The 60,948-nt window shown below is 38.8% G+C and overlaps 1 pseudogene; it reads right to left on the bottom strand.

Annotated features, from left to right (window-relative positions):
- Nucleotides 1–636: 636 nt before the first annotated feature.
- LOC127129771 (myosin-8-like) lies at nt 637–5,715 on the bottom strand (annotated as a pseudogene).
- Nucleotides 5,716–60,948: the final 55,233 nt, after the last annotated feature.

Here is a 60,948-nt window from a genome sequence, read left to right as displayed (position 1 = left end):
TAAATATACAACCAATTCATAACTTAAAAAGAAATAAAACTAAGTAGCAAAAGCATCTCTGAGATGTATGTTTTTTTTGCTAGCCGCAGTCTTCTTAGGGTCCGCTTCCTGAATCGAAGTTCATTTCTAGCAGCCATTCCTCGCATGCCGGTTTGAATACAAACAGCTTTGGAATAGGTAGTTTTATAAGCACTTCTCGAAAGATACATGCGGATTTGTTTCTGGATTATCAAAGATGCGGCCTCCCTTCTCATGCATTCATACCGACGTCTTGCAAGTTGTCCTATGTTAAGTTCATAGGATACGTAAAACTAAATGACTTAGAAAATGGATAACAAGATTATTCATACATAGTATCAAAAAGGATTCAAATAATTGATACCTTTAATAGCCCTTTGTAGTTCTATGGCAGAAAATCGCAATAACTTGTACTGTTTCTCACAAATATATGTGCGAGCTTTTTTCTGAATAACGATTGCGGATCTTCCTAGGACCTCGGCACGACATGCATCTAGTTCTGCCATTTGACCTGCTCTCAGGAAAACTTTTGTCTTTCCTATCTGCAAAGAAACCCAAACAGCATTTTATTCCAATCCATATTATCATACATAGCGTGTTCGAATTTTTTTAGCATCATCATCTATGATTCAATGTAACCTGCGAGCAAATAAAAATGCTATAACTGAGATTAAGATAAGAACTACTACCTGATAATCTTTAAGGTTTGCTTTATCTAGAAGTCTCTTGCAAGCCGTCATCTCATCAGGACTGCAAATATATATTTATTATTAGTTATTTCAGATATAGTTGTGTTATTTGAACATCTAAAACCGGAAAAATTTCGTGACAACAATCTAGGTGGTTAATTATGTTCAGTACAATCACATTCATCTATATGATCAGAAAAAGAAAACACGGAAAAAAGGAGAAGTAAATACCATGATTTTAGAACCTTAGGTTCCATTATACTAAACCACTGAACAAATTCATCAAAGTTCTTTCGAGTTGGATATCCAGCGCAACTTATCCTAATTTCCTCCATTACACCCTGTAAAAGGCATCCACAGAGTTTGAAGTAACTTGAAACAAAAATATTCATGTCATAATAAAGAACAAGGCTAATATGGGGGTTGAACTCACCCCACATCGAAGCTGCTGTAACACATCGTTGTTCTCAAATATCCCCGGCTTAAGAAGATTATTTGGCTTTACACAACGAATGTAGTGTGGCTCAGTCGCACTCAATGTTTCAAGCAAAGATTGCAGTTGTTGCTTCATTCCATAAGCAATAAGAATAACAATGATCAATAGTTATATACAAAAGACTTATAATTTTCAAGCATATGCATGTTTAAAGAAAACCGACCTTAAACTGAGTGGCTATAGAAGAAAACTTTGTTGATTTAGTACTTTCCTCGTGTAAAGGTGGGAAAAGTCCGGAAACAAAGGAGCACTTGGAAGCACAAAGCAGCGCAGCGTGTTCCGGAACAACGTAGTCTTTGTTTTTATCAAGGAAAAGATCAGTTTGATACGTGACCTGAAATCAAAGTTCGACATATATACTAAGCTTTTAACTTTTTATTTCATGGTTGATATAACTGCGTAGACCAAAATGTATTTTACTCACATCACCAGCATAGTGATTGATGGTGAAGTCAGTTCGTGACAACTTCGGTTTGCTGAATCGCTTATTGTCCTTAAGTGTTTGATATAGCTTTTCAGCAAATGTTTCGTGCGTTGATCATGGAAACATACTACAAAGAATAAGCAGGACAATATATAAAAGAATGACTATAAAACATAGTTATTGCTCAAAGTATATATATTTGCATGCGCTAACGCCACTTTACATTATGTAAAATGACATAAACAAACCATTAACTATAATACAAATATTTGAACTATTGTCATTTAATACATATCAGGCCTCGTCCAAAAGAGCAATAACGCCGCCAGGTTTCTGAAGTTATAAACAAGAATGAGATGACAAACTGATAGAACTTTTCTAAAATGACAAAAATGCAAGGGTGAGTTGCACCTTCTCAATAAGATCGAGAACATCTTGATTATCAACGAACTCTATATAACTCCAATCAATTTCTTCCTTTGTATATTCCTCTTGCTCCATTTTGAAGACATGCTGCATAATGAAATAATGAAGTGTTATTTGAGTCTATAGAAATTGTTTACCAGGAGATAGTAGAAAAATCAAACCTGGTTGAAATGCTGCTGTAACTTCTCATTTGTCAAATTGATACAAAATTGCTCGAAGCTGAACAGGGCCGATGTAAAGTTAGTTACTGTTAGAACAATAACTGTGGTTCAAAAGTAAATAGATACGAAAAATGTAAATAGAGAACACAAAAAATTCGATCACAGAGATTGGCCAAATGTGCATACGTCTATAAACTTCATATAAAATTAGGCAAGAGGGTGGTTAAGATTAAGAACATGTTTGTCTTGAAACTCTCGAATCCGTATATATCTAGAACTCCAATTAAGTTCTTCGAAGTCAGAAGAGAAACCAAAAATGAACAATAGCGAACGTCAGAAGAGAAACCAAGTAATATGAAGATTAGAAAAATACCTATGGTGTCAAAATCGAACAGCTAACAACGAATTAATAGAAGGAGGAAACGTCGTAGATCTAACAGAGGTGGAAGGAGAACGCCTTAGAAGTAGCGAAAATCGTAGCAGTGAGAACCCTAACGTGAAAAAGAACGAAAATAACAGAGAGTGAAATAACAAAACGCGCAGTATGTTATAATTTTAATATTTACTAAAGGGGACCTTAGAGGGCGCTTGTGGAAAAAAAGCGTCCTCTAAAGGGGGCCTAAGAGGGCGCTTATGAAAGCGCTCTCTAAGGCTTTCCAAAAGCGCTTTATAAACTGGAAATGCACATGGACTTATAGAGCGCTTTTTTAAAAGCGCCCTCTAAGGGTAACCTTAGAGGGCGCTTTCTAAAAAGCGCCCTGTATTGTTGTCCCTCTATCTCCTCCTTATTTTTTCGCTTCACCTTAGAGGGCGCTTTATTACAAAAGCGCCCTCTAAAGTGCGCTGTCTATTCCAGTTGTTCGCTCCTTATTTTTTCGCTTCACTTTAGAGTGCGCTTTTGTAATAAAGCGCCCTCTAAGGTGCGCTGTCTATTCCAGTTTTTGGCGTAGTGGAGTAAAAACTTGGTTCAAGACTGACATGAGTTGGCCTCTACCGCCTGCTCTCTGGAGTGGTTAGTTACCAAGTAGGGGTGTATCCAACGTACCATTGTGAATTCTAGGTATGTGATATATTTAAGTGTTCATCACCATCTCATTTGAGCTTTGGAGCTCTTTCCTCTACCTTTTGGTCGTAACACTTCCTTCATGTTTGGGTATTAGAATCATTGCGGGTGGGGATGTTAGATATTTTACCAATTGTATACAAAAATAATGATGCCAATGAAACTTTGGTGAAAATATTATTCATTAAATTTGTAGAACGTTCCTTTGAATAATCTTTTAATGTTATCTATTGTGATCTTTGCTAGAGCTTTCACTTCGATCCTTTTGGTGAAATAATCTATAGTTGCAATGATAAAATTTAGCTAACTTGAAGTCAATGGGAAGGGACCTAGGATATATGTGCCCCACCGGGAGAACAACCATGGTGTAGTTAGAGTGTTGAGCTCAGACACATGGCCGATGTGAATGTCATCGTGCTTCTGACATCTTTTGCATTTCATGACTTAACTTTTTACATCCTAGACCATTGAAGGCCATTAGTACCCAACTATGAGAACCTTTCTATTAAGGGATTTTACCCCTAAATGTTTTCCACATATTCCTTCGTGTACTTTAAGGAGGGTATATTTAGTTTCCTCTCCTTATAGAAATTTTAATAAGGGGAGGACAAACCTATCATGTAAATCCTCTCTCATATGATTAAATATGAGCATGCTCTTCTCTTCAATAAACTAGATTTAGTGGGATCTTTTGAGAGAATTTCGGTCTCGATATACGTAATTATCAATTATATCTATGATGGTCATGTTGTACCGTTTGTCATGACGGCCTTAATGTCTAATATGCCGAGGCTGGGTTTTTCAAATGTCTTATAGATTAAAGAATGATTAATGCATGACACTCTCGTACTTGTCTGTTTGGATAGAAAATTCCATCTCTTGTTTTATTCTCTATGGTGATATATTTTTGTAAAGGGTATTTGGCATGTACCTCCTTTTTGACTTGGAAACTAAAAGTTATGAGTTTATGAGTAACTTATTTTCTTTTGCTTCCATTTATGATGCCAAGGTGAGTTCGATGATGAAAGCTTCATATTTGGCTTGATTATTGGTGGTGAAGAATTCAAACCACAATGATACTTCAACTACTAGTCCTTCATCACTTTCAAGGAAAAGACTGACACCACTTCCCCTACTGTTTGATGACCTGTATATGAAGACGACCCACTTTATGCATATCTCTGATGTTGTTGGAAAAAATTTATCCGTAAAGTTTTCAAAGACTTTAACCTTAAGGGTTTTTATAGGTTCGAAGGATATTTCAAACTAGAAAATCTCGATCAACTACTTAGTCACCCGTCCTACAAAGTCTTGACAATAGAGAACCTACTTTAATGATTGGTCTCTTCAAGCCACTATTGTATGTGCCAAAAAGTAATGGCACAACTTCCTTTATGTTTTTACTAAGACCAAACACAATTTTCTCAATTTTATGTTAGTGTCTTTGGAGCAAGGAATGTGCTTACTTCATTGGAAGAGACGATGAGATAGATGAACAAGGTCTCTCAGGTCATGGGTCTGGACATGACCAGAGTTTTTTAGAGGGAGTTCTTTAGTTAGGAAAAAGCTTACTCGCATTTTGGGGTCCAATTTAGACGCACCTCCTTTTTTAGGAGTCTGTAAAATAAAAGCGCATGTTGGGAAGATCTCAAAATGAATCTTTTGAGAGCGATGAACATCCCATTCAACTTCATTATTACCTCCTTTGTGGTTGGGGTCTCCATCTTGGTAATTAAATCACACTTGTCACGGTTGGATTCCATGCCTCTCGCAGTCAAATAGAATCCCAAAATTTACTAGCTTTCACACTGAAGATGCACTTCTCTGGATTAAGCCTCATGTTATATTGCCTAATATGGTTGAGCACACTGGTGAGGTGTCATTCATGTAGATGCTTCTCGCTAAATTTGAAAATCATGCCATCCAGATATACCTACAACATATTTTCAATATCTTATTCAAAGATATTGTTCATCATCCTTTGGTATGTTGGACCTGCACTTTTTTATCCTAAAAGACATCACTTTGTATCTATAATTGACGTGTTTTTTCATGAAGACGGTCTTGTCCTTATCTACTTCGTGCATGGAAATTCAATTGAATCAATATAATGCATCCATGAATGATATCAGCTTGTATCCAACATAGTTGTATATTAGCTTATCATTGTTGGGCAACAAATATTAGCATTTGGGGAATGCCTTGTTGAGGTTTGTGTAGTCAATGCACATTCAACCATATTATACAATCGTTTAGTGTATTTCAATTCCGAAATAATTTTTTCTTGAAGGATCTATGTTCAATTGATGATAGGAAACATTAAGGTAGATGTCAGGCATCTCATATGGGTAGATGGAAAAAAGGTCGGTGTTGGCCTTGAGGAACTTGATGAGCTCTTTTTCCACGGATTCAAGAAGATTGGCTTCTATATTTTCCATTTTAGTTGGATTCTCTTTGAACTGGACAACTATGAATTCAACATTTGGGATTGGTGTTGGTATCTTTATTCTAGCCTCGACAAAGAGGGATTCCTTTGGCCTGCATTTGTTATTCAATGTGGTATCTTTTAAGCTCGCATCAAAATATGTGATGTTGACATATAACTGGTGATGCTTGGAAGGGATGGCTATTTTCACCTCCCTCTTATCCTTGATGGTTATCGCAATCGGATCTTATAGTAGTACTTCATGTATTTGACGAGCACTTGTTAAGTCAGTGTCTACTATTACTGGTTCATCGTAAACGTCATGATATTTCATCTTTAGGTGAATGATAGAAACAACGATATCAAGAGTTACAGAGAAGGGTCTTTCTAAGATGCAATTGATTTTTTTTGTAGGGGACTACCAAAAACTACACGTATACCATCCTTACATTCCTTCCTTCTTCGAGATTTACCACTAACTCTATGATACCCTAATCGTGGGCCACGAAGCCATTGAATTCATGTAGACTGGTACCTAGGTAGGGAGATAGTTATTAGCCATGTGACTCCAAACACAAGAGCGGGGGATGAGGTGAATTATGTTGATAAAAAATCAAAGCCAATTTATAAAAACTTTGTTATTTAAAATAATTATTTGAATTTTGATAATCACATAGAGATAAGACAATGAAAATAAAGAAAAATATGTAGATTACGAGAGATACACAACAAAAATAATGTAAACAACAGAAATAAAAGAGAGAAGAGATAGATAGAGCGTGCTATATATTTATACAAGTTTGGTCTAACCACTTGGCCTACTCTTGTACCTGTAAGACCCCAATTTTGACCCTAAGATCCCTCATGCTATCTCATCATATGCATTGACATTGGGATCATACCTTGGCATCCTCCTTACCCCTCACTCATTAGGTTTGCATTGAGAGAGATCACCAAGCACATTTGATTGTATCATACTTTTTTTTATTATTTAATAACCAAAATACCAAAAATATGTCAATGTATAATTTGTTTCTTTTGTAGGTAGTGTGTGTGTTCACCTATGCTTCATTAAGCTCATATCTAGGGTTTAAGACCCTCAATGCAAGGAGACTAATCAAGAGATGGTTCATATTGGCTCTAGATATCGTATATGGATCCCCATGATCTCCATTTATCATTTTGATCAAGAATTCATCAAGAGTTTGAAGCTTGTTTGCCTTGGAAGCCCTAATTCATCTGAGTATCTTATGTGACTTCCTCAACAAGTTTCTTCATCATTTAATCAAATATTTCAAGGGATACTTCATGATACATCATATTATGCGTATATGATCCTCCATGAGTCCAAGAGATCAAGAGAATTTCAAGTTTGCAAGTTGGTTCATGGTGGTTGACCAGAGAAAGTCAACTAGTCAAAACTGGGGTTCCCTAGACCCTATCGCCTGCAATTTTTATCATATGAAAATTATTCCAAGAGAAATGTTACTTATAGTGACATTACAAACAACTTTCATGTTTAAGTCAAGAGATAGTTTTGCTTGGAAATTCAATTTTTATGGTGAAAGATTATAGGTCATTTTGTCTGAACCCTAGTTAGGAGGTCAACTTCCCAAGACCATAACTTTCACAATTGTTATGAGATGAAAGCCATTCAAATTCCATGATAAAATTCAAGATGTCCTTTTAAACTTTTATTTTTGGAATAATTTCAAATTCAACTTGAAAATGCATATGCCAAGAGGAAACATTATAGGTCATTTTGGGCCATTACCATTGAACAAGTGATTTTCCTTAACTTCTAAAATGCATAAATCCTTCATGCCAAATCCAAATGAGGTTAAATTTGTGACCAAATTGAAGAGGTTTAAAATATCTACAACTTTGATGAAGAAACGTGTTCCATTTGAAGTCCATAGGAAAAGTTGTTCAAGGTGGAAGAAGTGAGAATTTGGCTTGGTACTTAGAAAATTTTCAAATATGTTTGATTTTCCAAACTTCCACCTCAAAATTCATCATTATACAAGCTCCAAATGGAAAAGTGTTCAACATGAAAGTTGTTCCCCTTGATCTCACCTTTCCATAAAGTCCAAGATCATCTCATTTGGATCAAAATTGAGGGACTTGCGCATGGGTGTAATGCATGGCCCCATTTGGAAAGATTTGTGACCTTTTTTTCATTTCAACATTGCATGGTCCCTTGATTTCGTTTCAACATCATTTGGAATTAAGTTTGGACCCTTTGGCATCATTGATTGAGCTTTGTACACGCCCATGCAAGCCTGTATGAGATCATTGCTATTTTTGGATTTTTAATGGAAGTGTGCAAAGAGCATTGAGTAAGCCTATAAATACAAGTGCCCTAAGATCAGAAATGCATCAACACCTTGCCCAAGCTTTGCCAAGAGAATCAGACCCCTCACTCCATAGAATTTCTTGAGGATTTCATTGAAATCGAGTTTGAATTTAACCTTCTATTTTTAAGTTCAAACTCCAAGAATTCATTGCCCTTTCCATCTCAATTGATCACTGCAAGCAAGAGGAGGAAGAATCAAGCAAATCCATATCAAGATCAAGCTGATTTGAAGCTACTCGAAGGTTAAAATTCAGAAACTTCATCTCTTCGATTCTCTCTCAATTCTTCACTATTCTTTGTGATTTATGGTTGGCTGAAGTCCTACCAATGTAGGGAAGAAGATTGAGTTACTTTGAGGTCAACTAGAAGCAACTCAGTTCATGATCCTTAAAATTCAAATCCCTGTATCTTTTTATATACTTGGAATTGGAGAAAATTGAGGCCAGATTCGTGATCCTGAGCATTTTCTCTTCAAATTAGTGTCATTGTTTTTCATTTTTCATGAAGTTTAGGTTGGGCCAGTCCGGTGGTCCTCATCGGAGAAGATGACCGAAGGTAGGGCTCCGGTGGTGTGTGTAGCACCTCAAATTTGCACCTACCTTTTGTACATACATTCTCATATTAGGTCATAGCATTAACATAGTCCACTGCATAACATTGCATTGTCCTTTGCCCCAAGTGCAAGATCATCAGTCAGATTAGGTCAAACTGGTCAAGAGATCAGTCAGTCAAGCAAGTCAGTGCATTTTCCGTTGAGCTAAGGCCCTAGGGTTGGTACAACATGTTCACATGACCTAAGGATCCTTTGGAAGTGTTTTGGTCAAGGATTGGATGTTCAGAAGTCATCAGTCAATGCACAGTTCACCAGAAACCCTAAAAAGTCAACCATGGTCAACTGTGCCTGATTTTATGGTTTTGATGGTGGGATTTGGTTTGAGAGGGCTCATTCATGTCCATATAGGCCTCATATAACATGTCAAACATCATCATGGAAGAATTTGAAGTCAAACAAGAAATTTCCAAAAATAGAAAGTTGACCTGTAATTGGAATTTGCCAAAAATGGAAAGTCTTGATCCTCAAACTTACATCATGATACAAGCTTCAAATGAATTTTTTCCCAACATGAAAGTTGAATATCTTGTTCTCCCATTTCCAAAAAGTCCAAGAACACTCAATTCCCATGTATGGTTGGCAAGTTATGATCAAATCATTTTCAGAAAGTTTTGAACTTCAAAAGGCCATATCTCTCAAACCATTTGGCCAAATTGGGTGGGGTTTTTTGCTACAAGTCACATTTGATGCCCTCTTTCCAAATATGTCATCATAATTCACCAAAGATTCACCAATCAAAATGGCACTTTTTGAAGTAGCATGATTTATTTCAAGTGAGGTAAAAAATGAACTTTTGAAATAAACATTTTCAACCACTTTTACCAATTGGAATTGATCACAAATCATATTTTGGACATGTTTGAGGCCCAAATTCGCACTGTAGAGCCATGCACCATGCAACTTAAGTGAATTTGGTCAATTAGCAAAAACACACTTCATTAGCAATTCCAATTACCATTTTCATTAAACACCTAAACCAACATTAAACAGCAGATATATTCTCCATTTTCTCTCAGAAAACCCTAGCACACTTTGTCAAAAAACCAGAAAATCTCACTTGCTCTCAAAAATACTTTTTCTTCATTTTGAACTTTTGATAAAAACCTTCAAAGAGCATGAGCTTGGGATGTCTATTTCATCATATGCCACCATTTTGGAACCCTTTGAAGGCGTGATAACCCAGCTGTAAAGCCATTTCATGGCACTGTTCCATCAAGCTCTTCCATGGCAGCTCATGATTAAAGGAAAATGGAGCATCATTGAACCAATACACTTCATCCATTCATCAACCTGGACTATGTGGAGCTTCTGTTTTCAGCTTTTGTAGCTCAAAGACCACAATTCCAACTCTGCCGTGAATTAAAGGTCAGTTTTCCATAATCGAAATTCATGAAATTATGGTAAGTTTCTTGTAGATCTTTGAACGTAGTTTGCAATGAACTTTGAACCAAGGATTTTCATCAAGTATTAAAGGAGATATTAGGATTTGAAGTTTTATGTTCAAATGTGTTTTGGGTCGATCCGGATTATTTAGCATGATTTAAGATTAATAGAGGCTGGATTAAGGTTGAGCACGTTTAGATGAACATTTTGATATAATGGTTGTCGATTTTGGTGAAATTTTGATCCTGCTGAAAATCACAGTGATGAACACGGGCATGGCTGGGAATTTTCTGTAAAAAACCCTTGTTTCAATCCACTGTTGCCCTTTACCCGCGACCTGCATGTGTTTTTCATAAAACACTTCATGCATTGGTCTTTTCCTTTGCCACGCAAGCGGAACCATTGGATGAGGCATGTTTGACTCGGTCCCACTGCCACCTAGGATTAGTGGGACGACTGCGTTTTGGGCCCGGGCACTGTTCCATTATTTACAATTCTGCCATTATTTCCATTAAATCAATTATTTCATTTTTGGTTTCATATTTATTTCACTTTGCACACCAAACTTACAAAATCCATAAGTCCATCATTTGTGATCCAAAATTAATGAGATTTTTTGCCAAATGTTCATCTCAACCTCTAGTTTTTAATCATGATTTTTCCAGATTTTTTGGATGAATGGTTTTTAAATTGTGTTAGGGTTTGTGATATGTGCTCATTTTTTGTACACTTTGCCAAATCAATTGTGAAATGATGATGCTTTGTCCAATGGCTTTGAATTTTTTTGTGCTTAAACTAGACACATTCATGGTGATTTTGGTTTAGAGTTTGTGAATTTATCATTTCTGGTTTGTGAGTTATGATTTTTTGAATTAGGGTGTGACAATTTGTGTCACACCATTGATGTCCAATTTCATGATTTTATTTACCTAGCCTATTGAACTCAATTGGGTCTTATTTTTTGCATGAATGCACTTATGTATGTCTAGTTTACATGTGATTTTTCTTGGAATTGTTTGTGGCATTTCCTAATTGTTTGAGATTTTTCTCCCCTGTTTGGTCATATGTTGACTTTTTGTGACACATGTTCTCATATTGTTTGTGAAATGCTCATACTTTATTGGATGAACTTGAAATTTGACATGTGATTAGTAGACATCTTAAGCTTTGCCATGGTTTTAGTCCCATTCGTTTCTCATATGTTATCACTGATTTATGATTTTTTTAAGTTGGTGCATGTTTGGTTGACTTCTTTGAGCATGCTTAAACTTGCCCTGCCTTTCTGATTTTCATTTCCCTACTTCCCATGATCCAATTGAGTTGAAATTTGACATGCTTACTATGCTGTGGATTATGTTTGACCATGATTTATTTGATGATTTTTGGATTTGTTTATGATTGGTTTTGAGTTGAGTCTTGCTGTTGACTTCTATGAGCTTCCATATGCCATGCTTTGACTTCTTTTGCTTATAAAATGATGATGATGAATGATATGATTGTGGAACCAATTGAGTTTGCTTCTTGATTGTTTGAATATGATTTTGATTTGATTTCATTTGCTGTTTTAACTTTCTCATCCCCTTTTGACCCTAGGCTTGTCCTAGTGGTCCTGTTACTCATGTTTGAGCTCATTTTTCAGGTTAAGAAGCAATTGCCTTAGGGAGATCAATACAAATTGATTGAGCCTGATTGAATATCATTGATTAACTTGTTTGTTTTTGTAGGGTGCTTGGCTCACATGCCTTGAGCCTTGTGCATTGCACATTTATCTGTTTATGTTGACTGTTGATATCTGTCTTATTTTGATTTAACTTTGACTTGTATACTGATGTTGTCTGACTGGTTTCAGGTACCATTAGTTGCTTAGTTCCTTGTGAACTTTTGCTTTGCTTTGCTCAATAGCAATTTGCATTGAGGTAATTTCCTAACTTCATGTAGTCTGGAAGACCTGGCCTGTTACTTGGCCAGGCAACTGTCTGAAGTCCTCCTTAAGAGGCAATGTTTGTGACTGTTTACTTTTGTCCCTGTACATATTCAAAAGACCTCCTAAGAGAAGAGGCAATTGGCAGAACCCAAGGGATATGCAATCTATCCCCTGCTATTCTGTGTGTCACTCACCTTGCTCACACTACCTGTGTTGATGCATAGTGAGTAAAAACCCAAGATCTATAGAGTCTAACTTGTGGATAGAGTTCCTACTTTCTAAACTCCCACACCTTCTGATATTCAAATGCTCTCCCTGGCCAGGGATAAGAGCAATGAGGCACACCCCTCATCTCCTTTCATCTGCTTCACCTTAGCCCCTCAATGGCAAGGTTAAGAGCACCATTAACCCTATTCCAGTTGGCTTCCATGCCTAACCTTTGTGTGAGCCCCTTGTTTGTGTATAGTGTGTGCTACTTGTGCTTGTGTGTTTGTTTGACTTGCCTCCTGTGCAAGTTAGGTTTAGTTTAGACTTGCTTCCTGTGCAAGTTAGGTGTGGCTTGCTTCCTGTGCAAGTCATGTTTAGGAGAGGTTGGCTCCCTGTGCCAGTTAGCTAGAAACCTTAACTTAGGGATGATTTTGCATGATAACATCTAGGCTCGAGTCGTAGTCTCCCTAGTTGTGTCTCCCTCTGTTATCTGGTTAGGCTAGTCCTGTGTCCCTGCGTAGGGGAACTACGTCGCCCTGATCCTCATACCAGATGAGGTACGTAGGCAGGAGATGAGCTGATCTCTCCGGGCGCCCTTTTTTCTTTTTCCACCCTTTGTGTCTTAACCACCCCTTGTGTGTGTTTTGGTTCGGATGCTGATGTAAGTCCAGTGATTGGCATTCGGGCTCCACGTTTGCCTTTGCCTGTGTTTGTTTGTGTGCGTGTCAGCCGAGCTACGGATGCTCTGATTCTCCTTCGTCCGAGGAGATACGTATGCATAGGATGCGATATCCTAGCGAGCATGTGTCGTTTCCCCAGTCCGAACTACTTTGACTCTGATGTCTATGCCTGATAGACTAAGTAGGCCCAGGATGCGGTATCCTGCCGAGTCAGTTTTGTTTGTTTTCTTGTGTCTCTTCCAGCCAGTGTGTGTGTGTGTGAGCAGTGTTTTAGCAACCATTTTCCTTCCTATTGTGCGTGGATCCCGTCGAGTACGACGGATGCGTAGGGGTGCTAATACCTTCCCTTCGCATAACTGACTCCCAATCCCATTCTCTTTGGTCGCGAGACCATGTCTTTTCCAGGTTTACTCTGAGCGTTTCCTTTCCCTCTTTTGGGATAAATAACGCACGGTGGCGGCTCTGTTGTTCTTGTTTTACCGCCGGTTTTTTGTGTAATGCGTCAGCTGGGGACTTGAGAAGAGAAGTTGACCTCTGCTGGTCCATCTTCCCTGAGCGAGTCTCTCCTAGTGCTCTCTAGGTTAGGGTTTTGGTTGCTGTTTGCTGTTGTATTTATTGCATTCATTTGTATATATTTGCATTTACTGTTTGCATTTATTATTTGCATTAATGTTTGCATTCATTCATATTCATCTGCTGTGCTGTCTGTGTTTCTCTGTTTGGGGATGGGAGTCACTTGAGGTAAAAGGCCCAATACCCAGGCCATGAGTGAAATCTAGGAAACCTAGGAATAGAGTGATTCATGGGAAGCGGGTGGCATGCGCCACTTAGCGGAACATTGACATCACGAGCAGTTCAGACCCTGGTGGGATATTATCGTTACATGCTTCGGGTGTGTATATGATGGTATTCTGCGAAAGGTTATTTATGCTGCGTTTCTCTCGACCTTACCCTGGCCTAGACGACACCCGTGAGTGGGGAGGGTTTGTCCATTACAGGTACAGTTGCTGATTTGTTGGTGACTTGTTAGTGACTCTTGGTACTGGTGGTGACTATGAATTGTGGGCATTTATTTCTGGGACGCCAGAGTTCTGTCCATGGTTTATCAGCGGGTTCCGTTTATTTCGGATCCCCGGGTTGAGGTGAGAGTACTTGTTCAGAGGATCCGTTTGTCATCCGTTCAGTGGATGTTCCTGTGAAGATAGTGATGTAATCTCCGGTTCCGTTTATTTCGGAACTCCCCAAGTTGGATTTATGGTGACTTGGTCCCGCAAATTGACTGGTTCAGAAAAGCAGAGGGTCTTCAGATGACTTGGTGGCACAGTAGCCTGCATTCATGCATTTGCATCATATCATTTCACATTCATTTGCATTCAACTCATGTCTGGCCGTACTCGAGGTCCATTATTTTTAAGTCAAGACTCAGGTTGAGAGACATCCGGATGTCAGAAGGTTGTTGATAAAATTTTATCTGTCTCGATGAAACCGGAATCAAAGGACAGAATATTCCTAGTACGGACAGGCATTGCATGTGTGAGTCATACTAACCATTTGCTGTTTTGTAGGTTTCAGTATTCAACCGGTGCGCATAGCTCGTCTGTTCAGATAACCTGCTGGGGGTCAACAAATTCAAGCCGATGGATCTTTCCAACGCCGATATCCTTGAACTGAAAGAGATGATGAGGGACTTGTTCAGTGTTGTGCAAGGGCTTGCCTTGGGGCAGAAAGTCGTGTCTGAGAGATTGGAAAAGATTGAGAAGTGGCTGATAGTGGAGAAAGTTCAGGGAAAGGCTCCGTCGCCCGAAGTAACAAATCCCTCTGACTCTATAGCAAAGAAACCCTCCGATAGTGGTCCATTCAAGAAAGAGGTTGAGCCAGTTGGTGTGCCAGCAAAGAAAGAACGTAGTAAAGATCGTTATCACCCTTATGCTGCCACTGTAACCACTCCTGTCAACAATCCACCTGCTCAACAGCAACAACTGCCACCTCAACAGAAGACACCGAGAGCTAAGAGCCGGGTGAAGAAGGAGAAGGAGGATCGTCAGTTTGAGGAGCCACCCGTGACTTATACCCTTCTGTTCAGGAGGTTGAGGGATCTGGGATTAGTTCGACCGAGGATTTTGATTCCTATAGAACAGCAGCGGAGGCCTGCAAACTATGATGAGAGTGCCAAGTGCGAGTTTCACTCTGGGGCACCCGGACACAGCATTGAGGGTTGCAGAGCTTTTAAGCATATTGTCCAAGATCTGGTGGACTCCAAGACTATCAGCTTGGGACAGATAATGAATGAGGATGTCAACCCCGTACCCAGGCAGGGTCCCGTAAAGGTAAAGATGGTGAAAAAGAACAGGAGAGGAATGGAAGTGGCTGAGGAGAATCAGTTAAAGGTTCCAATGTCTGCGGTCCCAAAATCTCTGATGCCGGAGGGAGCTTTCCCTGTTGTTGATATCTGTTGTGCGACCGTCGCCACAGAAGGGTGTGCATTGATGAAAGATACAACCCAAAAGATGAAGGAAGTAGAAGTGGACGATATAAGATGTAGAGCACCCAGTCTGGCAGTTGAAACCGTCCAGGTGGGGAATGCCCTCGTCGCTGAGACAGAGAAGAAGCTGTCCATTTCTTCTTATAAACAAGCTCTGGAAGTGGTGAAGAACAAAGAAGCCCAAGGCTGGGGAAGGATCATTGACATCATGGTAAAAGCAGACATGTTTGGGGTCGGTTATCAGCCGGATCAAGAGTCGTCTAGACCAAATAGAGGATGTCGTCCACTGTACGCCTTCGTCAGTGCAGGAATGTTGGATCCTGGTCATGCCCGTTCAGTGGGTGAAGATGTTGACAGCGACCGCGAACTCGAGTTGTGGATAAAGTCGTGCGTACCAGGAAACTGGAAGGACTCCAAAAGCATCACTGTCACTCATTCTGAAGAGTAGTATTTCTGTTTTTCAATTTTTGTTTGCATGAAAGCCATACGTTTTGCCCGAAACGTAATGGTCCATTGTAAGGGCCATCTCATGTGTTTCATTATGCAACATTTTGCATCAGTAATGAATGGATGTTTTTTGTAGTTAAAAGCGGTATTCCCTGTTTTTCATTTAATTTTGCAATTTTAAAAAAAAAACAAATAAATGGCAATGTTTTTCGTTCTATTTCCTTTTGAATTTGTCTCGTTTCCAACCTCAAAAGTGATTATCATCCTGATCTCATCGATAACAATTTGATTACACCTCTGCATGACTTCGACCATCCGACCTATCACGCCAAAGAAGAAGGCGAAGAAGATTGTGATCTGCTGGGATTAACCAGGTTGTCAAAACAAGAGGAGAAGGTGATTCAACCGCACGAGGAGCGAGTCAAGTTTGTCATCCCAAGTACCGCCGAGGTCAGAAGGGAAAGTGAAAGTTGAGGCCGCTTCAGAGGCAAGTCGAGAACAGAATGGTAGCCCTGTTAGAAGAGCAGGTTGATACGTATGCCTGATTGTATCTAGATACACCAGGGCGGAATACCAATGTTATGGGGCACGAGCTACCCTTAAGAGAAGACTGTCCTCCAGTGAAGCGGAAACTGGTGCTGAAAGATGAGAAGGTGTATGGACCACCAAGATGTGAACAGAGCTAATCTGAAGGATGAATTCCCGGTACTTCACAATGAGGTATTGGTTGATTATATGGCTCAGGTCTCAGTGTTTATCTTCATGGATGGCTTCTTGGCCAAGACCAGATTGAATTGTTGCCAGATGATATGAAGTAAACCAGGTCCATCACACAAGGGGCACCTTCTTGTTCTAAGTTGATGTCGTTCCGTCACATGAGGCCGGTGCCACGTATCAGAGGTCTACGGTGACTTTGTTTCATGATATGATTCATCGTGAAAGCAAATGCCATGTTGATGACATGATGGCAAAGTCCCAAGCAGAACAGGGGCATCCGGTAGACCGGGGCAAGTTGGTTGACTGGTTAAGATAGCTCGCACTGTTGAGCCCGAATCAGTGCACTTGTGGAGTGCTGCCCGTCAAGCTACCGAGGCTTGTTGTGAATAAATCAGAGGAATCAAAGTTGATCCTACAAACAAAAAAAAAGAGAAAAAAGAGAAAAAAAAAGAAAAAAAGAAATGCCTGAGCCGAAAAAAGAGAAGAAAAAAAAAAGAGAGCAAACGGTCAGGTAGGATAATAATTGCCAAGGGGCACTTGATAAAAAAAAAAGGGGAAAAAGAAGAAAAAATCAAATGGTCAGGCGGGATGATGATTGCCAAGGGGCATTTGAAAAAAGAGGATAAATTGCAGGAACTTCTGATTCCGATGTTTCCCAGGGGGATGATTGTTAATCTGGTACTTGACAGCCCTCAAAGGGTCTATAAGGTGCGTATTGGGTCAGCATGACTCGTCTGGTCGAAAAGAGTATGCAATTTACCTAAGCAAAAAGTTTATCGACTGTGAAACAATACACTCACTGTTCGAAAAAACTTGATGTACTTTGGCATAGGCTGCTCGCCGACTGAGACAGTGTATGCTGATTCATACCACTTTGTGGCTGTCCAAAATGGATCTGATCAGGTATGTGTTTGAGAAGCTAGTAGCAACCCATGGAAGGTTATCGACCAAGGAAGTTTGAGATCCCTGATGAGGACATCTCGAGGTACTCAAATCGAAAGATTGGGAGTGACCGATCCCGGAGGAGGGGCTTGGCCCTGAATCCGAACGGGTTCTGATGCCTGAGGGGATTAAGGTAAGGTGAATAAGGTAGTACTTCCCGGATAACTTTTAAATGCACCAACAATGGTGGTTGAACATGAAGTCTGTATCCTGAGTATCGAACCTTGGGATGTGCGTCTACCAGGGGCAGTGTCTTCCTCACAGGTGTATGAGAAATCAGAGAAGACTGAATGGATAAGGACTCAGAATGACACGTTGAGTCCAACTGAGGAAAAAGGGCTGGCAGTTATTTGTCATAGGGCAGTTGCACTCAGTAAGCGAAGCTTGTTGTTGACCGAAAAGTGTGACCTCGTGCGTACCACGTGGGAGAGCTGGTGTTGAAAAGGATCCTTCCTCCTCAAGACGATCGTGGGGCAAATGGATAAACAGTTATGAGTGTCTCATTCGTGGTCAAGAAGGTTTTCTCAGACCAGGCCATGTTGTTAATGACCACGGATGACGACGATTTTCCATTCCCTGTGAATGCGGACGCAGTTAGAAAATACTTTGTGAAAAAAAAACCCGCTGGACAAAAAGAATAAAGAGTCCAGGCAAAAATGGGCATCCCGGCGAACCAAGAAAAAGAGAAAGGTTCGGGCAAAAGTTAGGGATAAAAGATGAAAAGAATTTGTACACCCGGCAAGTTGAAAACCCGCAAGGGCGACTTGGGCAAAAAAGGGTATCCCGGTGGATCGAAAACCCGAAAGGGCGGTCCAGGCAAAAGAGGGAATGAAACGAACAACTGCGTCTAGCATGATCGTTTGTGCTATGGACATGATTCGGCTAATCTTCGACAGAGACCGATCGGAAGCGTCTTGTTCAGAAGACAGAAAGGGCGGAAAGTCTTGAGGACATATGAGGTGTAATTGAGTGGGAACCCGATGAGATCATGGTTTCACATTGCCACTAGGATAGAGTTTTTTCTGTTGTGTGCAATCACCTCTTTCCAGGGTTTGCTTCCTGTGTGTTGCTCGATTATGAGCCATCTTTTGTTCCAATCAATAAAGCGTGTGTTCGGTCAAATAAATTTTGTTTTTGTGTCATTACCGCTTTGATTATAAAAACATCCGTTTATTTTGATAAGAATATTTGCATTTTGAAACATAGAGGTCCCTTCCGATACATGCTTATAAGATTGAAATCTGGAAATCTTATTCGGAAGTTTGAGTGACCTAGGCGTTGAAATATTGAAACGCTTGGGGCACGCTTTTATCTAACAAATCTCTTGTGCAAGTACTGTCAGATATCTTCATTCACTTGCCGGTGGTAATATGAAGCCTTTTGACAAGAGATCCTTACAGAGCCCAGCCAGGGGCAAGGAATAGACGAACGGTGAAAAGACGGTGAAAGTTACGACGACAATTCTGGAGAATTAATCAAGAAGACTCTTCAAAGTCTGATGATTGGGAAGTATGTATGAACCCCAGGAGTTCGATCTCCGTGAAGTACGGACGGGTTGGGAATACAAGATGATGGAGCAGAAAAGTCCAGAGGTGTCTGGAAGTTATTAAAAGTGGAAAATCGACACTGTGGGTAGATGATGGATACCAGTGTTCGACGAGTCGACCGGCATCCCATGTCAAAACAAGTCGTATCTCCCCCCAATGGGTCGAGAGTGTGATCTCCCCGACAGATCCGAGATCGGTGTCTCCTTAGTAAGCCTGAAGGTTGTCATGTCCCTAGTGGGAGTGTCAGGGGCAGAATGTTTCCCAGGGTGGAGGACATTTCCCCCAGCCCGAGCCAGTATTGAAGCTATCAGAGTTATTTCCCCTGCAGAGATGTCTGTGGACAGTACTTTCTTTCCTCAGCAGATCTAAGGATTGTTTATCCCTAGCAGGCCTGTGCTTGCAGATTCCCCCAGTTGAGAATCCCCGCTGAGCGCCTGGCAGTTATTTTCTCCGGGAGTTCCCCAGCGGAGTCTATCAGTAGACTGTTTGTGTGTTCCCCAGCAGTTGGGTTTGTGATACTGTTATCTCCAGCATGGCCGTGAGTGTTTCTCCCCAGCAGGATTGTGGAGGTTCATCTCCAGTATGATTTGACGTGTTATCATCCCCAACAGAGTTGTTACTCTTCCCACTAGGGTTGTTCTCCTCAGCAGAAGGGTGTGGGTTTTCCTTAGCGAGTTCCTCGAGTGGAGCGGGTTTCCATGACATATTTCTCCAGCAAAGTTCATCCTACCAGTGGATTGGACGAGCTTCCGTAGCAGACTGAGATCTGCATCCCCAGCTGAGTTGATTCTACTTGCGGATTGCATGGGTCGTCCCCAGCGGAGTAATAGATATTCTCCAAAGCAGAGTATTTCCCTAAGAAGAGCTCCCCGCAGAGTATTCCTCAATCAGAGTCTCCCCGCAGAGTCGGAGTATCTGATCATTTTGGCTCCCTAGCCAGGGTTCATTCGCATTTTGCATATAGTGATCATTGCATCCTCAAAATCGCGTAGCATTTCCATTCATAAATGGAGCATTACGCCATGGAAAAATTCAAACATATGCATTCATGTGTTCGAAACCCATCAGACCGTATCCCCTGCAGAGGCGGATTTTTGTTCAACCTGTACGACACATTTGCTACAGTTGCTCCAGTCAACATTTGGTGTTGACAATCCCCACAGAGGTTTATTTCCTCATCTGTTGATGAAAGGAAAGTTTGTCTCTCCCCAGTGGGACCCCCTGCAAGTGTTCAGCCTCGCCCTGTCATCTTGTAGATGTCAGTATCCCGTCAGCACCCGCGTGTGTTTGGTGTCGGTAAACACCATTTTTCGGTGATTTCCCAGTCATTCGTAAGTGTCTGGTATTCATTGGTGTCGGTAAACACCATCTTTCGGTGCTTTCCCAGTCATGCGTAAGTGTCTGGTTTTCTTTTGATGTCGGTAAACATCATCTTTCGATGTTCGTAACGTCGTCCTCCCTTCCCTAGTGAATATTTCTCCTCTCCGTTGGTGTCGATAAACGTCGAGTTTTTCCCGATCATCCGTTGATGATTTGGTTGTGTTCATTATCTCCAGTACTCCTCTCCGTTGGTGTCGATAAACGTCGAGTTTTCCTATTCATCCGATGATGTCTAGTTGTACCCTTCCCCATGTGGATTTACCTCTCCGTTGGTTTCGATAAACGTTGAGTTTTTCCCATTCGTCCGTTGACGTCTGGTTGTATTTCTCTTATTCCCATTCATCAGTAAATGTCTGGTCGATCTTTTTGGTGTCTGTAAACATCAACTTTCGATGTCTGTAAACGTCGAGTTTTCTCCCATTCATCAGTAAATGTCTGGTCGATCTTTTTGGTGTCTGTAAACATCATCTTTCGATGTCTGTAAACGTCGAGCTTTTTCCCATTCATCAGTAAATGTCTGGTCGATCTTTTTGGTGTCTGTAAACATCATCTTTCGATGTCTGTAAACGTCGAGTTTTCCCATTCATCAGTAAATGTCTGGTCGATCTTTTTGGTGTCTGTAAACATCATCTTTCGATGTCTGTAAACGTCGAGTTTTTCCTGGTCGTCCCCAGTTGTTTACCTCTCCGTTGGTTTCGATAAACGTCGAGTTTTTCCTGGTCGTCCCCAGTTGGTTACCTCTCCGTTGGTCTTGGTAAACGTTGAGTTTTTACCATTTCGTCTGTTGACGTATGGTTGTATCTCTTCCAGTCATTCATTAATGTCTGGTTACCTCTCCGTTGGTCTTGGTAAACGTTGAGTTTTTCCTAGTTGTCCGTCGACATCTAGTTGTGATTTTTATTCCCATTCATCATCGTTGTGATGTCTGGATGTGGCCGTATCCTTTGAAAACAAAAAACCAAAAAAAATACCCAGTAATAAATATCAAATCCCAGTGGACGTTTCCATTGGTGGATCCTGGTATTGTGCAAATTCTACGGTTCTTGGTATTCAATCCCTGTTTACCCTGAAAGTCTGACAGCCGTTGCTATCATCCGTTCGGGTTCCCAGCTGATTGAATAGGGGCAGCTGTAGCACCTCAAATTTGCACCTACCTTTTGTACATACATTCTCATATTAGGTCATAGCATTAACATAGTCCACTGCATAACATTGCATTGTCCTTTGCCCCAAGTGCAAGATCATCAGTCAGATTAGGTCAAATTGGTCAGGAGATCAGTCAGTCAAGCAAGTCAGTGCATTTTCCGTTGAGCTAAGGCCCTAGGGTTGGTACAACATGTTCACATGACCTAAGGATCCTTTGGAAGTGTTTTGGTCAAGGATTGGATGTTCAGAAGTCATCAGTCAATGCACAGTTCACCAGAAACCCTAAAAAGTCAACCATGGTCAACTGTGCCTGATTTTATGGTTTTGATGGTGGGATTTGGTTTGAGAGGGCTCATTCATGTCCATATAGGCCTCATATAACATGTCAAGCATCATCATGGAAGAATTTGAAGTCAAACAAGAAATTTCCAAAAATAGAAAGTTGACCTGTAATTGGAATTTGCCAAAAATGGAAAGTCTTGATCCTCAAACTTACATCATGATACAAGCTTCAAATGAATTTTTTCCCAACATTAAAGTTGAAGATCTTGTTCTCCCATTTCCAAAAAGTCCAAGAACACTCAATTCCCATGTATGGTTGGCAAGTTATGATCAAATCATTTTCAGAAATTTTTGAACTTCAAAAGGCCATATCTCTCAAACCATTTGGCCAAATTGGGTGGGGTTTTTTGCTACAAGTCACATTTGATGCCCTCTTTCCAAATATGTCATCATAATTCACCAAAGATTCACCAATCAAAATGGCACTTTTTGAAGTAGCATGATTTATTTCAAGTGAGGTAAAAAATGAACTTTTGAAATAAACATTTTCAACCACTTTTACCAATTGGAATTGATCACAAATCATATTTTGGACATGTTTGAGGCCCAAATTCGCACTGTAGAGCCATGCACCATGCAACTTAAGTGAATTTGGTCAATTAGCAAAAACACACTTCATTAGCAATTCCAATTACCATTTTCATTAAACACCTAAACCAACATTAAACAGCAGATATATTCTCCATTTTCTCTCAGAAAACCCTAGCACACTTTGTCAAAAAACCAGAAAATCTCACTTGCTCTCAAAAATACTTTTTCTTCATTTTGAACTTTTGATAAAAACCTTCAAAGAGCATGAGCTTGGGATGTCTATTTCATCATATGCCACCATTTTGGAACCCTTTGAAGGCGTGATAACCCAGCTGTAAAGCCATTTCATGGCACTGTTCCATCAAGCTCTTCCATGGCAGCTCATGATTAAAGGAAAATGGAGCATCATTGAACCAATACACTTCATCCATTCATCAACCTGGACTATGTGGAGCTTCTGTTTTCAGCTTTTGTAGCTCAAAGACCACAATTCCAACTCTGCCGTGAATTAAAGGTCAGTTTTCCATAATCGAAATTCATGAAATTATGGTAAGTTTCTTGTAGATCTTTGAACGTAGTTTGCAATGAACTTTGAACCAAGGATTTTCATCAAGTATTAAAGGAGATATTAGGATTTGAAGTTTTATGTTCAAATGTGTTTTGGGTCGATCCGGATTATTTAGCATGATTTAAGATTAATAGAGGCTGGATTAAGGTTGAGCACGTTTAGATGAACATTTTGATATAATGGTTGTCGATTTTGGTGAAATTTTGATCCTGCTGAAAATCACAGTGATGAACACGGGCATGGCTGGGAATTTTCTGTAAAAAACCCTTGTTTCAATCCACTGTTGCCCTTTACCCGCGACCTGCATGTGTTTTTCATAAAACACTTCATGCATTGGTCTTTTCCTTTGCCACGCAAGCGGAACCATTGGATGAGGCATGTTTGACTCGGTCCCACTGCCACCTAGGATTAGTGGGACGACTGCGTTTTGGGCCCGGGCACTGTTCCATTATTTACAATTCTCCCATTATTTCCATTAAATCAATTATTTCATTTTTGGTTTCATATTTATTTCACTTTGCACACCAAACTTACAAAATCCATAAGTCCATCATTTGTGATCCAAAATTAATGAGATTTTTTGCCAAATGTTCATCTCAATCTCTAGTTTTTAATCATGATTTTTCCAGATTTTTTGGATGAATGGTTTTTAAATTGTGTTAGGGTTTGTGATATGTGCTCATTTTTTGTACACTTTGCCAAATCAATTGTGAAATGATGATGCTTTGTCCAATGGCTTTGAATTTTTTTGTGCTTAAACTAGACACATTCATGGTGATTTTGGTTTAGAGTTTGTGAATTTATCATTTCTGGTTTGTGAGTTATGATTTTTTGAATTAGGGTGTGACAATTTGTGTCACACCATTGATGTCCAATTTCATGATTTTATTTACCTAGCCTATTGAACTCAATTGGGTCTTATTTTTTGCATGAATGCACTTATGTATGTCTAGTTTACATGTGATTTTTCTTGGAATTGTTTGTGGCATTTCCTAATTGTTTGAGATTTTTCTCACCTGTTTGGTCATATGTTGACTTTTTGTGACACATGTTCTCATATTGTTTGTGAAATGCTCATACTTTATTGGATGAACTTGAAATTTGACATGTGATTAGTAGACATCTTAAGCTTTGCCATGGTTTTAGTCCCATTCGTTTCTCATATGTTATCACTGATTTATGATTTTTTTAAGTTGGTGCATATTTGGTTGACTTCTTTGAGCATGCTTAAACTTGCCCTGCCTTTCTGATTTTCATTTCCCTACTTCCCATGATCCAATTGAGTTGAAATTTGACATGCTTACCATGCTATGGATTATGTTTGACCATGATTTATTTGATGATTTTTGGATTTGTTTATGATTGGTTTTGAGTTGAGTCTTGCTGTTGACTTCTATGAGCTTCCATATGCCATGCTTTGACTTCTTTTGCTTATAAAATGATGATGATGAATGATATGATTGTGGAACCAATTGAGTTTGCTTCTTGATTGTTTGAATATGATTTTGATTGGATTTCATTTGCTGTTTTAACTTTCTCATCCCCTTTTGACCCTAGGCTTGTCCTAGTGGTCCTGTTACTCATGTTTGAGCTCATTTTTCAGGTTAAGAAGCAATTGCCTTAGGGAGATCAATACAAATTGATTGAGCCTGATTGAATATCATTGATTAACTTGTTTGTTTTTGTAGGGTGCTTGGCTCACATGCCTTGAGCCTTGTGCATTGCACATTTATCTGTTTATGTTGACTGTTGATATCTGTCTTATTTTGATTTAACTTTGACTTGTATACTGATGTTGTCTGACTGGTTTCAGGTACCATTAGTTGCTTAGTTCCTTGTGAACTTTTGCTTTGCTTTGCTCAATAGCAATTTGCATTGAGGTAATTTCCTAACTTCATGTAGTCTGGAAGACCTGGCCTGTTACTTGGCCAGGCAACTGTCTGAAGTCCTCCTTAAGAGGCAATGTTTGTGACTGTTTACTTTTGTCCCTGTACATATTAAAAAGACCTCCTAAGAGAAGAGGCAATTGGCAGAACCCAAGGGATATGCAATCTATCCCCTGCTATTCTGTGTGTCACTCACCTTGCTCACACTACCTGTGTTGATGCATAGTGAGTAAAAACCCAAGATCTATAGAGTCTAACTTGTGGATAGAGTTCCTACTTTCTGAACTCCCACACCTTCTGATATTCAAATGCTCTCCCTGGCCAGGGATAAGAGCAATGAGGCACACCCCTCATCTCCTTTCATCTGCTTCACCTTAGCCCCTCAATGGCAAGGTTAAGAGCACCATTAACCCTATTCCAGTTGGCTTCCATGCCTAACCTTTGTGTGAGCCCCTTGTTTGTGTATAGTGTGTGCTACTTGTGCTTGTGTGTTTGTTTGACTTGCCTCCTGTGCAAGTTAGGTTTAGTTTAGACTTGCTTCCTGTGCAAGTTAGGTGTGGCTTGCTTCCTGTGCAAGTCATGTTTAGGAGAGGCTGGCTCCCTGTGCCAGTTAGCTAGAAACCTTAACTTAGGGATGATTTTGCATGATAACATCTAGGCTCGAGTCGTAGTCTCCCTAGTTGCGTCTCCCTCTGTTATCTGGTTAGGCTAGTCCTGTGTCCCTGCGTAGGGGAACTACGTCGCCCTGATCCTCATACCAGATGAGGTACGTAGGCAGGAGATGAGCTGATCTCTCCGGGCGCCCTTTTTTCTTTTTCCACCCTTTGTGTCTTAACCACCCCTTGTGTGTGTTTTGGTTCGGATGCTGATGTAAGTCCAGTGATTGACATTCGGGCTCCACGTTTGCCTTTGCCTGTGTTTGTTTGTGTGCGTGTCAGCCGAGCTACGGATGCTTTAATTCTCCTTCGTCCGAGGAGATACGTATGCATAGGATGCAATATCCTAGCGAGCATGTGTCGTTTCCCCAGTCCGAACTACTTTGACTCTGATGTCTATGCCTGATAGACTAAGTAGGCCCAGGATGCGGTATCCTGCCGAGTCAGTTTTGTTTGTTTTCTTGTGTCTCTTCCAACCAGTGTGTGTGTGTGTGAGCAGTGTTTTAGCAACCATTTTCCTTCCTATTGTGCGTGGATCCCGTCGAGTACGACGGATGCGTAGGGGTGCTAATACCTTCCCTTCGCATAACCGACTCCCGATCCCATTCTCTTTGGTCGCGAGACCATGTCTTTTCCAGGTTTACTCTGAGCGTTTCCTTTCCCTCTTTTGGGATAAATAACGCACGGTGGCGGCTCTGTTGTTCTTGTTTTCCCGCCGGTTTTTCGCGTAATGCGTCAGTGTGTTGGCAAGGTTCCAACCACCTGATCTTGGTCCAACGTTCTGATCTTGGTCCAACGTTCTAATCTTGGCCCTTGGTTTTGATTACCACGCGTGTGACGCTTTAACTCAAGTCAACCATGGATAACGCGCATGGCCATCAGATTTGCCACCTCAATTAATGAGGGAGATCCGATGACCCTTGTTTTTTTGTATTTTCTGATTTTTCATTTAATTGCTTTATTTTGTTTAATTCATATTAATTTCATTTTTAATCCAAAAAATATGGGACTTTCACCAAAAATATTTAAATGTTTTTCTCTTTCATTTTCTGAATTAAAATTATTTTTTGGATTAATTTTGATATTTTTCATGAATTAGATGTTTTTGTGCATATTTTTAATTATTTAAAAATACTTCTGACTTTTCAAAAATCACGGAATTTTTTGTCTAAGGTCCTTTAACCTTGTTTGACCTAGGATAAATCTCTTGTCTATTTATTTGATATTTTGAAGAGGTTTTAGGTTTTGACCAAATTAAATTGAATTTTAGTGCATTTTTAATTTGATTTTTAATTGATTAATTGTGTAAAAATTGTGTTGAGTCATTTTTATGACATTGTGATGTTTGACTATTTGTTTGGGCCTTGGTCAAGGTTGATTTGACTTTTGTTAGATTAAAATCATTGGGTTTAGGGGATTGATGAAATGTATATTTCATCTCCCAAAATGAATGAATGATTTTAGTTTGATAAAATACCCCCATGACCAATTTGTGTTTCTCTCACTTCCCCTTCCTCTTCATCTTCATCCCTATTCTTTCCCATTCTTTTCATTGACCAATGAAGTCTCAATATTCTAAGGCTAATTGGTTCATCAATGACTTTGTGTCAGATGAACCAATACAAGTATGGATGAGATGAGTCCATCCCTTTTGATCTTTTCTTTTAGTGTGTGGTATGTTTTAGGAGTTTGGTTCATTATACCAAATCTATAACATGCATTAACACCTAAATTTTTATTGCCCGACCTCAGATAGTTGTGACTTCTACATAAGTCCAATTACAATTGCTTAACATAGAGCTAAATTTTGACCCTAAAGACATATCATTCTAGTAAGTGAGATTGTAAGTCTCCCATCTTTCATGGTATTGTGTGGAAACTTGGCCTTTTTTCCTTCCTATGGAAGATGTCTTGGTTCAAGGATTCATGCTTGTGAATAGATGGTTGAGTATTCTCCAAAGAATAACTTAGTCAATTGAGAAACAAAACACCACTAACATTCAATTAACCTTGACTAACATTTGATTAAACCTTGTTAATATTGCTTTACTTTTAAGTAATTTACTTTATGCAATTTAATTTCTAGTTATTTATCATTCATTGCCATTTATATTTCATTTTACTTGTTTATATTTATGTCATTTTTTTACTTTGCTTATTTGAGCCATATCTTGTGATTGTATATATTTGTTTGTGTATGTTGATCTTGTTTGTGGTCTTAGGACCTTAAAATACTTAAGTAACAACAAAAAACCCTAAAAAATGTTTGATGGACTGTTGATCTTGATCTAAACTTTTGGACTTAGAACTAGGCAACATTCCCTGTGCAAAAAGGACTTGGCCAATGCCAACATTCCTAGATCAAGTTATTGAGAATTGAGCCTTCATCTGATGCAAGTATTGGGATTCATTTGAGCTTATCTGCTACATGGTCTTGATGTAAACTGTTATTTTGATCTTGTGTCTAATGCTTTATTCTGAGTGGATCAAAGAGTATTTCATCTGATACATGAGAAGACCAAGAAGACTGCTAGCTGTGGGATTTGCTTGCTTGGATGTGGCTATCTTTATTTGATGCCTTGATCTTCCTAATGTCTGATATTGCTAATTTCTTGCTGATTATTTGCTTGATTCAAAGTTCAAATGGAAAATGGGTTTTCTATATGACATTCTTGTCCGTTGGATTGCATCCCCTTGGTCTGATCTTTTCAACTCTTAACTTTTAATTTTATGCTTAGGATTAATCTCTTCATCTCCTTCCATTTCTTAAATTTCAAAATCTCTCCCCCTTTTCAAAATACTTTCTTTGCTTGTGATTTCAAACTTAGACCTTATTTTAAATAGAAACTTTGGCCTTATGCCAATGAATTTTCAAACCCTTTCTTAAATCAAACATGTAAATAAATCTAATCACATTGACTTAAAATTTTAAAAGACAAAAAGAATTAACACTCATTCAAATTTTTGGCTTCTTTGTGCCCCCCCCCTTTTAACTAAAATTTTATTAAAAGCAACTCACTCATTTTGAAATTGTTACCACGTACTACGAGGTTTTGATCCCTCATTTTTATGTTGGTACGTAGGCACAAGTCCGAAGGTCTGTCAAGCACAAAAATATAATCAATGAATTCTCTCCTCATCCTCACACTCTGTTTTTCTCAAACATCTTTATACGAAAAACACATACACACATAAAAAAGGGTTCCCTAGGAGTACCTAGGACACTTTGGGTGCTAACACCTTTCCTCTGTGTAACCAACCCCCTTACCTGCAATCTCTGGCATTTTATTAGTTTTGATTTGAAAACTTCTTATCTTTGGATTTTGTTCGTACTTTTCCCTTTTCCTTTGGAAACAATAAAAGCGCGTGGCGATTCTGGTTTTATTGACGTTAAGCTTATCCATAACTTGATGTTTATGAGTTTTCCGCTACAGTACCCAAGAGTTTTCTCTCGAGATTTTCACTAAACATATTTGAGCTTTTTACAAGAATTACCCATGAACCTTTAACAGTAGACAAATGGAGTTTCTGCAATGACTAAGCTCAAGAACCAACAGACAAAGCTTGTACATGGGATTTGCTCATGAACCTTTAAACATAGCTTTTAAATAAGACACACTCAAGAACCTACAACTAGAGATTTTATATAAGACAAGCTTAAGGACCTACAACCAAAGCTTTTATATGAGTTGAGCTTGCAACTATTAAAAAATAATTCCTAAGCAGATCACACTCTTGGACAAAGAAAATTATAGTACAACATTGATTACAACAAAACTATCATAAAGGCTTTTTATGTCTTTTGGAACTACAACAATCTTTGTGAAAATAAAATATAAAACCATAAAAAGTAGAAGAAATATATAAGGATTTCTAATATTAAATTTATTATAGAAATAAATGAGGAGAAACCTCCTTTATATAGGATCAAATTAGGCTTAAAATGGAATTAATCCATGGGCCATTTTAATGACTTAATCGACTAACCCTAGTTGTTAATTAATTAAGGGTTTTAAAAATATGGAAACCTTTATCTAAAAAAGGAAACCCTAAAATGACTAGAAGGTTTAATCATTTAAATTTTTTCTAATCGATTAAGATACCGTTTATCTTGCTATAATTGATTGGCAGAATAAAAACTTACCCAATTGATTAGAAATTTCTTGATTAATTCCATACAAATCTTGTTAGGTTTTCATGAAGTTTTATTAAATAAAAGTCGGTTTTAAAAAACTTTCTTTGTGTGCGTGTGTGTGCGCGCGTGCGTGCTAGATCAAGAGAGCTTTCACATTTTCATAACTTCAGATCTTCAAGTTCTCTTTCTTGAAACAACAATGACTTACCACTTCATTTGGAACTTAAATCTTTTAACTCATAAGGAATGATATAACTTCTTCATCAGGTTCCATCATCACAATCTTTACTTGGCAGTTGAAATTAACTCCTCTTGTCATAGAAAACTCTTCACATCCACAAGTCATTTGACCTATAGAGTTGTTATCTTCAAAGTTGTTTCATTAGTTGTCATCATCAAAACTAAGTGATGGTCATACCCACAAGAACATTAGATCCACAATAATCTCTCGCTTTCCAAGCCTAACCTCTCAAGGAGTTTGACATACATGATGTCACATGAGCTTCCTCCGTAAATTAGGATCCTTGACACATTGTGGTTGGCTATTTTGGACGTTACTATCAATGGAAATACTCTGTTGGGGATACCGTCCATATTTTTGATACCTTTGAAACCTAAAACGGGCCTTTCGTTCGTTGACTCCTTCTTTTCGCTTGTGGTTTTTGAATCAGTTATTGATCTCTTTGAAGTTCTCCTCAAAGGTTCTTTCATTTGAGATAGCCCTTATCTAATTGAGGTGACGAGGAAGGATGCTTCTTTCTGAAGACAGAGAGAGATGTGAGTCACCGTAATGATTCCAGGATAATTGTGTTACAGTGTCTCTAAACGAGTTACAATCAAGTTATCCAGGCTCGCAACATGCTCGCCGACGCCTTGTATTCCAAATCCAACTTGGAGTCGATAAAGGTTCTATGACATCTTCTACTCTAGAGACCACAACTACGATAGAGGTATAAATCGTTTCGACGTTTGGCCATGGGTTTACTTTTGAGAAGGCATGGTAGTTTGAGAAGTTATAGAAACTAAAGCCTCTACTCCAGACGGGAGAGTTGAATCTTCTAACACGATGGTGAGGGCTATTGCAGAGGTGTCAGGTGTCGAGGCAGTGCTGCGATGAGCGGTTGTCCGAGTTGCTTTGAAAGATACCATAACCGACAGTTATGGAAGTTAATAGTGGTTAGACCCGTTGATAAAAATGGTTGTGACAACGCAATGAAAGAAATCCGAGAAGTCCACAGTGAAATTTTATGAGAATCAAGAAACAGTTCCCACGAACGACACCAATACTTCGATATGGAATAGAAAATTGATGTTGAGTTGGTGAAGTATATCGTACAAGGTGTTTGGTACGGTAGTGGAAGTCTTCGGTGGATAAAGAGAAAGAATATTATATTTGCAAGATTAACACTCTAACATTGAAGTCATGAAGTCAAAGAGAATGAACTTTAAAATATGTAATAAAATATTATATCTTAGTCTGAGTTATAGTTATGTATGAATGATGATTAGAATCAATTTTGATAAATACAAAGCCCCGTACAAAAGATCATTGGATAGATTCCAATGATTAAGATAAATGTGGTACATAATTTCCGTGGACGACTCTTTAGTAAAAGTACATATGTTCGTCTAGGTGCAATGTGCTCTTAATTGGGTTTTCATATATGATGATGTTCTTATTAGATCGTTTGACAGGATATATTTTAATGGACAATGGCTAGATTGTTAAATAAAAGCATTTTTCATGACCATTAAGATTTGAAAATCTCCATTATTTATGTGTGTAAATTTTCAGGTAGTATTTGACACTTAATATTGTCTGTTCGTATACTATGATGGGTTTAATATCATTAACAAACAAACTCAAAAAACTAAAATAATCACAAATGAAAACACCTCCTCATATTGTACCTGATACAATTTGCTTGTATATAACAGTATAAAAATTAGACCTACAGATACGCATTATATTCTTTTTAATTGTTTAACGGCAAACAAGCTCATGCAAAAATTAGAATAATAAAAAATGAAAACAGCTCCTCATACTGCTCTTTATACAATTTCCTTGTATATATTATTACAGTATAAAAATTGAGCTATAGTTTTCCAATATATTCTACATATTTATTGATTTAACGTTAAAAGTTTCAAGTAAGATAATATATAATCTGAACATTTGTTTATAAATGGAATAATCTTTATTTTCGATTTTGTAGAGTTGATTTAGATTCAACCATATTTCTTAATATGATTAATCCTCACTCTACCAATCAATTTTGTAGAATTGACTTATGCCCAATTATATTTATTAACATTTTAAGAATTCTACATTGAATAATATATGACATAAATATTTATTTATAAGTGAGAATAATCCTGACAATATCAATCGATTTTATAGATTTAAGTTAAATTCAACGTATTTCCGACTTATAAAAGAAAGAAAGTGATAATTAAAAATCAGAATATTCAAAATGGAGATAAAGTATGTAGCCCACATTGACAATGACAAAGAAACGACCTACACATCACGAATATTAATTTTCTTCTTCTCATAAAAGGAGTAAAGTAGTAGTAATAATGCTTTTGTTAGGGTCCCATGTACTTGAAGTTGAAAACGATGGGAATTATATCAATTCACAAACCAAAATAGAGCATTGCTATCTCCAAGCATATAGCCGGAATATGCCATATGAATTTGGAATTACTACACATTAAGAAAGAATATAATAATTGGAATGTTAACATTTTAATACACCAAAGTTGATATGATTCTTCAAAACATAAATGACACGTGCACAAGAAATTCTCAAGCATTTGTAAACGATACAAAAAAACTAAATTAACAACTCTACATCAATACAAGACGGCGGTCAAAGTCCATACTGAAAATAGTTGAAATTATACTCCCTTGTTATTACATTATTATATATTCAGATTTTATATATATATATATATATATATATATATATATATATATATATATATATATATATATATATATATATATATATATATATATATATATATATATATATATATATATATATATATATATATATATATATATATATATATATATATATATATATATATATATATATATATATATATATATATATATATATATATATATATATATATATATATATATATATATATATATATATATATATATATATATATATATATATATATATATATAGATTAATTACTATACACTGTCAGTGTAAAAAGTTTTACATCGTCGGTTCATCACCATCACCCGTTTGTATTATTTTATAGATTTTTAAAATAAAAGTCAAACTTCTTTTAATATCCAACGTCTATAATTAACTGATGGTGTAAAACCCTTTTACACTGACAGTGTATTTCAATTAATCTCATATATATATCAGTGTATATATATATATATATATATATATATATATATATATATATATATATATATATATATATGAGATTAAATTGTTATGCACTGTCAGTGTAAAAAGTTTTACACTGTCAATTCATCACAATCATCCGTTTGTATTACTTTTTAAGTGGTTAAAATAAAAGTCAAACATATTAAATAAATCAATGGTTGTGATTAACTAACAGTGTAAAAAATCTTTACACTGTCAGTGTATATCAATTAAATTTTATATATATATATATATATATATATATATATATATATATATATATATATATATATATATATATATATATATATATATATATATATATATATATATCACTACGCATAAAATAACTTATTTGACTGATTGAATGTTGTCAATAACTTACAAAATGTGATATTTACGTGGAAAAGAGACATATTAACCATGATATTGTGGTATACATACAATAATTTCTCATTTGACTATTTACACGGGTAGAGCGTGATTGTTCTCTCTAATTTGAAATTTTTGATGCTTTGTATTTGGTTCATGTCTTATGTTCCTCAACATGCCTCGTTGACTTCGTCTATGTTGTGATTTTACGTGGTGAGTATGTTAAAATATTCTAAATATTTTGATGATGAAAACTAGACAAGAAAAAGTTAAATCACAAGTATCATCAGTCAAGAAGCATGCTAAAAGAAAAGTATTAAAGTTCCTTTATGAAGAGCTAAAAAAAGTCAAATCAATCCAACGAAAGGAACTGAAGTTGTAAAAACTTGCATGATCCTACATTTAGTGTCTTAATCTTGTATGTGATCAGTTGCATGTAATTTAAACAAGAGTAAGTCTTGAAGTACTAAAGCGATCCTTACACGTGCTCAAGAGAAAACTATGTAAAGCTCAAGCTATTGATAGTCGAAATATCAAGAGGAAGCTCTTGGGGACTAGATTGTGTCGTATGATTTAAGGTCAAACTAAGATATTTTGCTGGTGTGATCTCTCTAAACTCTATCTCTTTATTTTCTACATTTTATCTTTCCCACTGCTTAATCTCTGCTTATAGCCTATTCTTAAAATCAATCATTCCTACAAAAAGTTTTTTGAAACCCAAATATCACAATTAATCCCCTCTCTTGTATTTGGAATCATTTGTTCAACAAGTGGCATTAGAGTCTGTGTTGTCCAAAAAAATACAAGGTGTGTGTGTGTGTGTTCCTCCTGCTAGGGAAGAAATACTCAAAGGCCCTAGCAGGTATATTACAAGGATATTATGAGGCTATCTCACAGTTATGAGTAGCCCTGCACGATGGTTTTCGAGATTGTTTTGGGGACTGACTCACGTGAGGTGAAAGGTTTTGCTGGTGGTCGGCGCTGTAGATTACAGGTGGGAGATTAGGTTATCGGTGTGAGGGTTGTTGGGATCAAAGTGTTCACAGAGAAATATTGGGTGGTATTAAGTGAATATGACTGGATCACCCATTCCTTAGACGGATGGGGTATTTATAGGGATTCCTAGTTCCTAGGGCTTTCTTGGAAAAGGTCACCACCCACTCAGTTAAAAGATAAACTTTTGAATTCCTATTTCCAAGGGATACATGCGTCAGTAGGTATCTTGACTTTCCTGCTATCCAAGACATATCTTATCCCACGTCTCTTCTTCCCAGAGGTGATGAAAACTTAGGAGCAAAGAGACACCTCCCTTCAGGAGACCCCGCATCATCGCCCCCTTTCCTAGGACGATCCTAAGATGTCTCCCTAGGTAGGTTATTTGCGAATATAACACTACATAGTCCCTCAGACACGAGTCCTTTAGCAGTGGGCAAAGTGTTTTTCACCCTCAGTTAGTGGGAATACTTTGAGGACTGGCGTTTTCCCTTATTAGGCTTTTGTCGACCCTCAGGAATTCAGGCCTTTATAGATCTACCGCCACTTGGCGCGATCGATGAGGTGCTCAGTCCCTCAAACGAGATATATCTTTTTTTATGTGGGACTTCCATGAGCCCTCTAGCAAGACTTGACACCAAGTCTCCGAGGCTTGATATAGGTCGTGCTCATTAGGCATGTTTCTTGGAGTCTATCTTTCCCGAGGAGATACTGAGTTCCTCAAGTGAGAACTTTATCAATTCTAGGAATTCTAAGTCACTCAGAGGTTGTATCATGTAGCCCAAATGGGGAGATGCTGAGTTTCTCAGGGCCTTTTATCCTTTTAGGAGAGACTTCTATCAATCCCTCTAATAAGACTTGACACCAAGTCTCCGGTGCTTGATATAGGTTGTGCTCATTAGGTGTTATTTTTGGAGGCGATCTCGCCCAAAGAGATACGGAGTCCCTCAGTCGAGAACTTTATTAACTCTAGGAATTCTAAGTCCCCTAGAGGTTGTATCATGTAGACAAGAAGGAGATAAGTTGAGTCCCCCATGGCCTTTTATCCTTTCAGGAGGGACTTTTATCGATCCCTCTAATAAGACTTGACACCAAGTCCCCGATGCCTGATATAGCTGTCATACCCTAATTTTATCTCTAAGCTTCCATCTATCATATCATTTGCATTTCAACCAAGATCACAAGCATGGTATCTATAAGACCCTAATTTTGACCCCTAAGATCCCTCATGCCATCTCATAACTTTGCATTGGCATTGAGATCACATCTTGGTATCCTCCTCACCTATCATTCATTGGTTTTTCACTTAGAGATATCACCAAGAATTTGTGATTGTATCATACTTTTTTTCTTTGTTTACTAACCAAAGTACAAAAATATGTCTAGTGTAGCTTTGTTTCTTTTGTAGGTAGTATGTGTATCCACCTATGCCTAATCAAGCTCACAACTAGGACTTTAGACCCTCGATGCAAGGGATCAAGTTATCAAGGGTCCACATAGGTTCTAATAATCATATATGTATCCTCATGTTCTTTATTTAACATTTTGATCAATAATTCATCAAGAGTCTGAAACTTGTTTATCAAGGAAGCCCTAATTCATCTGGGTATCTTGTGTGCCTTCCTCAACAGGTTTCTTCAACATTTTGTCAAATATATCAAGGGATACTTCATTTTGCATCATAATAAGCATATATGATTCTCCATGAGCCCCAAAGAACAAAGAAACTTCAAGTTTGCATGTTGGTTCAAGGAGGTTGACCAGAAAAGTCAACTGGTCAAATATAGGGTTCCCTAGACCCTATCTCCTACAATTTTTGTCATATGAAAATTATTACAAGAGCAAAGTTACTCTTTATGACATTACAAACAACTTTCATGTCGGCATAAAGATCTAAGTTTTCTCGGAAAGTCATTTTTTATGGTGAAAGATTATAGGTCATTTTGTTTGTGCCTTAGATAGAAGGTCAACTTCCAAGAATCATAAATTCCTCAATTTTTATGATATGAAGATGATCCAAGTTTCATGATTAATTTAAATATGTCTTATTTAACCTTTCTTATTTTATAAAGGTCAAATTCCACTTACAAGATCATGTTCCATGAGGAAACATTATAGGTCCATTTTGGTCCTTATCATTGAACAAACAATTTTCCTCAACTTCTAAAATCCATAACTCTATCATGCTAGCTCCAAATGGTATCCAATTTCTGATTAAATTGAAGATAATTGAAATATATACAATTTTGTAGGAGGAACCAAACTCATTTGAAGCACACAGAAAAAATTATTCAAGGTGGAAAAAGGGTTCATTTGACTTTTAACTTAGAAAATTTTCAAGTATGTTTGGTTCCTCTAAATTCAAGACCATAATTCACCATGTTCCAAGCTTAAAATGGAAAAAGTCCCAACATAAAAGTTGTTCCCCATGTTGGTAGATTTCCAAAGAGCTCGAGATCACTTCATTTGGACAAGAATTGAGGGACTTGCGCACAAGTTCTTCTCATGGCTCAATTTGGCAACTTTTGAACTCAATTGTTAAACAACTTTACATGGCTTCATATTATGACACCAGTGGCATTTGTGCACGAATTGGAGTGGATTGCATTGATCATTTGGGCCTAAACACATGCCCATGCACCCATGCACATGAACTTACTATTTTTTGTCCAAATTTTGATTGGTGTAGAAATCAATTCCATTGCCTATATAATGAAGAGAATTGCCTCAGAATTGGAAAAAACCCTTGCCCAAGCTCTGCCAAGAAATCCCATAGCCACACGAAAGAATACCTTGAGGATTTCTTTGAAATCGAGCTTCTAGTTCAACTTCTGTTTATGAACTAGAACTCCAAGGAATCACCTTTTTTCACTTCATTCAACTCCTGCAAGCTAGAGGAAGAAGAACCAAGTGGAATTGCATCAAGAGTTTCTCTCAAAGCTGCTACATGAAGGTGAATTTTCTCAAATTTCAACTCTTCGATTCTCACTCATTTTTAAGATCTTGACTTGATTTGTGTATGGCTGAAGCCCTACCAAAGTAGGCATTGATACTGAGTTGTTGTAAGGTTGAATCGAAACAATTCAGTTTTGGAACCTTAACTTTCAACTCCATATTTCTCATTATAGAGTGAGAGTTGAAAAATTTGAAGGTGATATTTGGAATCCTCGTGTTTTTCTCTTCAAAATGGTATATGACCCACTCATTTTCATAAACTTTTTATCCTGACCAGTCCGGTGAGTTGGCCAGAGAAGATGACCGGATCTAGGGCTCCGGTGGTCTGTTGGTGTTGTCCAAACCATCTGATCTCGTGGCTATGTTCTAATCTGGTTCGTTCCTTGTGATTACCCCTTGTGTGCACACGTTGACTAGAGCAATGGTGGATGGCGCGCGCGTGACCATCAGATCTGCCACCTCAATTAATGAGGGAGATATGATGACCCTTGTTTTTCTGATTCATTTTAATTTTCCAAATTAATTTTTAATTAGCATTTTCTTATTAAATTCACTATAATTTCATTTTTAATCCAAAAATTATGAGAATACCACCAAAATTTCACAAATAATTTCCTCTTCCCATTTCGGAATTAATACTTAATTTTTGGATTTAGTTTGATATTTTTAGTGAATTTTGTGAATTTGGTCTTGTTTTAATCGATTTTTAAATACTTATGACTTTCAAAAAATGCCAAAAAAATTAGTCAATGGTCCTTTGACCTTGTATGACCTATGATAAATCCCTTGGCCACTTCTTTGGTGATTTGAAGGGATTTTAGGTTTTGACCCTTTTAAAAATGTATTTTCTTCATTTTAAAAATTGATTTAAATTATTTTAATTGACTATATATTTTGTTGAGATATTTTATTGACTTTGTGTTGACTCAACTTCTGTTTAGCCTTAGTCTTGGCTGAAATAGACCTTGACTTGGTCAATACCATTGGATTTAGGGGGTTGATGAAGTTTGAACTTCGTCCCTCAAGATGAATGAATGGTATTAATCAAGTGAGGTTCATCCCTTGATCAATTTGGGATCCTCTTTAACTTCATCTCTTCATCTTCATCTCTCTTCTTCCCCAATCCCTTCTTGACCAATGATTTCTCATAGATCAAAATGCTAGTTGATTCATCAATGGCCTTATGTCAGATGAATCAACATGAGCTTGATTGAGATAAGTCCATCCCCTTTTATTTTTTTGTGTGGTATGCTTTAAGAGCTCGGTCTTGATACCTTGTCTATAGCATGCATTGACACCAATATTATTATTGACCGACCTCAGATAGTTGTGACTTCTACATAAGTCCAATTATGATTACTTAACATATCACTAAATTTGTCCCAAAGGCATTAGCATTTTTGTAAGTGAGATTGTCAAGTCTCCCATTCCTTATGGTATTGTGTAAAGATTTTGCCCCTTTGTTATTTGTGAGAGCTAGTGGCATACTTGTTGACTTATCCAAGTTGGATCCCTTCTCATGAATGATGCATAAATTCATATCTTCATGCTTGTGAGTGGATGGTTGAGTGTTCTCCAAAAAATGACTTAAACATATTTTCTTCTACTAACATTCACTAACATATTTTTATTTTTGATTTTATTTTAATGTCAATTACTTTAATACAATTACTTTATCATTCATTGTCATTTACATTCATGCAAATTGTTTATATTTCAGTTATTTTCACTTTGCTCACTTGAGCCATATTTGTGTTTGTGATACATTGTTCTCGTGATTTTGTTTTGTTTGTGGTCTTAGGACCTTAAAACACTTAATAAAAAAAATCTAAAAAATACATTGGTGGACTGTTGGACCTCTGTCTATGACTTGATTTGGACCTTTGGACTTAAAGTAGACATCATCCCCGAGCTATGGAAAGACTTGGCCAATGCCATTAATTGGAGATCATTTCTTGGACAATACCATTCATATGATACAAGCTTGAGAAACTCCTTTTGGTTTACTTGATACACTCTTTCTCTGTGTCTAAGTTGTTATTTTGATTTTATTGATATCATTTGAGACTTTCTCTTTGAGTATCTCACAAAATATGAATCATCAATACAATCCTCGGTCAATCCACAAAATCGGGGGACAACTGCCGGGGCAAAGAGAGATCAACATCCCAAAGGCTCAACCCTAGCTGGGGAAGGAGGAGATCTGATGAGGAAAGGAAACGTTATCGAATCTGCAGGGAATTTTAGGTCAAGACCATATCAAATGGGAGACAACTGTGTAAAGGATAAACGTAAATAGTTGCTCAGAAACCAGGAGGAAACTCTTACTGGGGATCGAGCCGGATGGCGACGTGTGGAGAAACCAACACAATCTACCGAGGAAACTAATCTTACTCTGCTGGAGATTAAAACAAACATCAACCCTGCTGAGGAATACAGAAACTCCGCTGAGGAATATCCACAAACTCCGCTGGGGATCAAATACTCCGCAGGGGAACTGAATCAACCAATTCGACTGGGGATAACTGAAGGGTTAACTGCTCAGGGGAGCCATTAATGCTCCACACTTAGGACTTGCTGTTTTCGAAATATTGTTGATATTTCTTTTTAATTGCTTTAAAAGTCTTGCTTTTATATGTTTAAGAAAATTATTTTGATTAAAAAATTTATTTTCAAAAATAATCATAATAAAAATTTAAAACTATTTGGCTGAAGTAAATAAGAGTGGAAACAATTGGATAAAAGCTCAACTTTATTTAATAGAATGGTAGTCTGTAAATGACAAGACTCCATAGATCTTTACAAAGTTGAAAATAGTTATTTACATGGAAAAGGGTTACACTGAATACAATTGACCACTAATCCTTCTACCAACTCTTGATATCCGACGTGCTTTTGGACACTACTGGGGATGATGAATTGACGTTAACCCTTGTGCTCAATAAAGTTTCTCCAAAATTTGAAGATCAGCAGAATGCAGTTACTTGCCATAATCCCTAATTTTTGCATAAGTTGCCCCAAGATGGGGTACTCAAATTATCGGGAAAATTATTTCTGTTTTATGTCTCTAATTTTTTCCTGGATCGCTCTTTCGGGTTTTCAATCCACCGAGACGCTCATTTTTTCCTAAGCCGCCCTTTCGGGTTTTCAACTTAGCGAGTTGTTCTTTTCTTTTTTTAGGCTTAGTATTTCTTGACCGCATCTGCGTTCACAGGACGAGTGAACTCTTCACCATCCATAGTTGTAAGAATCAAAGCACCGCCTGAAAAGGCTCTCTTGATAACATATGGGCCTTCATAATTAGGAGTTCATTTTCCCCTAGAATTTTGTTTGAAAGATAGAATCTTTTTGAGCACAAGGTCACCTTCCCTGAATACCCGAGGTCTAACCTTCTTATCAAAAGCTTTCTTCATCCTTTGCTGATATAACTGACCATGGCATATGGCAGTTAACCTATTCTCTTCTATCAAATTCAACTGATCATACCTGCTCTGACACCATTCAGCTTCAGTCAACTTGGCTTCCATGAGCACACGCAATGATGGAATCTCGACCTCTACGGGAAGCACTGCTTCCATATCATAAACAAGAGAGAAAGAGGTTTCCCCTGTCGAAGTGCGGATGAATGCACGGTACCCATGCAAAGCAAATGGGAGCATTTCATGCCAATCCTTATATGTCACAACCATCTTCTGGATAATCTTCTTGATGTTCTTATTCCCAGCTTCAACAACCCCATTCATCTTAGGTCTATAATGAGAAGAATTATGATATGCGATTTTGAAGTCTTTGCAAAGAGCTTCCACCATATTGTTATTCAAGTTCGATCCATTATCAGTAATGATCTTACTTGGCACACCATAATGACATATGATTTGATTCTTGATAAACCTCACAACAACTTGCTTGGTTACATTTACGTACGATGCCGCTTCAACCCATTTTGTGAAATAGTCAATTGCCACCAATATGAAACGATGTCCGTTCGAAGCTTTGGGCTCACTCATGCCAATCATATCAATTCCCCACATGGAGAAGGGACATGGAGAGGAAATGACGTTCAACAGTGTCGGAGGAACATGAATCTTATACGCATAAATTTGACACTTGTGGCATTTCTTCACAAACTTGCAACAGTCAGATTCCATTGTCAGCCAATAGTAACCTGCTCTCAACATCTTCTTTGCCATTGCATGTCCATTGGAATGAGTACCTACCTTCATGGAATTCAGTCATCAACAAGTCTTCTTCGTGTCTATCCACATATCTGAGCAAAACCATGTCGAAGTTTCTCTTGTACAATATATCACCATTTAGGTAGAAATTGCCAGCTATTCTCCTCAAAGTCTTCTTATCTTTCAAAGATGCCACAGACGGGTAAATCTAACTTTGGAGGAAACACTTGATATCATAATACCACGACTTATCGTCTTTGATCTCTTCAACATCAAACACATGAGCAGGCCTATCAAGACGCATTACAGTCAAATTGGGAACCCTATTCCAATACTTCACTACGATCATTGATGCCAATGTTGCAAGAGCATCTGCCATCCGATTTTCATCACGAGGGATATGATGAAACTCAACCTTTGTAAAGAAACTTGAAATCCTCCTCACATAATCTCTATATGGTATCAAACCGGGTTGATTCGTCTCCCATTCGCCTTTGGTCTGATTCACAACCAAAGCTGAATCACCAAAGACATCTAAATATTTGATTCTGAGATCAATGGCCTCTTCGAGCCCCATAATGCAGGCTTCATACTCTACCATGTTGTTTGTACACTTGAAAGTCAATCTAGCTGTGAATGGTAGATGCGTGTCTTGAGGAGTATTAATTACTTCCCCAATGGCATTACCATATTGATTAACAGCTTCATCAAATACCATGCCCCAACGGGAACCAGGTTTTGGCCCTTCTTCAAGCAATGGTTCATCACAATCTTTTATTTTCAAGTACAAAATCTCTTCATCAGGAAAATCATACTACACTGACTGGTAATCTTCAATTGGTTGGTGAGCCAAATGGTTAGCCAAGATACTACCTTTATCGCTTTCTGAGATAGGTATTCAATATCATACTCTGATAATAACATATGCCAACGGCCAATCCTCCCAATTAAAGCAGGCTTCTCAAATATATACTTGATTGGATCCATTTTGGATATCAACCAAGTGGTATGATTAAACATGTACTGACGCAGACGCTTAGCAGCCCAAGCCAATGCGCAACAAGTCTTCTCTAGCATAGAATACCGAGTCTCACAGTCGGTGAACTTCTTACTGAAATAGTAAATTGCAAATTCTTTCTTTCTAGTCTCATCTTGCTGACCAAGGACACAACCCATACTATCTTCGAGCACAGTCAAATACATGATCAACGGTCTTCCTTCAATGGGTGGAGACAAAATCGGAGGTTCAAGCAGATATTCTGATACTGTCAAAAGCTTTCTGGCAATCTTCGGTCCAATCACAAGACTGATCTTTCCGAAGAAGCTTGAATATAGGCGCACATGTGGCAGTCATGTGTGAAATAAATCTTGAGATATAATTCAAGCAGCCGAGAAAACCTCTGACTTGCTTCTCAGTTTTGGGCGCAGGCATCTCTTGTATTGCTTTGACCTTGGCAGGATCAACTTCAATGCCATTCTCATTGACAATAAAGCCCAACAACTTACCAGAACCAACACCAAAAGTACACTTATTGGGATTCAAGCGGAGTTTATACTTCCTCAAACGCTGGAATAGCTTCAACAAATGCTCAACATGTTCCTCTTTATCAATTGATTTAGCAATCATGTCATCAACATAAACTTCGATCTCTTTATGCATCATATCATGAAAAAGAGTAGTCATTGCTCTTTGGTAAGTTGCACCGATATTCTTTAAACCTAAAGGCATCACTCTATAATAGAATGTTCCCCAAGGTGTTATGAATATGGTCTTCTCCATATCTTTGGGTGCCATCTTGATCTGATTATATCCAGAAAATCCATCCATAAACGAAAAGACTTTGAATTTAAGAGTATTGTCTACCAACATATCAATATGTGGTAGAGGGAAATCATCTTTCGGACTGGCTTTATTCAAATCTCTATAGTCGACACACATGTGGACTTTTCCATCTTTCTTTGGCACAGGCATAATATTGGCCACCCATTGTGGATACTCGGCGGTCACAAGGAAACTGGTGTCGATCTGCTTTTGCACTTCCTCTTTGATATTCACAGTCATATCATGATGCGTTCTTCTCAACATATGCTTGACTGGCGGGCATTCTGGCTTCAACGATAATCTATGCTCCACAATCTTAGAATTCAAATCGGGCATATCTTGATAGGACCAAGCAAACACATCTGAATACTCTCGGAGGAGATCAATTAACCCCTTCTTCACATCTGGACACAGTCGAGACCCAATCTTGACTTCCTTTACATCATCCTCAGAACCCAAGTTGACTAACTCAATCTGCTCTTCGAATGGCTGAATGACTTTTTCATCATGCTCAAGAAGACGAGACACACTTCTTTATCACTTTCCTCCTCAGCCTCAAACACGGGGAATTCAAAATTTGGAGAAGTGTAGCGGGAAATTCATGATCATCAGGCTATTGACAAGCTAGAGATCAAATAACAAGAGTCGTCACCGCGCTTTTATTGTTTCCAAGGGAAAAGGGAAAAAGTACGAACAAAACCCAAATAGTAAGAATTTTTCAAATAAAAACTAATAAAAGTAAGAGATCACAGGTAAGGGGGTTTGTTACACAGAGGGAAGGTGTTAGCACCCAAAGTGTCATAGGGAGCCCTTTTTGTGTGCATATGTATTTTGTATAAAGTGATGTTTACAAACAAATGGAATGGGGGGATGAGAAAAGAATTCATTAATTATATTTTTGTGTTTGACAAAACCTTCGGTCTTGTGCCTACGTACCAACATAAAAATGAGGGATCAAAACCTCGTAGTTCGTGCTATAAATTTCAAAATAAGTGCATTGATTTTAATAAAATTTAAGTTTGAAAGGCACAAAGGCCTAAAATGGTTTTAAATGAGTTAGTTCTTTTTGGCTTTTTGAAAGTTTAAGTCAAGTATGGTTAAGTTTATTTACAAATTTGATTTAAGAAAATAAGTTTGAAAAGGCAATGGCATAAGGCCAAAGTTTCTACCTTTTTACAAAAGTGGTCAAAGTTTAGAGCAAAAATAGCTCACACAAAGAAGATTTTAAAAATGGAGGGAGAGATTTTGAAATTAAAGAAATGGGGAGAAGATGAAGAGACTACCTTACGCACAAAATTTAAAAGTTTAAAGTTGAAAAGATCTGACCAAGTGGGTAGCAATCTAATAGACAAGTATGTCAATAGAAACCCAGAATTCCCTTGGACTTTTTAGGATCAAGCAACACACAAATGCATAATTATATCTTTCTTGAAGAGCAAAGGCATCAAATAAATATGGCCTCATCCAAGCTTATCCACTTCAGTTATCTTCTTCAAAATAGCCCATGCAATAGATGAATTCCACAAGTCACAGGTTCAACATAACAACTTCTCAATGATCAATGTTTCAGATGAATCTGGAGAGATCTAGAATGATGTATCAGATGAATTCAAATTGCAAGCACTTGGTTCTTCACAAATTGGCATTGGCCAAGTCCATTAGCAAAGGAATGTTGCCAAAATTCTAAGTCCAATTGGGCAGGATCAAACCAACAGTCCACTTAAAAGTTTTTTTAGTGTTTTTGTTATTATTATGTGCATTGATGGTCAAAGACCACACAAACAAGCAAAGTATACACAAACAAAATAGTATCACACAATATGGTCCAAGTGGACAAAGTGAAAATTTCATTAACATAAACAATTAGAATGATACGTACAATGGCAAATGATATAAAGTGCTAAAAGTAAATTGCATTAAAAGTAAGAGCTTGGAATTGAAAGTTAATAGTTAGTAAGTTAGAAGTTAGTTTGTTTTGCTTTTAATTTCAAGACATTCTTTGGAGAACACTCAACCCACTTGCCACAAGCATGGATCCTTGAACCAAAACATCTTCCAAAGGAAGGAAAGAAGGCCAAGTTTCCACAAAATAACATGGAAGAGGGGAGACTTACAATCTCATTAACTAGACTGCTTATGCCTTTTATGTTACAAATTTAGCGCTATATTAAGCAATCGTAATTGGAATTATGTAGAAGTCACAAATATTTGAGGCCGGGCAATAAACTTTTGGTGTTAATGGATGTTGGAGACATAGTATTTGTCGCAACCTGAAAAATACAGTGCGCGAAAAAACAACCGGCGAAAGAAAATGACAGAAGAGTCGCCACCGTGCGTTATTCATCCCAAAGGAGGGAAAGGAAACGCTCGAAGTAAACCTGAAAAAGGAAAGGACAAGACGGGGTCTTGCAACCAAATCTTGGGTTCGGGAGTCGGTTATGCGAAGGGAAGGTATTAGCACCCCTACGCATCCGTAGTACTCTACGGGATCCACTTTTGTAGTTCTTGTCTAAAGGGTGTGGGTTTATCTTGTGCTGTTTACAAAAAAAAGGGTTAAATGAAAATGACTCGCGCGGATGTCGCATCCACTGCATACGTATCTCATCTGAATATGAGAATCAGAGTCTTCGTAGCTCGACTGACCTATGGGTTGGGGGGATGTGTGCTCGCTAAGACATCGCGTCTTATGCCTACGTATCTCATCTGGCCTGAGAATCAGAGCAAAACGTAGTTCGACTAACTACGGGGTTATGGATTGGGTTTTGGACGAACGACGTCACTACGCAATCTACCGGATGCTCGACCTTTGGAGACTTACTCGCCTGTAGTAGAAGGAGTTAACGTGTTGCTTTGGGTTTTAGGGTTTGGGATGCTCAAGGGCAAAAAGGCAATCCTTGACGAAGGAACCGCGCTACCTGCAGGGATACGAACACATACAAAACAAACATGTATAAAGTAAATATGCCAACAAGGGGCTCAGAAGTAAATAAACAAAAGAAAACAAATGCCTCCTATCGAGGTCTTCCAGCTAAGAAAGCGTTAAAATGCGGAAAAGAGGTAAAAGTACCACACGGATAAAGATCCGAAGTCACAACAATTAAAGGAGTAAGAAACCCAGGGATCTCCCAAGCTAATGCCATCAAAGAAAGGTGAGTCAGTACAGGTAATCGGAATGAACCTCCAGGGGGTATCCCACAAATAAAGTGGGAAAACCACGCAAACCATCTCTGCAAGAGTCTGTGAGTCCTCACAAAAAACTCAACAAAAGGGTTAGTGAAACACGATAAGCATTTTTTTCATGGATAACAGTATGGTTTCAGAAACCTCAAACCCTGTGGCATACATTTCAGAAATCATGTGATTAAACATTCAAGGCATAGGTTTCACCCATTCATGCATAATTAAACCCGTGGGCAAAAACATAATGAAATTCATCCATCATACCTCATACATTCAGATGATCCAAATTAAAAGCATAAAATTATAGGAATGAGGCAAACCTGATGGGAGTGACCGGTTGAAATCAAATGGCACGGCTGGGTTTGCAAGGCAATGTTAGGGTTTGCGTGAGATGAAAGCGTGTGAGTCAGATTGAATTTTTCAGAGCTGCCTGGGGGTTGCTCTGAGTTCTCTGTCAGGTTTCTCTCTAGGTTTTGTCAAGGGTTTTGTTTCAAGGAAACCTCAGAGTATTTTGCTTCCCTTCCTTTTTCTGTCTGATCTCCTTCTTTTATAACCTGATTTTCATGGCTTTGTGGGCTCAAATGAGAGAGGTCAAAGCCCAAGTTTTTTCTATTATATTTTATTTATTTATTTATTATTATTATTTTTGTTTATTTATTTATTTTTCTAAAAAATTATTATTATTATTATTATTATTTTTTTCGTTTTTTTTTTTTTTTTAAAAGTTTCTTGGATCTAATTCTGATTGACATGATGAAATGCAATATGAAATGCTAAATGAGGAGGGCAAATTTTGGGGTGTTACAGCTGCCCCTATTCAATCATCAGCTAACCCGAGTAGGATGAAAGCGAACAACTTATCAGACAAACGGGGTGAGCTGTGATTGAATACCAAAGACAGACCGAAAATTTGCGCTCCGAGAACACCACAAAAACGCGAAAATACACCGCGCTGTTTATTTTTCTTCCGATCCTCTGGCTTAATCTGGAGTTTCGATCCTCTGGCTGAATCTATACTCAATTTAGTCCTCTGGTTGGATGTTAATTTTGATCCTCGGGCTGGATACGATTTCAATCTTCTGGCTAGATCTTCTTCGATCTTCTGGCTAGATCTTCTTCGATCTTCTGGCTAGATCTCCTTTGTTTCGATTCTCTGGCTGAATCTATTTTCTTTGATTCTCTGGCTGAATCTACTTCGATCTTCTGGCTAGATCTGGATTGTTTCGATTCTCTGGCTGAATCTATTTCCGGTCTTCGGGCTAGACCTGACTTCGATCTTCTGGCTAGATCTTCTTCGATCTTCTGGCTAGATCTCCTTTGTTTTGATTCTCTGGCTGAATCTACTTCGATCTTCTGGCTAGATCTGAATTGTTGCGATTTTCGATCTTCTGGCTAGATCTTCTTTGTTTCGATTCTCTGGCTGAATCTATTTCCGGTCTTCGGGCTAGACCTGACTTCGATCTTCTGGCTAGATCTTCTTCGATCTTCTGGCTAGATCTCCTTTGTTTCGATTCTCTGGCTGAATCTATTTTCTTTGATTCTCTGGCTGAATCTACTTCGATCTTCTGGCTAGATCTGAATTGTTTCGATTCTCTGGCTGAATCTATTTCCGGTCTTCGGGCTAGACCTGACTTCGATCTTCTGGCTAGATCTGGATTGTTTTGATGATAAATTCCCATTATTAGGATCCCGCATCTGAGGCATGCGCTGGTTGACCCTCTTTTGAAATCTACACCCAACCTTCATATTAGATATGCAGCTTCGAGAATATTCCACTTTTGGGCTTCGTACATATTCTTCGGGCTAGAACATGTTGTAACGACTCCTCAATTGGGCTTGCTGGGGAAATAAAGCTTGTAGGCGACTTCACTGGGGAATCTTCAAATTGAGCCTTAGGCTGGCTTACTGGAACACGATTCTCAGGCTGAATCTTCAAAATGACCCTCAGGCTGGATCACTGGAACACGATTCTCAGGCTGAATCTTCAAAATGAACCTCAGGCCGGATCACTGGAAAACGATTCTCAGGCTGAATCTTCGAAATGACCCTCAGGCTGGATCACTGGAAAACGATTCTCAGGCTAAATCTTCGAAATAACCCTCAGGCTGGATCACTGGAAAACGATTCTCAGGCTGAATCTTCGAAATGACCCTCAGGCTGGATCACTCACGCTTGATCCTCTGGCTGGATCTCATGACCTTGGTTGTAAAGTAATTCTTCAGTCTGCTTGGAAGAACCTGTTTATCAGCTTATGTGTATGCTTGATATGATATGCATGCAAATGCAAATGTTATGCATGGTGTAAAAAGAAATCTGCTTGGGGAAGCAAACTCCGGTAGGGAACAGATCGCTGTATCAATCCTTGAATGCTCTGTGGGGAATGATCCGTCTGCCGGGACCAATGAGCCACCAAAAATAAATTGGCTGCTTGAAAAGTTGACCTTGCGGGGGGAGTATCAACTATGGAAACTTTGTTCGGCGAGGCTCTGTGAGGAGAGTCTGTGGGGAAAACACTTCCTGGGGAAATGTCGTAGGAAACGACCTTTGCTGGGGATATGAACTTGCTAATCGCCCTCAAGCTGGGGATTAACAAATCTGTTAAAAATAATCTGCTGGGGAATGAGATGAACACTGGGAACACCACCCTCTCATCTGTTGGTTATGCAACCACTCTGCTGTTGCTAGGAAGATACAGTCTGACACTGTCAACTCCGCTGGGGATATATAGTCTGGATACTGTCAACTCTGCTGGGGAACATGCTCTGCTGAGGAGAGACTTTGTCAACCGCTTGGGGATGAGGATTCATGACTTGGCATCCGGTTCCTGTGACCTGCAACCAAAAATACACGTATGCCTCAGGGGAATTACTCGGTTTGAATTCACCGTCCGGGATTAAGCACATTCAAAGCAATTTTAAATGTTTTCCTGTGCAAATCATCTACAAAAGCCACCATTATGTTCATATGCAATATGTTTTATCAAAAATTCGGACATTTTTGCAAACAAACTGATAAATGAAAAATAAAGAGGCTCTTTAACTGAATTATTCGACTCTTACTAGGGAGAAAATTTGTGCCAGGAATAGGCGAGGGTATCAGGAAGCTGATCCCTGAAAAGAGGTGATCGCTATAAAAAGAGAACTATCCTAATGGCAATGGGGATACAGGGTCCCACCGAGTTTCGACTCTGCTATGGCTCGTATGTCCTCAAGACGCTCTGCTCATCTTGCTTTCTGAAGTGGATGATTAGTCGATCTTTAACCTTCGAAGATTGACGGATTGAATGAAACGGTGATATAACTTTGATGAACTCAGATCACAGTCATTCGCTTATTCCCTAACTTTTGCCTGGATCGCCCTCTTTTCGGGTTTTCAATCCACCGGGATACCCATTTTTGCCTGAGCCGCCCTTTTGGGTTTTCGACTCACCGGGTGTACTCTTTTTTTATATCCCTAATTTTTGCCCGAACCTCTTTATTCTTTTTTTTGGTTCGTCGGGATGCCCTTTTTTTGCCTGGACTATTCTTTTTATCGTCCAGCGGGTCTATTTTATGCGAAGTATTTTTTTTTAACTGCGTCTGAGTTAATAGGGGACGGGAATCCTTCGCCATCCATGGTTGTTAGCATCAAAGCTCCGCCATAGAGAATCCTTTTAACCATGTACGGACCCTCATAGTTCGGTGTCCATTTGCCCCTGTGATCTGTGTTGGGAGGAAGAAATCTTTTGAGTACCAATTCACCGACTTGATACCCCCGAGGGCGCACTTTCTGACCAAATGCTTTCTTCATTCGTCTCTGACCGAGATACGTCAATTCTGGGTACGTAGTTCCAGCATAGCACCTTAATCATCGAAGACAAGGTAAGCAAAGCATCAGCAAATTGGTTTTCTTCAAAAGAAAGTCAACAATCTTCTCGTGTAGTCTCTGTAAGGAGCCAGATGAGGCTGAGGTGTATACCATTTCCCGTTGGTTTGATTGATGACCAAAGCTGAATCCCCGTATACATCCAGGGTTTTAATCTGTATATTGACGGCTTCCTCAAGTCTTAGGATACAAGCTTCGTATTCGGCTTCATTGTTGGTGCAGGGAAAAGTTATTCTGGCACAAAATGGCATATGAACCCCCTCCGGTGTGATCAACACTATACCAACTCCGCGACCATTGACGTGGACCGCCCCATCAAACATCATAACCCATTTGGATTCGGGGTCAGGCCCCTCCTCCGGGAGTGGTTCCTCTCAATCTTTCGATTTGAGAAACATGATGTCCTCATCAGGAAAGTCAAACCTCATAGGTTGGTAATCATCAATCGGTTGCTCTGCAAGATAGTCTGACAAGACACTTCCCTTGATGGCTTTTTGTGAAGTGTATTGGATGTCATACTCTGTCAGTATCATTTGTCACCTAGTAACCTTTCCGGTAAGTGCTGGCTTTGCAAAAATATACTTGACTGGATCCCTTTTTGATATCAATAGAGTCGTGTGAGTCAACATATACTGTCTTAGTCGGCGAGCAGCCCATGCCAAAGCGCGACAAGTTTTCTCGAGCAATGAGTATCTTTGTTCACAGTCGGTAAACTTTTGCTAAGGTAGTATATTGCATGCTCTTTTCGACCTGACTCGTCATGCTGACCGAGCACACAACCCATTGACCTTTCTAACACAGTCAAGTACATGATCAACGGTCTTTCCTCTCGGCCTGTAGACTGGCCCCGATCTTGATTTCTTTCTTGTCGTCTTCGGTACCAATGTTGATGGTCTCAACCACCTCCTGATAAGGTGTGATAGCTCGGTCCTCTTGTTTCAACAATCTGGCTAACCCTTCAGGCAATTCACAATCTTCCTCAACCCCTTCTTCTGCTTAATAGATAGGATTGTCGAAGTCATACTTGGCCATAACAGTGTCGTTAGTAGTGAGATCCGGGTGGTCAGCTCTGCATGATGGAGGATCATGCTTTACCTTAGAATGAGAGATTTTTTTTTTGGAAAGAAAGAAAAAACGAAAAAAGAAACATTGCCATTTTTTTTGTAAAAGTAGAAAAAACTGAAAGAAAGAGAACACAAAATTGTTTGCAAAAGCCGTCCTTTATCGATGATAAAAATAATTGTGAAATGTAACTAAATGGATGGCCCTACAAATGAGCCGTTACACCTTGGGCAAAGTGTAAGACTTTATTATGCATGTAATAAAGGAAAACAATAAAAATCACTCTTTCAGTAGAGTAACCCAGGCGGTTTTTTCAGACGACCAATTGTCGAGCTTTTCTCCCGGGACACACGGGCGAATCCAGCTATCTAAGTCACAGTCGCTGTCAGCCTTGTCTTCATCTGCAGCATTGACGATGTGGGGAGAAACCAAACCCCCGCTGGAGAGAGTACCGGTTTCATTCTTCTGAGATCCCAGAGCATACCCCAATCCAAACTTGTCTTCTTTGATGACTGGCTCCACAAATTTGCCCCAGCCTTGGGCATTACCAACTTTAACCACTTCGACAGCTTGCTTGTATAAAGAGATAGAAGTCCCGACCTTCTCAAACTCAGGTGAAAAGACAGCTTCGGGCGCGACCTCATTGATGTTTATGGCTTCGAAGCCCTGACACAGCATCTCGTGCATCTCGCCGTCCATCTCTACATACTTAAATGTAGACAGGTGGCTGACAAAAATATCCTCTTTACCACAGACAGTGACGACCTGACCTTCTAGTTCATATTTGAGCTTCTGGTGGAGGGTAGAAGTAACAACACCGGCAACATGAATCCAAGGCCGACCTAGCAGACAGCTATAGGCAGGCTGGATATCCATCACATAAAAGGTACTCTTGAATACCTGCGGTCCAATCTTAACTGGCAACTCAACTTCGCCAAAGACAGCTCTCTTAGAGCCATCAAAAGCCTTCACAACTAAGTTACTTGGCCTCAGGATGGTGTCATCGCAATCCAACTTCGTTAAGGCTTTCTTTGGAAGAACATTCAGGGAAGAGCCTGTATCAACCGAAACATGGGAAAGCATCACCCCTTTGCACTCCATTGTGATATGCAAGGCTTTGTTGTGATTCCTGCCCTCAGATGTCAGGTCATTATCGATGAAACCTAGCCCCCGGCTAGCGTTTACATTGGAAACTACCGACTCCAGCTGGTTAACAGTTATCTCCGGTGGAACATAGGCCATATTCAGTACTTTCAACAAGGCTGCTCTGTGCGCCTCAGAGCACAGCAATAGTGAGAGAATGGAGATCTTTAAGGGTGTCTGATTTAGCTGGTCGACTACCTTGTAGTCACTTTTCTTGATAATCCTCATAAACTCATCCACTTCTTTCTCGAATGCGGTCTTAGGAGGATCTTCCTCAGTAGTAACCTCTTCAGCGGCCATCTGTTTCCCTTTAGCCTTGGCAGCTGCCTCGGCTTCAGTATTCGCGCGTAATGTTGATGGTGCAAATAGGCGTCCACTGCGAGTGAAGCCACCAACCCCTCCAACATTGTCTACAACGGAGCTACCAATGTCAATGTCTTCTTCGTTAACTTTCTGCCCCTGGCAGTAGATATCAGCCCCATAGTGCCACGGGATAGCACTGTCTTTCTCATACGGAATGGGTCCTGGTATTGTGATGGTGACCGGACCAATCAAAGTCGATTGAGGGTTGTCAGAGTAAATTGGTGCTGGACTTTTTGGGAAATATATTGTCATCGGAGCGGGTCTCTCGGGAACATATATTTCTTCAGGAGTGAAATAAAACGTCACCGTCGATACATCATTCTTCACTGGACGGGCCTGATCGAACTGAAAACAACCTTCATCTATCAGTTTCTAAATACCCCTTCTCAAACTGTCACATCCGTTTTCGGCAGCTTGACAATTTCTGCATTCTTCCCCACAGCCCGGGAAAATCTGTCCTTTCAGAAGTCGGTCTTTAACCACCGATAGCGAAGTCTTCACCTTAGTCACATCAGAAACCAAATTCAAAGTTTCCCCACTATCAACAGCATTAATCCTCTGCCCGCCGTGAGCCGGCATCGGGTTCTGGATAACATTAGGCACCAGAGCAAAATTGATAGCCTGGGCATCTCTCAAATCTTGTACCTTTAACTGGAGAGCCTTGCAATTATCTGTAGTATAGCCAGGTGCGCTGGAGTGAAAAGCACATATGGCGTTGACATCATAACCTCTAGGCAAATTATTGGGATCGATTGGTGGGGCCAGAGTTCTCAACGTAACCAGATTCATGTCAATCAGCTTGGGAAGTAATACTGAATAGGGCATTGGGATTGGTTCGATGACCCGGTCTGTCTGCCTTGGACGTTGTTGATAGTGTCTCTGCTGACCCGGATTACCTCCTTGTTGTTGATTGTTGTACCTGGGTTGTTGTTGCGGATGATATTGCGGTTGAGGAACAGGTGTTGGAATAGTGACTGCGGCCACTTGATCTTGATAATAATTAGGGCGTCCTCTACCCCTGCCTCTGCCGGCATACACAATGCTTGCCTCGCCTTCTTTTCTTCGCTGACCGTTACCAGCAAACAGTCTCTTGGGACCTGATGAGTTGGAAGCACTATTGTCTTGAATTCGGCCCATCTTCAACAGACTCTCGATTCTTTCTCCAGCAATTACTATCTCTGCAAAGCTGATTGACGGGCAAGCAACCAATCTCTCAATATAATTGCTTGAAGAGTGTTCATGAACATGTCCGCCATCTCCCTTTCAGACATAGGGGGTTGGACGGACGCAACAATCTGTCTCCAACGCTGAGCATACTCTCTAAAGGTTTCCTTGGCAGTCTGAGACATACCTTGCAACAAGGTCCGATTTGGAGCCATGTCCAAGTTGTATTGATATTGCTTGACAAAAGCCTCTGCCAAGTCTTTCCAGCTCTTGATGGTAGTACGAGACAAATGAGAATACCATTCACGAGAAGCTCCAGTTAGACTATCTTCAAAATAGTACATCCACAGCTTTTCATCTTTCGTGTGAGCTCCCAACCTTCCCAGATAAGATTGGAGATGAGTGCGTGGGCAAGAAGCCCCGTTGTATTTCTCAAAAGTAGGGGGTTTGAACTTGTGAGGAATCCTTACTCCCTGAACCAGACCAAGATTTGTGACATCAAAGCCTAAGGAATTTTGAGACTCCAAAGATTTGAGCTTCTCAGCAAGCTCATCCATACGGCGAGTGGTCTCGAGGGCCTCGTCGTGCAAAGAAAATTGATCATACTGATAATCTTCAGTAACGGGGCGCCCGTTAATCCGAATTCCTTGATTCACATTGTACCTTCCGCCAATACCATTTCCAATATTCCCTGTGTTGCCAACATTACCCGGGTTTCCATCAGCATTTGCGTTACCCACGTTACCAGTGTTCACAGGGTTATCAGCGTTCCCAGGGTTACCAGGGTTTCCCTCAGCATTTGGTATCTCCACCTCCGGATCGGGTCTCGGTTGCTCAACCAATTCCCTCAGCTTTTCCTGGCCTTCTGCCATACCAGTCATCAATGTCATGAACTGATCCATCCTTTCACGCATATCATCCAGCTCTTTCTGTACTTGGTCCATCGCTAGCTGTGGACGATTTTCCTTTGTCGGGTACCTGTGGACTCGCTTGGGACCAATAACTGCCTGATACAGGGAACAAACATTAGACACTGCGGTGACACCTGCAAAACAGACAAGGGTTAATATGCATGGTATGCGATGCACTGCTTGTTCAGTTTTAAGGCACCCCCGTTTTGAAAGGGAGTACCCTGCAAATGAATAAGCATGAGATGTTGGATGCAAATATGCAGATGATGTTATGCAATGCGAGGGCATGTCAATCAGAATTGATGGATCCGCTTGAACATCTGTCAGGTTGCACTGCCTGGAGAGAAATTCACTGAGGAATATAATACAAGACCAAAACTCTGCTCCAGAAAACCGGGTTGGTTGGAGGTTAAGGTTTCCTGAATTTAGCCCGCCCTTCACTGGTAGGTTCTAAGAACAGAAGTTCGTCAGCTTCAGCCCTTCAGTCGCGAATAATACGTTTACCACTGAAGGTTTGGTATTATTACGGGACAAAAGACCTCCATTGACTCCCCTCAACAGGACATCCTAATAGCAAGTTCCCAGTCTCGGGATCCTCGGATTGAGCAGCGAGAATGCGCCCACCAGCGCTAACATAATCACGTCTCGGAGGAGAGGCCTTGACTGAGTTCTCGGGAAATGGTCACCAGAGTCGACGATTTCTAGAGGAACATCCTGCCGTTACGGAACACCCGTAAGCCATAATATATCCAAAAGAAACCTCGTCTGGGTGTGGTTCTTCACGAACGACTTAACGTAGCAACACGCCACGCAAGCCTCATGATTATCCACTCTAAAACTTGTGTGTACACTCAAGCCTGGGTAATGGGCTTATCTCTCATAGAACACCCCATCCCAACAAACAAACAAACAGATCCAACAGATACAACAGATGCATGCAAGCAGGTAAGCAAATAAATATACAAAAGCATGAACACCCAATAAACAAGAAATCACACAAGCTAGGAGGGACTCGCTTAGGGAAGATGGACCAGCAAGAGGTCAACTTCTTTCAATCCCCAACAGAGTCGCCAGCTGTCGCAACCTGAAAAATATAGTGCGCGAAAAAACAACCGGCGAAAGAAAATGACAGAAGAGTCGCCACCGTGCGTTATTCATCCCAAAGGAGGGAAAGGAAACGCTCGAAGTAAACCTGAAAAAGGAAAGGACAAGACGGGGTCTTGCAACCAAATCTTGGGTTCGGGAGTCGGTTATGCGAAGGGAAGGTATTAGCACCCCTACGCATCCGTAGTACTCTACGGGATCCACTTATGTAGTTCTTGTCTAAAGGGTGTGGGTTTATCTTGTGCTGTTTACCAAAAAAAAGGGTTAAATGAAAATGACTCGCGCGGATGTCGCATCCACTGCATACGTATCTCATCTGAATATGAGAATCAGAGTCTTCGTAGCTCGGCTGACCTATGGGTTGGGGGGATGTGTGCTCGCTAAGACATCGCGTCTTATGCCTACGTATCTCATCTGGCCTGAGAATTAGAGCAAAACGTAGTTCGACTAACTACGGGGTTATGGATTGGGTTTTGGACGAACGACGTCACTACGCAATCTACCGGATGCTCGACCTTTGGAGACTTACTCGCCTGTAGTAGAAGGAGTTAACGTGTTGCTTTGGGTTTTAGGGTTTGGGATGCTCAAGGGCAAAAAGGCAGTCCTTGACGAAGGAACCGCGCTACCTGCAGGGATACGAACACATACAAAACAAACATGTATAAAGTAAATGTGCCAACAAGGGGCTCAGAAGTAAATAAACAAAAGAAAACAAATGCCTCCTATCGAGGTCTTCCAGCTAAGAAAGCGTTAAAATGCGGAAAAGAGGTAAAAGTACCACACGGATAAAGATCCGAAGTCACAGCAATTAAAGGAGTAAGAAACCCAGGGATCTCCCAAGCTAATGCCATCAAAGAAAGGTGAGTCAGTACAGGTAATCGGAATGAACCTCCAGGGGGTATCCACAAATAAAGTGGGAAAACCACGCAAACCATCTCTGCAAGAGTCTGTGAGTCCTCACAAAAAACTCAACAAAAGGGTTAGTGAAACACGATAAGCATTTTTTTCATGGATAACAGTATGGTTTCAGAAACCTCGAACCCTGTGGCATACATTTCAAAAATCATGTGATTAAACATTCAAGGCATAGGTTTCACCCATTCATGCATAATTAAACCCGTGGGCAAAAACATAATGAAATTCATCCATCATACCTCATACATTCAGATGATCCAAATTAAAAGCATAAAATTATGGGAATGAGGCAAACCTGATGGGAGAGACCGGTTGAAATCAAATGGCACGGCTGGGTTTGCAAGGCAATGTTAGGGTTTGCGTGAGATGAAAGCGTGTGAGTCAGATTGAATTTTTCAGAGCTGCCTGGGGGTTGCTCTGAGTTCTCTGTCAGGTTTCTCTCCAGGTTTTGTCAAGGGTTTTGTTTCAAGGAAACCTCAGAGTATTTTGCTTCCCTTCCTTTTTCTGTCTGATCTCCTTCTTTTATAACCTGATTTTCATGGCTTTGTGGGCTCAAATGAGAGAGGTCCAAGTCAAAGTTTTTTCTATTATATTTTATTTATTTTTTATTATTATTTTTATTTATTTATTTATTTTTGTAAAAAATTATTATTATTATTATTTTTTATTTTTTTTTTCGTTTTTTTTTTCGTTTTATTTTTATTTATTTATTTTTTCGTTTTTTTTTTAATTTTTTTTAATTTTTTTTTCTTCTTTTTTTTTAAAAAAAGTTTCTTGGATCTAATTCTGATTGACATGATGAAATGCAATATGAAATGCTAAATGAATGCATGAATGAGGAGGGCAAATTTTGGGGTGTTACAGTATTATGAACTATGCTCATTAAACATATCACACACAAAAAATATGCAAAAGGGGTGACCTAATCTCATCCATACTCATGTTAATTTTTCAATCAACTAGCATTAGGACTTTGAGATATCATTGGCCAATTATAAATGAATGAATGAAGAAGGGTGTAAGACCCTAATTTTGACCCTAAGATCCCTCATGGCATGATTTCATTGCTTATTGCATTTGCCTCAAGGATCGTAGCATCTTGGCTCATTAACCCTTGGGTTGGGACTTGTGTGAGTTGGTTTGAGACCACCAAGCATGCTTGAATTGTATATTATTTATTTTCTTATTTTATTTACTAACCAAAAACACAAAAATATGTCACTAACTTTGTTTGTTTTGAAGCTTAAGCAGTCATGTGATCCAAGGCTCCTAGGAGGCCCATATACTCAAAGAAATGGCCAGATGAAGATGAAAGCAATCCTGAAAATGGTTCCCAAAGATCTAAATCATCATATATACATCCCAAGTATCTCAATTTGTCAATTTGATCAAGATAAACAAAAGGGCTTGAGGATTGTTTCCCAAGGAAACCCTAATTCAACTATGCATTGACTGTGCCTTGCTCATGAAGCAACCTAAACCTATGATCAAATACAATCAAGGGAAGTTCTTTAATTATTAATTTTATGCATATAAGAGCCTATGTGAGTATCCTCAATCATTTAGTCATCAACATTTGAAGTTTGGACTTGAGATGTTGATCAGTCAATTCATCTGACTATTTTGAAATCCACTGAGACATAACGTTTGATGTGTTTGTCAAATGAAGATGACACCAAGAAAAAAAATGTTCTTAAGAACCATATGAACAATTTTCATGTTCATCAAAATTTCATTTGAAACTTGGAAGGCCGTCATTCATTTCAAAACATTATAGGTCATTTTGACTGAAACCCTAATTTTGGGTCAACTTCCCAAGGACCTAACTCCTTCATTTTGTATGATTTTGAGGTGATACCAAGTGAATTGGAAAGTTTAAGATGTTTAATTCAATTGTTATGTTGGACAAAATTTCATAATCCTAAAGGAAACACATGTGATAATACAAAACATTATAGGTCACTTTGGACCAAAGCCATTGAAATGTGAAAAAGTCCAACTTCAAGTGCCCATAACTTTCTCATCAAAAATCCAAATGATGCAAAATTTGATTCCAAATTGATTTTATTGAAAATATCTACAACTTTAATGTTGAAGGTTTTTTCATTTGAGTCTTGCATCATTGAAACAGAAGGGCTTGAAGTTGGTCATTTTTGGCAAATTTTCCATATGCATGTTTTGTACCTTGAACTTCATGGGCAGTTTTCAATATTTTCCAAACTCCAAATGGATTTTTGTTCAACATAACATTTGTTCCTTATGTCAGGACCTTTCCAACCATTACCCACATGCTTATGTTTCAATTTTCCAAATGGAATATTCGAAGAGGTGAAGTTTTATGATCATTTATGGAAACCAAGTGAAATCTTCTTGCACACTCCATTGCCTTGCCATCTGCACGTCCAAACTTCATTCATTGGTATTTAGCATTCATTTGCAATGGATTTTGGGCCTCACATGCGCCTGTACAGGCCCATGCATGGAGGACCCAAGTCCATGCACACATGAGTTTGATCATGCCTTGCATCAGTTGTGGCTATAAATAGACATGCTTGCTCACTTCAAATGGTAACCTAAAGGCGCCTGAAGCTCTGCTCAACTGATTCCCCAACCCTCCATTAAAGGAATTCTGAAATTTTTCTTCACTTTTCAAACTCAAATTTCAACTTCCTTGGTTGATCTTTGGCTTCTAATTCCTTAGCCTTACTTCCTTGTTACTTCAAGATCAAGCTGCACTCTAGATTGTATTGGATCAAGCTCACACAAGCTTCACTTCAAATGTTTTCACCATAACTGTTTTGATTCGAATCTCTCTTATTATTGTGCATTGCTTAGCTTGGTTGGCATCTCTGAAGTCCTCATGTGAGAGGCAATTGATTTGTGTTTTAATTATGAGAATTGGACAAGTTCAGATTGAACACCTCATATTTCAATCTCAGATTTCTTCCTCCATAGGAATTTTGAGAAGAAACTAAGGTCACAGGGGTGATGTACATCACCCCAGCTTTCGAATGATATATGGATCGCGTGCTATGGTTGAGGTTTGAAAACCTACAACTGGTGGCCGGAACTGGCTTTCTCACCGGAGAAGACAGTGGTTTCCACCACCGTTCCCACGCGTCCAAATCTTGGCCTTTGGATCAAGCTTAGCAGATCTAATCTTGACCAATGCGTGTTATGACCTTTTTTAATTCAGCATGTGACACATTGACTAATGACTATGGTACGCGCGCACTTCTAATCCATTGGATGTTGCCACGTCAATTAATGAAGTCATCCAGCGCTCCAGATTTTTTTCTCTTTTATTAATTTCCATTTTATTTTCTTTTATTCCAATTATTTTTAAAAATTCATAACTTCTTTATTTGGAATCACAAAAATATGGGACCAATTGCAAAATTTTTCTCTTAAATTCTAGTTTCTAAAAATGATTTTTAATTATTTTTGTGATTCCATTTAATATTTTTTGTGAATTATTTCTTTTCCGATTGTTTTTAATTCATTTAAAATACTTTTTGATATTCAAAAATGCCAAAAATATTTTCTTAACATCTTTGGATGATGATGAATCTATGAAAAATATTCTCATCAATTTCTTAATTGATTTGAGATTTATTTGAGATTTTAGTCCAATTATATTATTTTTCTCCATTTTTAATTGTTTAAAATTAGTTTCTGTTTTCAAAAAATGGTGAGAAAATTTGTCAAACCTTGTTTGACCATGTTACACTTATGATGATCCAATTGGACTTATCCAAGTTGATTTGAATTGGATTTGAAGTTTGACCTTTATTTGTTCATTTTATTTCAAGTATTATTTTAATTCCAAAAAATACCAAAAATATGTTTGACCTTTCTTGACTTCTAAGTTTCATTT

This window comes from Lathyrus oleraceus, chromosome 3 (genome assembly GCF_024323335.1).
Source record: "Lathyrus oleraceus cultivar Zhongwan6 chromosome 3, CAAS_Psat_ZW6_1.0, whole genome shotgun sequence".
Lineage (NCBI taxonomy): Eukaryota > Viridiplantae > Streptophyta > Magnoliopsida > Fabales > Fabaceae > Lathyrus > Lathyrus oleraceus.
The sequence above is the reverse complement of the archived record's forward strand: the minus strand, read 5'-3'. Positions and strand labels throughout refer to the sequence as shown.